The sequence below is a fragment of the Acanthopagrus latus genome, chromosome 22, assembly GCF_904848185.1.
Source record: "Acanthopagrus latus isolate v.2019 chromosome 22, fAcaLat1.1, whole genome shotgun sequence".
Classification (NCBI taxonomy): Eukaryota; Metazoa; Chordata; class Actinopteri; order Spariformes; family Sparidae; genus Acanthopagrus; species Acanthopagrus latus.
In genome coordinates, this window is record NC_051060.1 from 2,808,759 (window position 1) to 2,880,847 (window position 72,089).

The following is a 72,089-nucleotide window of genomic DNA, read 5'->3' on the forward strand; positions in this document are numbered from 1 at the left end:
CACTACTACCTTATACTCTGTGCGAAACTGATATGCTGACAGGGTTAATGCCCAGCGCTGTATTCTTGCTTAATCCATGGGAGGAATGCCTTTAGACTCTCTAAACAGACCCATTAGGGGCTTATGGTCTGTAAAGATGTAAAAAGGGCGACCAAACAGGTGTTGATGGAAATGTTTCACTGCGAAAACCACAGCTAGTCCTTCTTTCTCTAACTGTGAATACCCTTTTTCTGCTGCAGTGAGAATACGTGACGCATAGCTGACACATAGCCGTTCACTCCCATCCTCCATATGATGTGACAGCACACCATGAGAGGATGCGTCACATGACAGGATAACATCCTTGTCGGGGTCAAAGTGCACCAGCAGTCTTGCTGAGTCTAACAATCGCTAAACATGCTGGCAAGCTTCCTCCTGAGCCTGCTGCCACTTCCACGAACTGTCTTTGTGCAGGAGCTGGTAGAGTGGGGCAAGTGTAGTTGAGAGGTCCGGTAAGAACCACCTGAGCTCTGCTACGTTCTTTGGATTTGGGGCCTCCTTTATCGCCCTCACTTTCTCTTCCAGCGGCGACAGACCCTGAGCTGAAATCCTGTGACCCAGGTATGTGACACTTGGAGCTTGAAAACACGCACTTAATGCACTTCAGATGCAGGCCAGCGTCTGACATTCTCTTTAACACCTGGTCAAGATTTTGCAAGTGCTCCTCCTCTGTTCTATCTGTAACCAGAATGTCGTCTAGACAGCAACATAGGGAATGTTTTGAAGTAGATTATCCATGGTGTGCTGGAAAATAGCTGGACTGGATGCAACACCGAACACCAGATGGTTATACCTGAATAGCCCCTTGTGTGTGTTAACAGTTACATATTGCTTAGATTCTTCATCCAGCAACAACTGCTGGTATGCATGACTCATATCCAGCTTTGTGAATGTTTTGCGACCTGCTAACATGGTAAACAGGTCCTCCACCCGAGGCAGGGGATAGGTGTCGAGCTGTGAGGCCTGATTAATTGTCAAATTATAGTCTCTACATATGCGTACTCCGCCATCTTCCTTTACCTTTGGCACTATTGGGGCTGTGAAGTCAGAGAACTCAACAGGCTGAATCACCCCTGCCTGCTGCAGCCTCTCTAACTCCACCTCCACCTTAGCTCTCATAGCATATGGCTCTGTGTGTGGTTTGAAGAAGCGTGGCTGTGCTTTAGGATTCATACACGAGTTCACAAATGTGCCATGGAGGGTGCCAATTCATCTTTAAACACATCTGCATATATAGACAGAATGTCTTGTGCTACTGTGATGTTTTTAATTTTCCCCCAGATTTCTTCCCAATTTAGGTCAATTTTAAATTTTAAACTAGGCCCCTCCCCCACCACACCAGCAGTGTCACTGTAGCCTTCTGTCCATGATACTCAATGTCCACATCTATAGCACCTAGAACCTGTATATGTTTTCGGTCTTATATTAGGCTCTTTAAGCACAGGCGCACTTTCTGGGCTCCACAACTTGTGGAAGGTGACTTGACTAATCACTGAAACCGAGGCTCCAGTGTCCACTTCCATTTTCAGTTCACTTCTATTTACCTTCAGCGCTGTATGGATGGATCAGCCTGGGGTTGGCCGATGACACTGAACATGTTGAATGCACACTGCTCCTCAGGCTCCTCACGTGATGTGTGCTCATCTTGGGCTTTACTTTTCCCCATTCTTTTTTCTGTTTATTTTTAGCTCCCCTGCACTTTTTAGCCCCTTTTTCTGACAATTATGACAAAACGAGTCCTTAAATCCACAGTCATTTGCAAAGTGAGCTCCCCCACAACGGTAACACTCCACAGACTTTAATGGCTTGCCTCTTTTGTCTTTGGACACAAGATGAATGTCGCCTGGCTGCACTTTGAATGTCTTTAGTGTTATTTACTGCCGTCTCCATAGCTTGGGGGATCTCCAATGCCTTTTTGAAGGATAGTGTAGCTTCTCCCCACAGCCAGTGCTGCATGCCGTCATCATTAATCCCGCAGATTAACCTGTTCCGCAGTATGTCCTCCACTACCGCTCCGAACCCACAGTGCTCAGATAACTGTCTCAGCTCTGCCACGAACGCAGTCACTGTCACTCCCAGCTTACGTGAATGAGTGTGGAATGTGAAACGCTGAACAATTACAGATGGCTTGGGGTTGTGGTGAATTTGCACCATCGTTATCAGTTCTTTGAAATCGATATCTCCCCACCGATATTACCATCGATATCTGGTAAGATTGTGGATAAGCTTGTATGTCTTGGCCCCGCACACACTGAGGAGAATCAACCGTTGTTTCCCCTCATCATAAATATTGTTAGCCAGGAAAAAGTGCTGCAGTCTCTCAATATACTCTACCCAGTTGCCGTCCTCCTTGACGAACTCAGTGAGTGAGCCAACAGTAGCCATTATTCCAGCTGTGCGCCAGCTTCTTCTTCGATTCACAACGGTACCTTTTTGGCAAAACTCCTTGGCTTGAACTTAACTTTCTTTTTTAATCTTCGTCACCAGTGTAGTGACCCGAGTGTTGTCTTTGAAATAACTATCATGCACACAGACTTTCAATACTGTTTGTGTTCTTTATTCACCTGTGCAGCTCGGTATGCACATTAACCAAATCGGGCGGAACCAACCCTTGGACACAAAAGTTCCTACTTATAAAGGTTCCGGGACATAGCCCCGCTAACACAGCTGTGATAACACCTTCACTCTACAACATCCTGCATGGATTTTGGATATTTTGCAACCATCTTTTTATCAACTTCACTAGAGTGTCTTTTACTTGCACGATAACTTTTTTGCATTATCTCACACACCACAATATGGACCTTCTCTCCTCATTCGTGGACTTCGGTCGTTTCCCTCTTTCCAATGACTGCATCAGTTCCTCTGGGAATCTATCCCACGGGATCATGAATGTATCCACCCAGTCTACATTAGGGCTCTGGCAGCTGTTGGAAGATGCTGAGGCTGAGCTTCTGGGTGAAAGAGACTGCAAGGACAACAGGACCAAGGACCAACAGATGAGCTGCTGGTTTCAGGAGTCTTGCCTGCAAAAACATGCTCGCAAAGAGTCATCAGGAACATAAATGCTTGTACTTGAATGCTTCTATAATTTCAATGCATATTTTATGCATGCTTCTTTGGCCATTGGATACATCTTGGACTGCAATCCTTGACTTACATCTTCGCTTCCGAGCAGCAAGGAGTTTTCGGGCTCGAGGTGGCCTCAAGGCTGATACAAATCAGCTTCGTCAATAAACTGAAAGTCATCATATGTCTCTACCACGAGGGACTGTGCTCTTCTGGAATGGCTTTCGTCACCTCTTGAAGGTCAGGCAAGACCTCAGTGATGGGGATGTGTAGAAATCTTGGCTTAAAATCAGTCATTTCTGGAATGACAGAAGAATCACCATTTTTTAACACTACAAATGAAAGAATAAAAGTCATTTGACATTTAGTCAAGTAACAGTGAACATATATACAGATAAAAGGAATCTACTGTGAGCATAGTGAGTGAGGGTTTACACTTTTTAATTTCATACATCTAAAAAAAGTTTTCATATTTTCTCCACCACAGTGGCCAAGATCATGTTTATTTTGACAGCACAGTGTGTTTCAGTGGAATGACTTAGTGCCCATTAACACTGTATGATGGGCATAGATAAAAATCTACCAAGTCATTAATGTTAAGACATTGCAATCGTGTATTTTGTTTTGTCACAGAGTACAGATGGTATTCAGAAAGATAGTCCACTTTATGTGTATGTATTACAAAATGCACAGCTGCATCATTTAGAATTTGAAGTTCCCCAAACTCCATGTACTCCTGATTTTTGACACAAGAAATGCCCTTTTTTATATGATGTGCCTTCGTATTATATATCTGCTGAAACCCCTAGTTTTGTGTTCCGAAAAGCCAAAGTCTCTCACTGCATGTTTTATAGAGTCACTCTAAAGGTTGGTGTGAAAAGTACAATCGTCTTTGACTTGCAGAAGCTGATGGCATTCAGGACCAGCTGAAAGACATGCCTGAGACATCTGATGCCATTCAGATAAAGTTAGGCAGATGTTTTTAAAATGTTCTAAATGCCTGGCACATCTCTTGAAGTAGCTGTGTTTGGTTTCGAAACAGATTGTCCATAACCTGATCAAGGGGCCACACTTCAAGGTCTAATTTTATGAAAAACAAATTTTCTCTGGTCTCTACATATATAAGGAAAACAAATGTTTCCTGCATGGTCTCTGCAGCCCACCCACTGGTAACACGGTGCTCCTACAGGCTGTTCAGATTCTGCTCCTGTCGTTACATAATTAAAGGAATCATTATCATAGGCCTGCCTCCTCTGAGCGGTGATAGGAGATATCTGAGAGGGGGTTCATCCCTGAGGTGAAGTTCGGTGTGTCCAGCAGTCAGACAACAGTGTATCGCAATGTTGTCATTGAGAGCTGGACAGGCAAGTAGCTCTGTTGATGGTTGTATAAATCAACATCAGTGCCTATATTCTGTCCCAGCTACAGAACAACAGAAGAGACAGTGGTTGCGTTTAATTTTTAATGACAGCGTGCCAGCTGTGGTTTGTGTTAGCTTGTGTGTGTGTGTGTGTGCTAACCACTTCACATCGGACTGCCTCAGTAACGTGGGTCAGTACAAAGCTGGCTTTGCCTCAACACTGACCCTCATAAAAGGATCAGTCCCAACCATACCGGACCCAGCAACTGCACCCGAGCCAACGAAAAGTGTCGCTGCGGTTTGATAGTATTTACAGTATGGTGAAGTCAGCTAGAAATCGGTTAACTAGTTAGCTTCACTTCGGTCCGCTCTGTGATGGCGTTTGAAATGAGTTTGATGTTAATAATATTATGATGGAGCTTGGTTGTCACAGTAAATAGACTGGAAACATGCAGACTGGAGACGGAGATGATGTGAACAGTGTCCAAGATTTTGGAGACTGTGTTGGAGACAAACACAGCTTTCGCTAGCTGTTAGCCATTAGCTACATGGTAGTAATGGTAACAACACATACAAACAAACTAACATTATTCAGGCACACTAATCATTCTGAAACGTCCTGCTGCAGCCACAGAGTCTGTACTTCTTCAGGGGTAGGGATGTATACCGTGGACCGGTACTTTTTGGTACCGGCTCCTAATTGGGTCGGTACCAGGGTACCGATTTTTGACATGGATGGTTTTTGAACGTCTACCCAACCGTTATGACTATAAACTTAACAACAAACTCTGTGACTTGACTTCGCAGAAATAAAACCGAGTGCCGAGCTACTTCGGCTCTGCAGTCTTACTGGCTTTGTTACAGCAATCAAACACACTGTACTCCTTTAGCTTCATGCTATGCACGCGCTCAAAGTGTTTGATGATGTTGCTTACCCCAAATTTCCACTGGATACTGTCCACTGCATTACGGCTCCGATCTGGCTTTGCTCCGCTGTCTGCCGTGTGCTAAACCCCACCGGTTGGTTTTGATACCGCAGTAACGTTACAGCAGACAGCTGCTGTGGAGGCCGAGGAGTTTCCGCGATAATCACATAATCACTTGCAACCGCAGTTATAGGTATGTGTTTTAAAAACAATAACAGGAAGTGTTCCTGACTGGAAGGACATTGGAAGAACTTGTGTTTGTCTCTTTTTTGAGATGTGTGTGCTGGTGTAAACACGGAGGGTTTAATTTTGAAAAGTAACCCGATGTTATACGGTTATTTCTGTGCTTGACTTCCTGTCTGCGACGTGTTAAATTCAGCTGACTTGCTGGATCATGCTCCAGCATCCGCCAGATTTTATATCTGGTCCTGGTCCTGGTTATGTATTCAGGAGTATTTGTAATTGCATAGTTTCCGTTCAGTTGAAGCTTTATTATTACCTTGTGGTAATAAAAAGAAGGCTGAATCTTTTGACATCTTCTGAAGTCTTTATTTTTTAAACTCAAATTACATGTTGTAGTATCGATAAGAGTATCAATAAGTATTGGTACCGATAAGGAGTATCGGTATCAATAATATCCTCACAATATCAATCCCTATTCAGGAGCCTCTCCTTCTGGGTCAGATTCTGGGTCAAATTGGTATGGTTGAACGAAAAAAATCTGCAAGCCATAGCCTTATATCCACCGTAAGCATTATTGCATGCTACTGCTAACGCAAGGGGAATCCTCTCAAAGGATACAAAGCATATTCGAACCTAATAACCCCACATTTAGTTAATGTCTGCAATGAATCCTTTACTAGTGGTAGACCGCCCCCAACCCAATCTGAAGCTAACTTATTTAAAAAAGACAAGGATCCCATCCCATCTCACTTTTAAATATGGACAAATAGATTCTCGCGAAGGTCCTAGCCACTTGGCTGCACCAAATCCTACCTGCCCTGATTTTCACAGACAAGACTGGGTTCATGGCTGGACGGAATTCATCATTCAATACCAGACAACTCCTCAACATTATTGGCTCCCCCAACCCTGTCGTACCTAAGGTGGTAATTTCTTTAGATGCCGAGAAAGCATTTGACAGGGTTGAGTGGGAGTATCTGCACTATGTCCTTTGAAAATTTGGTTTAAGCTCTGACATTATTGCATGGATTTGACTGCTTTACGACTCCCCAACTGCCCATATCTTAACATATAGTGTGAGATCACTGTCCTTTGCCCTTCACCAGACAGGGATGCCGCGCCCCCCCCCCCCCCCCCCCCCCCCCCCCTTTGCTTTAGCTGTCAAGCTGTTGGCCAGCTGGCATCAGGGGGAGGGGAGAGTCGAGGGCATCACCAGGAACTATGTCACCCACAAGTTGTCACTGCACGCGGATGATTTTCTTTTATATATGTCAAACTTTTATTTTCAGCTATTGTATCTCTTCAAACAGAATGATAAATGAATGGGCTGAGGAAATCTCTGGGTCCAGAGGACAAGACTAAACAACAAGAACACAGAATGAACAAAAAATGCTCCCGAAGGAGGAAAGAAGAAAACTACGCTGTACTCAGGACTAGTGCTATGAAAAATTAAATAAATCAAAATCACTCACAGAGGAAAAGGCTCACAGGCTATCAAAATGATTTATTCTTTCTATATTAAAAAAATTAACAACAGAAAATGCCCCAAATGAGGAAAACACAATGCTATCAAATTACTATCTTCAAACAAAAGGTCTAACCAAAAAATTACAACTCAAAATCACTCTTCTTCAGAGGTATACAACACAGAAAATAAAGCGTGACAATACTTAACTTGGATCAAGGATATGAACAAGGCTGGAGGTATCTGACAGGACAAACGAAATACTCTGGCAACACAGAAGCAGACAGGGGAAGACAAAGACTTTATTCACATGAAGGAGGGGAGCACAGGTGGAAACAATCAAGGATTAGGGATGATGTCAGACCGGTGACACAAGAAGAAGGGCAAGTGACCTGAAACGAGAGGAGAGTTACCTTTCAAAATAAAACATGAAAGTCATAAGACAAAAAACCTATGACAGGACATCCCTCACCAGTAATAATACACTGGTTATAATAGTGTCAGTTTCCATGGCAACCCAAATGCAAGATGATGTTGGTGTGAATATCGCTGCTTCTCAAACCGTGGCAAAACTGCTTTTTTTCTTTTGGAAATGAAAGCCAAGTTGTCCCTATAAGCTTTGGGGCTGTACTACTAACCTTCAAGGCTGCACACCTGAACAATTGGCTCCATGGACTCACCTTTCTCCGCTGATAAGCTGTTAGCAGCGCCAATCAGCCATTAACCTTGCCAATCAGTTGTTAGCCTAGCACACTAACTTTCAAACCAACTTGCTCGGTTCTTTGTGGGTTGTCCATCATTGCTCCATTGGTCCTCCCGCCACCACAACCTCGGGGTTATTCACTGCCTGGCTGCTTTGTCGCTCTCCTCTGCTGCTGTGGTCTCCCTCAGTTCGTGGCGATGTTGGATGGTCGCTTGATATGACTCGCTGATCCTCTCTCCCTCTCTCCCTAACTGGCAGAGATAACCAGAATTCAAATTTTTATGAGAAAATCTTTTTTTTCAGCAGCTAGACCAGACAATATCATCATTTCTGTGGTTGAATAAGCCACCCTGTTTTAAAAAAGCTGTTTTACAGCTCCCTAAAAAGCTGGGCGGTCTCACACTGCCAAATTTGATCCAGTATTGTTTGGCTTTCAACATTAACAAACTTAGTCATTGGCTTGACAGAGGAGCTGACACAGGACCCTCATGGGCTCAAATAGAACTATGGTCCTCAAAGTTTTCTTCACAGTCCCTCCTCACCGCACGACTCCCTCACAAGATTCATAATGTCTCACAGAATCCTGTTGTTACCAAGTCACTGAAAATTTAGATGCAATTCCTTAAAAGTTATGGCTTGAATGAACCTTCAACTTTTGTGCACTACACAAACGTTCGGCTGGCAAAGATTTACCCCGGCACCAGTGACAGTTGTAATAGGTGTAAGCAGTCACCTGCTAATCACACACACATTTTGTTCCAGGTTAAACCTCACTTGTTTCTGGCGTCAAATTTTTGACACACTCGCAATTGTGCTTGATAGGGGTCTTAGCCCTGAGCCTTGCACGGCCCTGTTTGGTTCCCCCCACTTACAACACCTCCCTATGACATAGTGGCAGGTACTGGCCTTTATAACTCTATTGGGCAGATGCCTTATATTGTTTAAGTGGAAACATGTTCTCCCCCCTTCACACAATAGCTGGCTTAGGGAGGTCCTAACTCATATCAAACTTGACAAGGTTAGACTCTCACTTTAAATTACATTACATGCAGCCAACACATCCTTACACGTACTGGTTGGTCATTCAGCGTACCAGCAACTGGCAAACTGGACCTTCTCCATATGCTTACAGTTTGGTGAGGTTTAGGAATAAAACTACATGGTGAAATTTAGAAAAAAAACAAAACAAAACATTGTGGTTTTAGTTAAAAAAAAAAAAAAAAAAAAAAAACTTAAGTTACCAATGTACATTAGTTATGTCTGTTACTTAAGTTAGTTTATGTTCATGATGTCACTTAACCACATTAGTAACTTAATTTGATTTCCTCCTTTTGCTGCTGTGGTAATTACTATGCCCCTAGAGGTTGCTGACTAGCAAAACAATATAGGTTGTAATAAGCTGCTTTCACAGTTGACCTATATGGTTATTTTCCTGATGACAGTAGGCTCAGACAGCCCAGGTTGCCCAATTACCCAGCTACTACTGAACTCAAAAAGACATGATCCCTCACTGGCTTACCACCCTGTGCTCTACCAGGAATTTTACCAAGTTTCCTGTAAAATGAAATCCATTTTTGACAGACTTAATATTTCAATGAATCATTTTGTCTGTATTCACTGTGTATGTATTAAATCATGTTGTGTTTTTCCTATAGAGTTGCTAGCTCAGGATGAGTACACAGTGGATGTGGAGTTGAATTTTACAGATGTCAAGACAGAGGACTACCTCAGGAGCCTCCTGAACAATGGCAGCTTTTCTGTGGCCTTGGGTCCCACTGTCAATGTCACAAACATTGACATTACCACAGGTAAGAATGGAGCTTCCTCTGGTCTAAATATCATAATGCTAATATTACCAATCATGGCAAAAGGCTTGAGGTGCAGTCAAGTGTTGTCTTTCCCCTGGTGGATCAGAATAGATTGGATTTTTATTGGAAATGATTAATTCCATTTTTTCTATTCCTGTTCACTTTTTGTATTACTTTGGTATCATTAAAACATTAGTAGATAATTTTACAGTCTTACACTGTCCAGTTGTCCACTGTCCTCTGAATCATTGCACAATTAAGTATTTACTGTCTAATTTCTCACGTATTTACTCAAGATCTCTTAAGGAAGTGATACAGCATTCTTGTTATAATTTCATCCCTAGGAAGAAAAGTAACTGATTATTAACTACAGACAATTGTTAATGTTACCATTGGTGTTTATCTTCTAAATAAATGTTCTCAGTGTCCTTGGTTGTTTCCTGTAAGACAAAACACAGTTTTTAATTTTTCTCTCTGTATTCTCAATTATTCTAACAAACTCCATCAGAATTATGTCAGTTACTTGATAACTAGCACAACTATTAATCTCAAAGTAAGAGGTTCATGACTAACTGTTCCCAAGGTATGGGTCATTAATTCCCAAAAGGTTTGACCCATTTAATGTTGGTGATCTTTTTTTTTTTTTTTTGGATTACTCAAACAAACAGCAAGGGTCCAGTTCCTTCAGCTGATGTATTATTTGAAGGTACGACTTTAAGTACTGACATAACTTTATTACCTCCAAGTTCTATTCAGAATCCAATTTATATTTCTGATAATTGTGTACAAAGCATAAAGACACATTCTCATACCTGCTTAAGTTTTGGGGAGTGGCAAGGAGAAAAGTTATGCTACAAAAATCGTTTATTTTTCCTTTCTCTTCCTTTTTTATGAACTTGCTCAAGTCTTTGCTTTTGTTAAAAACAATATTTAGTACTTCTCCTTTCTTAGCTTGCAGTGTTATTTAGATGAACCAATGGGAAGTAAAGAGGGAATATATCACATTGGTGGAACTACTAACAACTCGTACACAGAAAACACAACAAAGGCCTTTGGGTATATAATGCTTTTTGTAAGGAGTCACAAGCCAAAATCAAATTAGATGTGGAGTGGAAGTATAAAGCAACATAAAATGGAAATACTGAGTACCTCAAATGCATGCTTACGTACAGTGTGTCTAAATCTATTTAGTCGGTGTGTTTACATGACACTCAAGAAAACCGAAAAACTCTGTTAGTCCAGCTATGATTGGATTTTTAAGATGCATGTATACACCTTAGTGGGGGCCGTCAATAATGGAACAGTGATTGGTTGGGGTTTGTCACAAGGTATCTTTCACCATCACTGATTTGTTCATCGCCACCCGCAAGGGGAGATGGGATAACAATGGCAGCGTCAACAACACGAGCAGAACATGCTGCTGCATGCCACTTGCCAGAAGACCCCCTGCTGCGTAAAGCCACTTTTGACGGTTGGAGATACAAACATCACTTTGAATTTGTTGAACGTAAGGAAAACAACTTGAGTGTAAGGTGCACACTTTGCCCATGTTGGAAACTTCTCTCCATTGCTGCTAACACTACCTCAAACTTAACAAAGCACTGACAGAGACAGCACACACACACAAAGCTTGTTGCTTAGGAACTATGAAGCAGCATGAATGAGACGCCAGAATGTAACGAGTAATGTAACTAATTACTTTCTTCAGGGAGTAATCATGTAATGTAATGTGTAATTTGTAATAGATTACTTTTTTGAGTAATGAGCCCCAACACTGCTCCTGCATGTATACGTTCTATCAGATTGGATTTGGATTTTACGTTCTGCGCAGGCCTGAGATTTTTTTCTCGGGGCCGTGAGCCGGAAGTAGGCGGCGTCTTTCCTCCGAAATAACCGCAAGCAAGAGTGCCATTGTGCATCTAGTTTGTGTAATTACCTTTTTCTTGAATGCCGAGGCAGAGTTTGTTGTTGCTGGTGAGTAAAGAGGTCAGCCGGAGGTGGCTCTGTTACCACATGTTGAAATGGGTACAGTGCCACCTATTGTACTGGGGTATGACATGCTTTGGCCAATAATTTGATTTTCTCACCTTATACTTGGACAATTGCAGTTGTCCAATTGAGTAGCATAGTCGAATTATGGCTGTAATCTGACCAAACTGTGCATGTAAATGTATGGAGGTACTGTTCACCCCTGGTTCAGTGTAAGCCATTGTTGAACTCATTTTAAGTCATGTTAGTTGAGCACATCCATTATTAGCACAAGGCGTGCACAATTCACTTCACAAAATCACAGTACAGGCTGTTACCACCTGGACATCCACACCCAGTAGCATAACATCATGGTGATAGCAGAGATGAGGGGTTTGCCACGAGTGCAGGTTGACTAAATCTTTTCCTCCGCCGCAACAACTTCACTTGCAGAAGGATGCCAGAGAATTCACAGAGAAGCTGGCGAAGAATGTAACATTTCATCCTGGATTTTTGAGAGGAAGGAATTAAACGAAACAAATAAACTCCCTGGCTATTATCACAGTCACAGTCACAGACTGTGCTCAGCTGCAGACACAGCAGAGAGGTGACGAGACGCGACTCATCATGACTGACAGGCATCAAGGCCACTAAGCGTTACCTTACCGACCCGCCCCCAGCTATTTCAATGACAAAAACAGGGGCCTGTGACAATTCTGGAGGGCTGTTTTTTTGACGGCGTCTGGTCTCCGGTGCAACTGCACCTTTTGCACTGCCGGCACTTATTAACATCGAATAAGCTCTGAATGTATTAAACTACACCTTCAATATTTACTGTCTCTCTTGTGTGTCTTTGTTCTGATGTGTTTTTCAGTGTGTTATCTAAATGGAACTGACTTCCAGTGCAGATGTGAGGATCAGTTTGTTTGGTCATATGGAAACTGTATTACATACGGAGCCTGTGATGAGATCATTGATGAAGTGTGTGGGTGTATCAACAGTATTCCATCAGATCGACAATATTGCAAGCCAAAGAAAGGTGATAGAGACTTATTAAAGGATTATCATAAAAATATTATAACATTTTTTCAGCTGTATCATTTAAATGAGTGTAATGTGAATGTGTCAACAAATGTGTCAACAAGAACATGTCTAATAACACTCTTTATCAACAGTTCCTGAAGTTATTTATGAATACCAGATTTTCATTGAGGTGAACACAACAGACACAGATCAGCTGGAAAACACGCTGAAAAACATAATTTTCCCTGTCCAAATCAGCCCTCAAGTAAACATCTCAGACACTGATATAACTACAGGTAAGAACAAAAAGCTTAGGCTTCAGTGGCTGTAATTCATCAACATCTTTTTACCTTTTCATGAGAGATATATGTTTTGGGTTTTTTTGTTTGTTTGTTTGTTTTTGTTAGTTTGTAGCCAAGATGGCACTGAGTTCCAGTGCCGCTGTGAGGATGACTATCTCTGGCCTTGTAACAAGTGTGCCACCCATGGGAAATGTGATGGTCACACAAATAACACATGTGGCTGCATTAAGGCTATTCCCACAGATGGACAATATTGTCAGTCAATCCAACATCAAAGTGAGTGCTATGGTCACCACACACACTGATCCCAATTTTAATACCCAAATGTGTGTTTTTTAAACATTATCTGAGTGACTCTGATTTTTATTGTTTTTCTCTTTGTTTCTATCCAGACATTTCAGTGTGTTCACCATCAACAGGTAAAGCTGAAAAGATGCTGCCAGCGTTCATATGAAAAGAAAACACATCAACAAGAATTTTGTTGACCTATGAATCATCTGATTTCTTCGCCACTGATCTCTTGACATGATGATGCATTTTCTTTTTAATTTTTCTTCCTCCCTACAGCTCCTCCAGTTATTCATGATTACATCCTTGCCGTTGAGTTGAACATCTCAGATGTTACAGTAATAAATCAACTGAGGACCATTCTGAGCAACAGCAGTTACCCCATCAGCATCAACAACCACATACAAATCTCCTATGTCAACATTTCAACAGGTACAAAAAACTAAACTTAGTCTATCCTGTTTAATTGGACATCCACACCATTTCTATTGGTTCTGGAACAAAGTCTCTTGGCAAACTCACACAAGTTAAAGTTCAACAAGGAACAATATCAGTTCAATATACCCTGCCATGTCCAGAGACTGCAGAGACCAAACTCAGTTGCCTGATTCAATAATTGTGTTTCATTTAACTCAACTAAGCTGAATTAAAGATCTAATAAGCTCTGAATGTATTAAACTACAGAACGCGTATTTCAACACTTTCAATATTTACTGTCTCTCTTGTGTGTCTTTGTTTTTATGTGTTTTTCAGTGTGTTATCTAAATGGAACTGACTTCCAGTGCAGATGTGAGGATCAGTTTGTTTGGTCATATGGAAACTGTATTACATACGGAGCCTGTGATGAGATCATTGATGAAGTGTGTGGGTGTATCAACAGTATTCCATCAGATCGACAATACTGCAAGCCAAAGAAAGGTGATAGAGACTTATTAAAGGATTATTAATATTATAACAATATTTCAGTAGCATCTTGCTATTTATATTCTTTGTGGGGAAAAAAGTTTATTAGAATTTTTTTTTTAATAAATTGCTTCTTTCTTGTTTTTTTGCATTAATTTGCTTTCTTACTTTTTTTTTGTTCAACAATTTATTGTTTTTTTCATACACCCATCATACATTGATTTATGTACATTTTAAATGAATGTCTCATAATCATAGGAAAGCTGTATCATTCAAATGAGTGTAATGTGAATGTGTCAGCTAAGGTGTCAACAAGAACATGTCTAATAACACTCTTTATCAACAGTTCCTGAAGTTATTTATGAATACCAGATTTTCATTGAGGTGAACACAACAGACACAGATCAGCTGGAAAACACGCTGAAAAACATAATTTTCCCTGTCCAAATCAGCCCTCAAGTAAACATCTCAGACACTGATATAACTACAGGTAAGAACAAAAAGCTTAGGCTTCAATGGCTGTAATTCATCAACATCTTTTTACCTTTTTATGAGAGATATATGTTTTGGGTTTTTTTGTTTGTTTGTTTGTTTTTGTTAGTTTGTAGCCAAGATGGCACTGAGTTCCAGTGCCGCTGTGAGGATGACTATCTCTGGCCTTGTAACAAGTGTGCCACCCATGGGAAATGTGATGGTCACACAAATAACACATGTGGCTGCATTAAGGCTATTCCCACAGATGGACAATATTGTCAGTCAATCCAAAATCAAAGTGAGTGCTATGGTCACCACACACACTGATCCCAATTTTAATACCCAAATGTGTGTTTTTTAAACATTACCTGAGTGACTCTGATTTTTGTTTTTCTCTTTGTTTCTATCCAGACATTTCAGTGTGTTCACCATCAACAGGTAAAGCTGAAAAGATGCTGCCAGCGTTCATATGAAAAGAAAACACATCAACAAGAATTTTGTTGACCTATGAATCATCTGATTTCTTTGCCACTGATCTCTTGACATGATGATGCATTTTCTTTTTAATTTTTCTTCCTCCCTACAGCTCCTCCAGTTATTTATGATTACATCCTTTCTGTTGAGTTGAACATCTCAGATGTTGCAGTAATAACTCAACTGAGGACCATTCTGAGCAACATCAGTTACCCCATCAGCATCAACAACCACATACAAATCTCCTATGTCAACATTTCAACAGGTACAAAAAAACTTATTCTATCCTGTTTAAATGTACACCAGGGGTGGAGCAGCAATTTTAAATGTGGGGGGGTTCTAGGGGTAGCACATGAGCACCACAACCACCTTTGGCCTCTGTGTCACTCTCCAAAACTAATGCAAATCATTTCTAGATTTTCTTCACAAGGATATGCCCCTAACCCTAAACCCTCAAAATGTACATTATAGCACATTGCTCTTTAACCCAAGATATTATTCACAAGCAACGACATACCATGGTATTAAGCAATTAATTTACATGTTTTATTACAGAACAAGTGTGAGTGAAATTGGCAAGAACACTTTGTTCCCTCTCTCTTCTCTTGTGTTCTCTCCCTCTTCTTTTCTGTTCTCACCAACTTCTCTCCTGTTCTATCCCTCATCTTCTCCATGCTCTTGTCCTGACTCCTGGACTTCCCTTCCTCATAAATATCCTACGTAAAGAACTCAATATTAATATTCCTGAACATGGAAGTGTTTTTTTGTATCTTATGTAAACTTAGAACAAACCTCTACAACCTTGATTTTGATTAGGAAACATTCCTTCGTTTTGTTGTTCTTTTATCTGCTTTTTATCATTTTTTTTACATAATATTTTGTTGTTCTAATTTGTTTTAATTAATCTTTCATCCTAGCCTTTATTGTACTCTACATTATTTTATTCCTCTTATTATGGCATTTAAGATTTTTATAGTTTTCTTGCATTTCATTGTCTTCATTTCTATCTGAGAGCAGTAACAAGGATGAGTTGATGTAGGAGATTTTCTTTATTGAAAAGAAGGTTTAAGCTACAACAAATAGCTTTAAGTTACTTTTATGGCCCAGCTCTGGAGCCATGAACAAAATAAGACAGACACAAGGTAAACTGCAAAATGAAACAATTTATTTCCCCAAATAACCAAACAATAATTAACCCAAATAACCAAGCAATATTTAAAGTCCAGAACCTAACAAACAGGCCGAGGCCAACTAAAAACACACATGGTGCTCTTAACAAAAGAGGTCAACAGAAAGAAGCCAAAAGATGAAAGAGGAAGATCTCGAAACAGCCAGGTCTTAAATACTCCAGGGAGGACTGATCAGGTGCTCTCAGGGTAGTGATTATAACACTGCCTATACGGAACCTGCAGGGTGACAGAAACATAACAGACACAAACACACAGCAGGCTCTGCTAAAGCAGGAGGCCGTCACAGTTACATAAATAAAAACTTACAAGGCATTAATGAAAGAATATGAATGTACTACTATAAACTTGAATTAGTGCATTTATGGAGTGAAAGCTAGCTTTCTGTTTCCCTCCTGTCACATAACTCAACTCGTATGACAACTTGACTTGAAAAAGAAATCGATCTTCTGCTGCCTCTTCCTATTTGGCATTCCTAACAAAAAGAATAATGATAATGTTGGATAATATCAAAATCAGTCATCTGTCAGTTACCATTAACTTTGCCTGGCTAGCATTAACTTTGTTTGCCACCTGGCTTGCTTAATATTAGCTGACATGCCACAAAGCAAGACAGCTATTTACAGACAAAATTCTACATTATTAACTAGTTCAATAACCATTTCATACCTCTGCTCTGTTCGCTGTCTGTGGCAGTGAGTGACTAGCATGTAATTGTTTTACTTTCCTGGACAGGAAAACAAAGGGGCCAAGATGGCGGTGGCATAGTTTGCAGGGTGCAAAGTTTCTCCATCAAACTATTTGAAGTTTTGTGAATAAGGAGACAGAATATGTGGTCATTTTAAAGTTTTAATGATAAAAAGTGACTTTAATACTGTAACATTTTGGTACTAGGACTATTGTTTCATGGAAAAGAGAAAAAAAATGGGAGAACCGAGATGGTAAACGTTTGAACACAAGCTAGTTAACGTAAGGTACCAATGGACGTTAACATTGGAGAAAGAAAGAGGATGACTTCCAATGCTAACGTGAGTGACTCTGAAAGGTCAGTGAACATGAATGCACCAGGTGAGGAAAGCATAGAAACTACTCCTGAAAATACAATGGACATACTTTCGACCCAGTCCTGTCACACCCAAGCAAAACATATCAACAAGCGGAAGAAATGGGACTCCAACGGCCACAGTGACAGTGGAAATGTCAGTGCTGACATCCAATTGTTAAGAGCTCTCTAATAAACATGATGAGATGCTCCGTAAGATTTCACTGATAAAATTCATGACAGAAACGTCTCAACGCATTGAAAAACTCTCTTCTACAGTCAAGCAACTTGTAGTGGATATTAATCACCACAAAACATTTTGAAACAGACAGAGTTAGAGATTGAGCAACTGAAAAAAGATAACCGGATTCTGAGGGCAGGAGTTGCTAAAACGAACGCCACAGTTACAGATGGGCACTGAAACCACACGGAGTAAGAAAGGAGATGAACGAAGATGAGAGATCAGTGGTGATTAACATCCTTGGAAAAGTTGCCCCGGGACTTCATGAATATCTACAGGAGGGTGATGACATTGTGCATCGCCTTGGTACAAAGAGAACGGACGGATTCCACCAGTCCCTAATCATCCTCTTCGATGATTGGAAGAGTGCCAAGAGCTGCAAGTTTCTGCAGGACAACAAGATGTGTCTCACCGAGGCACCTTGCCCGGAGGATCGAGCGGCTAGAGAAAAACTCTGTCCCCTTGTGGAAAAAGCAAGGAAGGAAGGTGAAAAGGCGTCCTTTCTAGGACCCTATGCTCTGATAGAGGGGAAGAAGATTGACCATTTAGACCAGTGGTGTCAAACTGATCCAGTAAAGGGCCACATGGCTGCAGGTTTTCATTCCAACCAAGCAAGAACACACCTGATCCAAATCAGGTGTGTTCTTGCTTCTGTGAAGGAATTAGATCAGTTGAATGGTATCAACATACAAGACAAGAAATCTAACAATAAACATATAAGGAACATTTGTCAAGATAAAAAGAGGGTTTTTCCACGAGGGAAATTTTAATGGCGCTCTCATTTAGAGGACATAGATTGGGAAAAAACATGGCTTTCCCCTCGCAAATACTGTATTCATAACAAAGTAAAATAAACTAATTTCCAAATTCTTCACAAAATATATCCTATATATAACTCTTTCATCTCGAAACTTACAGATGTGGACAGCTCTTGTGTTTTTTGTGGGCATGCTGATAAAACTTTAAAACTATTTGTTTTTTGAACGTAATGTCACAATGCAATTTTGGTTGGACTTGTGTTCTCATATCTTCACCCATGTTAATACTCATGTCATACAGTATTTCCCTAAAAGATGTTGTTCTTCTAATTTTTATAATAACATGTAAGTGTCTTCAGTATTGATTTAATTTTTTCATTTTATTGGGAAAATATTTTATTCATAAGCAAAAAGTTTCAGCCTCCAAGCCAACCTTTCCTCATTTTTTGATTGAATTTAATTCACTTTATAAATCCTTAGCCCTGGTTAAAAATAAAAAGAATACACAATTTTTAGATAACTATGAAAAGATATTTGGTGTACCCTCTGGCATTTAATGAAATTTATGTTTACAGTGATTGTTAAATACATATATGTGTTGACATAATGATATTGTGTTCTACCTTATCTGAGATCTCAGAAATGTATTTTGTAAATGTATTTATTCTATTTAATGACTTTTTGTTGTGTGAAAAAGCTCTCATGTATTGTGTTATATGTTCATAGTGGACACATTTTGTTAATTGAACATTTACATAAATAAGTTTATAAAAATAAAAATCTTTCCTGGACGGCTGGGACTAATGGGTTTGGTCAAATGGCTGTGAATGGCTGTCAATCACTCTAACTTGACCAAAGGGTTTTCATGTATCGGGGAGCTACTCAGCGTATTGACGTGCACTCCATTTCAGTACTCTGGTACACCGCGAGGATGGGCAAACAATTTAATACCTTAGGAAAAAGCAGGGGGAATCACCTTGTTGTAAAAGTGGGGCTGATACAACACCCCCATCCCCCATGGGTGGGACGCCACTGCTGTACACAAACAATAAACAGGAACAGTTTAAATATACTGAGTCACCAGAAAAATACAAACCATTTCATGTTGAGTTTTGCAGGGGTGATATATATTTCTTGTAGGCTAATCCTGAAGATTGCATCGCTATATTTCCCTAAACAACTAAATAATGGTCTATTACAATTGGTTATGGATTATTGCTGACAAAAGTTTAAAGACATTATTACCACAAAAAGGTGTATCGTGTTTTCAGTGTAGTATTTCAAAGGTTGAATATCTGGCGATGTAACATTTGGATCTGGTGTTTTTTTCATATGTTTTCTTCTCCAGTTTGCTCTCTGAGCAGTGATGGCTTCCAGTGCAGATGTGAGGATCAGTATCGTTGGTCATGTGATCAGTGTTTCCTGTATGGATCCTGTGACAACATCACTGATGACACATGTGGATGCATCAATGTCATTCCTCCTGATGGACAACACTGCCAGTCTGCTTATCACCACAGTAATATGTTTTGAGCTTGACATAAAAATACACAGGGTCACTTTTTCTAAGAAATATAATTGCCAAACTGTGTTCTCTTTAAGTAGATAATTGTCTCTCTTTTCCTCCCAACAGACTTCATAGTTTGTCCTGTTACAACACACGCTCCATCAACATGTAAGACTGAAACTAAGTTAGTGCTAAATTAATAGACAACAGTAACATTAGGGGTGTGATGACATTAAATGTAATGATATTTCTTGTCGAAGTGATAACCTGTCTTGTGACATTCGTACATAACAGAGCAGCAGCCATGACTGAGTCTAACGTTGAACTTGATATTAGCATAGAAGATGCCCCCACCACTTGAAAATCGTTTGTGTGGCAGCATTTTGATACCCAGTGGAAACAGTTTATGTTTACAGAGTGACAGACAAGACACAAACAATATGTAAGCACTGTAAGAAAATAGTGGCTTACACTGTGGCTAACTTGGGCGCTATGCATACACCCCTAGAGAACCACCATAGCTCTCTACTAAAGAGTGCCTGTGAAGAAAACCCTAAAATGCCAGACAACGCTCACAAATTCTTTCCACAGTCAAGTGCTAGAGCTACGTCAACAATGAAAGACACAGGCATTTTCATTGTTGCTGGCCATTTTCTGTAGTGACAAATCAGTACACCATACTGTGATGTGACGGAGCGCCTTTGAACGCCCCGTCATCCCCTGCGTGCTTTCTCTCTCAGAGAGTGCCGGTGCTAGCAGTGTGCGCTGCGCTCTCATTGTTCCGGCGGAGCCAAGCTCCGTCCTAACTGTTTCCCCACAGGCCGCATCTCGCGGTCCAGCAGTGACACAAACGTTCGTCCGTTTCCTAGAACTCTGGTCGCCCTGCCATAGGTTGTTGATGGTGCAGTTCACCCTTAAGGGCACCAAGATTTGGGGTGAGCAGTGGGTCAGAACCACCTAGGCTGGAGAGCAGACCCTTTGGTGACCCCAAGATCCCACAGTACCTGGCTGGAGAGGACATTGAAAATTACCTGCTGCGCTTCTAGCGTATTGCAAGAACATGGGGCTGGCCAGATGAGGAGTGGGCATGCCGACTGGTGCCTCTACTCATGGGGAAGGCACTCGAGGCATACACGGCAATGGACGAGACTTACCACCGCTTAAAGGGTCTCTACTGTCGATGGATTCAGCCAGAGCAGCATACACAAATTTGATCGGTGAGCAGATCATAATGGAGTAGCTGCTGCGAGTCTTCCCAGCAGACATCCGCACCTGGGTGAAGGAGCGCGAGCCGACAGATGGGCTAGCTGCACGCAAGCTAGCACTGCAGTGCTTCAACGCACGGAGGGGAGGCCCGATTGCCCATCAGGGTGGTCCCGGTCGTCAGGTCTCGTCACAGCCCAGACCAGCAACTAGAGCCAGCCAGCATCTGCCTGGTGAACACCGGCCCGCACCTCGCCAGCGCAGTCCCGGTAAGGAGCTCATCTGTTTTTACTGCCAGCAAGCAGGGCACAAGGCTTCTTTGTGCCCCATCAGAAAAGCTAAGCTTAGCGGTGCATGTTACACGCCCCGGGCTGAGGTTGCAAGTGCTGGGGGAGGTCAGCAGCGTTTTAAAGACATTACCATTAATGGTGACTCTGTGACTGCTCTGGTTGACTCAGGGAGCTTCCTGACGCTGGTCTGAAGGGAGTTGGTGCCAATGGGCGTTGTGGATTATAGCAGACAGGAAGATATTTTGTGTGTGCACGGGGACAGCCATTCCTACCCCACAGCTGAGGTGACGATGGTGGTGGATCAGCAACCTTACCTGTTGACTGTGGGGGTGGTGGAAAGGTTAGCCGTTGCTGCTATCCTGGGTTGGGACTTATCTGTGCTACTGGATGTGTTGCTGGAGGCCAGGCCCAAAGACAGTGACCTGGGGAAGTATTTGTGACACCCGAACAAAGGCAGGGAAAGGGGCCTGATCCAGAACTGTTTTCAACCCTGGACAGCAGCGTGTTTGAGGGGGCCATGAAGGGACCCAGGAAGTCACGCCGCCAACAGCAGTTTGAAAAGGGGCTTAAATCCCGGGAGCTGGACTGTACAAAGGGGCTGGCAAAGGGCATGTGGGAGGTGCCAGGGGACATTGGGGCATAACAAAAGGAGGATGAGACTCTGAAGCCCTTGTCCACCAAGGTGGTTGGGGGGCTGGATATGGCAAAGGGTGAGAAAGGATGTTTTATTGTTGACAGTGATGTTTTGTATACAGTGGCGGATGGTGTCAAACGCGTTGTGGTTCCTGTGTCATATCGGATGATGATAATCATCTCTCCCTCGGTCATCTGGGTCGCAACAAAACCTATTTGCGCATATCTTCGAGATTCTTCTATGTATGTTGATGTGCAAACCTTCTGCAAAACCTGTCCCACCTGTCAGAAAACTTGCTATGTCCGCCAGTCTGACCGCGTCTACCTCCAACCCCTGCCTGTGATCTCCACTCCATTTAGGCATATAGCCATGGACATTGATGGCCCATTGGTGAGGAGCAGTGGAGGGCACCAGTACATCCTGGTGATTACACCACACGATTTCCAGAGGCTTTCCCCTTGCGCACTGTTACTGCTCCTGCTGTGCTGCGTTGTCTTGTCCAGTTGTTTTCCAGGGTTGGTGTTGCGGACAAGATCATTACCGACCAGAGGACCAACTTCACCTCCAGACTCCTGCAGCTCTTCCACCGACAGCAGGGGAGTTCCGCAATCAAGACCACCCTGTACCACCCTCAGACGGACATCCTTGTCATGCGCTTTAATCAAACCCTGAAGAAGATGCTGCAGAAGTTTGTGGCTAACACTGGGAGAGACTGGGACCAGTAGTTGCCCTTCTTGATGTTTGCCTACCGGGAGGTTCCCCAAGCGTCCACAGGGTTCTCCCCGTTTGAGCTGCTGTACGGCTGGGAGGTACAGGGGCCATTGGATCTGCTGCTGAAGGTCTGGGAGGCTCCCACAACCGGCGCCCGTGATCGTGGTGTGGTCCAGTTCGTGTTGGAGATGAGGGACCGGTTGGCAAAGTACCGAGACTAGGCCGAGGTCAACCTGTGCGAGGCCCAGCAGACCCAGAAGGCATGGTATGACCGACAGGTCAGGCGCAGAGAGTTCCAGCCCCGGCCAGAAGGTCCTACTCCTCCTGCAGCAAGTTGCTTGCTAAATGGCAGGGCCAGTACACCATCCTCAGGAAGATGGGCCCTGTTACCTACAAGATCCACCAACCAGACAAGAAAAAGGCAAAGCAGATCTACCATGACAACCTGCTGAAGGAGTGGAAGGAGGCGCCGGTTCGGGTTCCAGTGGCGTCCCTACTGGTGACGGAGGTGGACAGTGACGGGGAGGAGGAGTCTACCCTCGCCAAACTCACCCAGTCTGCTGAATCTGCTCTTGACCATCTCTCTGACGTCCAGTCCAGCCAGCTGTCCCAGGTGCTCCAGCGGGTCCCCATGCTCTTCAAGGCCAACCCGGGTAAGACTGACCTCGTCGAGCATGTGGTCCGTCTGAAAGACAAGGGGCCGGTTCGCCAGAGGGCCTACTGGGTGCCTCAACACCTTGTGGCCAAGCTTCAGAAGAAGTTGGAGGAGATGCAGTGTTTGGGGGTGATCGAGCCATCGCAGTCTGAGTGGTGTAGCCCGGTGGTCATTGTGTTCTGCGGGGGTGTGAGGACTGCAATGCTGCCTACCTCGATGACGTGGTTGTCTTCAGTGCCACCTGAGAGCAGCAGCTGCATCATCTGGAGCGAGTCCTCAGCTTGGACGAGGGGAGGTCCGACCACAGGTGGACAAGGTCGAGGCCATCCGTAGCTGCCCATGCCCTCGCTCAAAGAAGGAGGTGAGGTCCTTCTTGGGCTTGGCCAGCTGGTACAGGAGGTTCGTCCCACAGTTTGCCACCGTCGCAGCTCCGCTGACAGCTCTGACAGCGAAGGACCAGAGAAACCTGGTCATCTCGAACGAGGACTGCGAGGTGGAATTCCACGCTCTCAAGGCCTGTTTGTGCTCTTTGCCAGTCCTGAGGAGCCCCGACTTCAGCCAGCGGTTCCTGGTCCAGACCGATGCCTCAGCTGTGGGACTCGGGGCAGTCCTGGCCCAAGGTGAGCCTGGTGACGAGCGACCAGTGCTGTACCTGAGCTGCAAGCTGCTGCCACAGGAGACCAGGTACTCCACTGCAGAGAAGGAGGGCCTGGCCATCAAATGGGCCCTGGAGAGCTTGAGGTACTACTTGCTGGGGAGGGAGTTCGACTTAGAGATGGATCATCGGGCTCTTACCTGGATGAACTCCATGAAAGACCACAACAGTTGTTTCACCCGTTGGTACCTCTCTCTCCAGCCGTTCCAGTTCCAGAGTTGACATCGAGCGGGCAAGAACAACATTGTAGCAGATTATCTCTCCAGGTTGCCGCACATCGTCAACCTCGGGGAGGAGGGGGATAATGTGACAGAGCGCCTTTGAATGCCCCGTGATCCCCTGACTGGCGCGCGCTCTCTCTCAGAGAGTGCCAGTGCCGGGAGTGTGCGCTGCGCTCTCACGTTCCAGCAGTGACACAAACTTTCGTCCATCTCCTTGAACTCTGGTCGCCCCGCTGTAGGTTGTCGAGGGTGCACACTTGGCGCCTACGCAACATACACACACGCTCACCTGCTGTTGTGGCGGAGGTCTGCCTCGGGTTCACGGTCCGAACCGTGGCAGTTCCAGATCACGTCATAAATAGCGCTGGGTGGCACGCTTCAATGGGTCAGGTGACCACGGCCATACTAATATTATTGTTTGTGGTGAAAGTATTGTGAAGTGATGTGATCTGTGTGAACAGTGGCACAGCCGTATGCAGGGTTGTTAGTGCCACAATATTAGTGTTACAATTAATGAGGTTTTTGTGTTTTGGGTATTCTGTTTCCCAGTTTATGTTCGGAAAACCCTGTGCTGGGTTCATTGGTTTGCCCGAGGGAGGGGCCAAGGGGGTATTTAATGGGAGCTCAGCTCACTTGAGAGGGGGCATTCGGCTCAGAGGTGTGTGGGTCCCAGTTGCTGCTGTGATCCCTGTAAATATTTTGTCTCTTCGTCCTGTTGTAAATATTCCTGCCACTTTGCTTTGCCACTTGGAAGTATTTTTCTCCGATTTTTGGTGTAAATAAAAAAAAGTTGCCATACTAAGATTTGCTGACTGGGCCATCATCTGTACATCTCAAAGCCAAACCACGACACGTGACATGCACATTTTATACACACAGAGTTCCCAAACCTCTACAAAGATAACATACTTACCTCCATTCCAAGTACATGTCTTTTCAACTCACAAGACATAGATGGTGCTCAAAGGTCTCAACTACTGCCGGCAGTCTTCTGGAAATAGATCAAGCTCCTTTCTTAGACTGGGCAGTGTAGGTGAAGAGGGCTCTTAGCTCCATATCATGCTTGAAGAGAAAATTTGTCAGTTTGCACTTTAAGTATTGGGAAAGTAAAACTTTGATTATGGTTTGCACATTAAAAAGAGAAATAAGGAGAACTAAGTATTATTTATTTTTGTTGTTTATAATGTTTTTGTTTTTTACTTCAAGAGTTCAAAGAGATCTATCTCTTCTAAGAGTTCAAGTTGGAAGCTCACATGTAGTTCATGCACATTTATAAGTTCCAAAGGGACTCAAGAGAAGTCATACAGACAGAAGCCAGTTGGTTGAGTTTGTGACAAAACCTTTTACCGTGCTTACATATTGTTTATGTCTTTGACTGGATATGATAATTCATACTTGGTCAGAAAGTAGAACTGAAGTGACATTCAATACAAGATGATTACTTGTTAAAACATTTCAAAATAGACCTACAATGTTTTGCCATTTGTTTTCTTAAGAACATTATTAAGATATTGCCTCATCTTGTTATAGTTAGCTCACAAGACGAGACACTGCATGATATTGGGTTGAGTGTATTGTCACACCCCTAAGCAACATACATACTATGCTAAACATATTTCTTTTAAAATTTACCTACAGCTCCTCCAGTTATTTATGAATATCTGATTTCTGTTGAGTTGAACATCTCAGATGTTATGGAAATAAATCATCTGCGGACCATTCTAAGCAACATCTCATACCCCATCAGCATCAACAACCACATGCAAATCTCTGACATCAACATTTTAACAGGTAAGAACAGTTACACATCCACAGAATTAACACAAATTAAAAATGATTTCAAATGATGTCAACGATCTTAAATTTGATGTGCTAATGTGTCTGATTTCTTTGTAGTTTGTTATGCAAAAGCAACAACATTCCAATGCAGATGTGAAGAACAGTATCATTGGCCTTGTCATATGTGCTCCTCTCTTGACAAATGTGATGATAAAACTGAAAGTACTTGTAGATGTATCAGTGCCTTTCCTCCAGTTGGGGTTTACTGCCAGCCACTGTCAGGTAGGAGCTTAGACCCTCTTTTGAATTACTTCTAGTCCTGCATTTTATGACATGCACACTTCATGTTATTTTCAAATATTATCAAAACTCTCCCTCTCTCTCTCTCTCTCTCTCTCTCTCTCTCTCTCTCTTTCAAATAGATATCATAATTTGCCCATCACCAACTTCTCCAAACGGTAAATACCTACCTATCTATTTTTTTTTAGAACTCTAGTAACTGGTAAGTATTTATTTTTTGTCATACAAAGAGTATGAATCACAAAGACTTTGGCTCTTACCCCAATACTCTTTCTACCTCTTTACTCGACCTGTCACTATGATATATTGAGCTTCTGATATGTTATCCAAGCAATGATGGTTAAAATATACATGTTTTGTGGTTGTTCTTAGTATAATGTTTTCTTGGTATTCATTAGGGGAGTAACGATCACGATTCGATACGTACCTCGGTTTGAGGTCATGGTTCGGTTCATTTTCGGTACATTATGGGAACAAAATGCAAAACATAGATTTGTTTGTTGTTTATACGGAACTTTTGTAAACCAACAATTTATTGAACATTGTACAAAACATGAAAGTAAAATTAAAACATTGAATATTGTTGTAAAGTGCTGCCTGGTAATAAGTTAAATAAATTATTCTTAAATAAACAAAATACATATAAAATAAGCTTTCAAATAAATAAAATATTCTCAAACAAAAAATATATGAAATACTATAAAAATACATTCCTCGCAGCTTGTTAACAGTTTTTAACAAAACTTTTCCACAAGTGCACCACTACCAGTTCCAGCATGTAGCCCTGTTCAGTTTAACTCAACCCTCATATTTTTTTGCCGGAAAGATTAACTTGTCCACATTGTCTGCAGTAAGTGCAAATCTTCTTGCAGTCACAATTTCCCCAGCGGTTGAAAATATCCTCTCGCTAGGGACAGAGGTTGCGGGTATGGCGAGGTAGCGCTTTGCTAACTTGGCAGTTAGGGGATATATGGGCTCATTGGTCTTCCACCAGAGAAGTGGGTCAGAGTTCACTGAAATACAGCTCACTGCCTTGTATGCAGTAACTTCGTTCTTCACCAGCTGCAAAGTATTCCTGTTTCCCACCTGTGTCTTGACAGTTGAGCCACTGATGACTTCTTGACAGGAGATGATTCAGATGCCTCTGGGTGTCCTGTCTCTGGCGATGAAGCGACTGTTGCTGTCCCTGTGGCCTCCTCACTCTGTAAAATAAAATACATAATTATCAGTGAAAAATACATTTGAAGCACATGGAATTATGATTAAATAATAAGAATGATAATTATTATTAAAAGATTACAATACCTCTTCTTCCAAGACCACAATCTCTATGATGAGGCTGTTGTAGATCCTGTCATGACAGGCATCATCCACATGAGGAAGAGTTTTAAATCTCAGGTAAAGCGCCGTGCATTTATGGAGGAAGTCCTGACGAGAAGAGTACCTGTCCTCCAGGTTTTCTCTGATGGCAGCCTTGATTTGGGTCACCGTTGCACTGTCTCCCTCATTTGATTCCATAGAGTGGAGAACTGTGCCTTTGAGGGGCAGGATCATAGATGCTGAACGAACCCCAAACCTAACCCTTCAGTGTTTATTAGTGTTGTGAGAGTTTTTAGTGGCTTAAGGACATCAATCACCTCCTCTGCCATCCTCACATCCTAGTCAGACAATGTGCTGATATCTTTCTTCTTGAGAGCCTTCTCTGTCAGTATCGAGTACACTGCTGCTTGCTGCTCAAGGTACCTCTCAAGCATATCATAACTTGAGCTCCAGCGGGTGGTGACATCCTGAATAAAGGTGTGTTTTGCTACATTAAGCATCTCGTGTTTGCCTTCCAGTATGTGTGCAGCTGTTGGGCTACGGTGAAAGAAAGACATGATCTGTCTCACTTTACCAAGCATTCTGGATATCTGGTTGAGACCTGTTGCTTTCTGTGAAGCTAGGTTAATAGTGTGCACGAAACATTGATTTGGGGGCCCATTCCAGCTTCACTCACTACATTGACCATATTCCTGGCATTGTCTGTTGTGACTGTACTTGTAGTTCCTGGCCTCTCCAATTTCCACTCCAAAACTGTCTCTTTAAGTCCCTCTACCAGGTTTGCACTGGTGTGCTGTTCATACATGGGCCTAGTTTGCAGAACATGGCTCACCATGTTCCACTCAGGGGTGATGTGAAGGACAGTCACAGTTATGTAGTTCTCGTTAGCTCTGGATGTCCATCTATCAGTCATTAGTGCTACTGCACATGCCTTTGACAAGTCTTGACATTATTTTCTGACAGAGGTGCGGATGGGTTGGCTCAATTACCTTGTGTTTAAAGCATGTGTTTAAAACCAGTGTTTTCAACAACTGAATATGGTCTTAGATCTGCTGCTATCAAAACTCCAATGGCAGTTGTTATAGCTTTTGCCCGATCTGAATTGCGAGGGAGAGGCTGCCTGAATGTCAAAGTCAGCTTTTGCACTAAGGTCGTTTTTTTTTCTTATAGCAGTGATATTCACACTCAGGTGTGCCGTTTCAACTGAGTTAACATGTTTGTTGTGTTTTGCCAGAAACATACCCAATCTCAGCTGAACAATGTCGGTACACTGCTCTCGTTTTATCCACTTGTCTTTCTCCGTCACAATATTTAACCCGGAGGCCGAAGTGTTCCCAAGCAGGAGACTTTAGCGACAAGGGAGAGTCTTCCAGCTCTGGTTTCTCGCTAGCGATAGCCATGAAGTAAACTGGCTGCACGTGTAGCTGCAGGCAAAAAATAAACACGTACAACTTCTGTTCTGGGAACTCACCCGTGCACAGCCCTGTACCGAACCAAACGTCCTGTAACAAAAGGGTTCAATACAAATACATGTATTGTTACACCCCTAGTAGTCAATGTAATTTTAAAATCACAGATACCACAACAGCTGTAACTACAGAGATCAGTACACTCCTGATAACAATGGCCACTGTCATAACTGGTATGTATCGATAGTTATATCTGACATCGAATAGTGACTCCGACTTTACTTTTTCAGTTAAGATTTGGCTAAACCAATCGCTCCCTGTCACTACAAGTTACAACTTTACCATTTAAAACACCATTTACAGTTAGTAAAAGATAACAATGGTACATTTGACACTGCTTTCATCTTCTACTATGGCTGAAATAACAGAAAACGCTGTGTACATCATTCACAATTCTAGACAGTAACTGCCTGTTGTGCTACCATTCAGTGTCACAGCAATGACTTCAAATTTACACTTCACATGATTGATAACTAGATATTAATAACAGATATGAAGAGGAACAGGTCAAATTCTAGTTTTTAAATTCTTCATGTTTTACTCAAGTGACCATTTCAAATTTAGTACTGAGTGCTTCCATAGATCTAATCACTACACCATCCAAATTACCGCTATAATAAGTAAGCAGTTTTAATCTATAGACATATTCATAAATAAGAGTGAGAATAAGAGAATGTCAGTGTTGATCTAAATGTTTAAAAAGATCAAAATATTCTTTTTAAATTCTACACCTATTAATACAACATACCTAAACAAGGCAATGGTTACAGCAACAACATCATAGTAGTAACAAGCGCTGCAGAATTAAACTTTTCATTTTTATAAGTGGAAATGAAAGTATTGTGCAAAACCTTTTGCATAATCATTGATTGGTTCAAGATAATATTATAGGTAAAATTGTAAAGTGCACTTAATGTATGTGTTATGTGTGCACATTGGACATGTTTAATCATTGACACGTTAGATCTATTCACAATGTAACTTTGACACATCACTACAAAATGTGTTTTACAGACTCAGCATCTGTTGCTCCAACAGACCTAACAACACCCACAACTATAACACCAGCTTTGATTGGTAAGTACTTTTGACTATCAAACATTTGACAACATCAGACACAACATATTTGACAAGTTTTTGTGAATGATTTTAATTTTATCCTTGAAAGTAGCACATAAATGATTTTAACATGTTTAAAATGTTCCCTTTAGACCCAACATTTCTTGCTACAACAGATTTTAACACCACAACAGCTACAGCAATTGGTGCAAGTAAGTATTTCAGAAGAAGGGGATTGGTTAGTTAGCAACAATAAACAATTAAGTGGGTATCCCATGTACAAAGGCTTTGTAGATGCAGTGGCTCCTGGCTTGAGTCCCGGCCTGGGGCCGGCATGCCACTCCCCCTCTCTCTCAACCTGTATCCTGTCATGTCTCTAGGCTGTTTTATCAATGAAAAAGCCAAAAGGCCAAAACAGAATTTTTTAAAAAAAAAGAAAAATACCTCAACTATTGATTATAACACGCACATGTAATCTTAAAAGACAGAACACCTCACAGCCTACCAAGCAACGACTGTAAAACATGACGTCAAAAATGACTGTAATTGTTGCCTTTTTATAACCTAACCTCCTAACCTAACTATTTTTATGATTTATAACACAAAACTACATGTATTCCGTGTATTATGCCCGGCTCAGTCAGGAGCACAACAGAGAAGGGAGGACCACACAGTAAACACTTAAGTTAGCAAATAATTAATTAAAGATAACTCAACCTAAAGTAACATGAATCAAGGCTAACTAAACGTAATCACAACCCAAACAAAACCAAAATAGAGTGCCAAAAAAGGCATCAGTCTTTCAGGAGGGAAAGACAGTGCCATCTTGGAATCATCCAGTTTTTAAAGGCGCTAAACAGGTGACCCTTGATCCCCCAATGAGGTTGGCAGAAGCAGACCATCAGGGATAGTCTGGCAAAAGAGGAGCACAGGCAGGAAAGAGGGAAATGGGAAAACACTGATACTCAAGCATGTATTATAATTCTAGATTCAACACTCAACACCACTACATATTTAAACAAATATAATGTGAGAATTCTTTACACTATAAATAATATTTAATAATTTAATATTATTTCCAAATTCAACACAAATTGCTACAACACTTGAACAGTACAACATTGGAGACAATGACAGCTTTCGTAACAAGTGCTGATAAACTGTTACACAACTTTATTATTGAAAGTATGCAGTCAGTGCTTTAAATTAAGGTCACTTGCTAAGTGTTATGCAGTAGTATCATGCACATCTCACCCCAAAAGTCATGCAACATCAGCAGGCACCTTACAACACAGCACTGTAGCGTGTATGACTCAAAATGAATAAAAAAGTAGTCAAAACAGTGTGTTTGTGCAAGTAGCCACATACCGTTTTGATGACATCCGTGTCCTCCGGTGGCTAGACCGAACTAGTCAATCCGTCGAGCATGTGCTCAACAGGCTTAACAGGCTATTGTAAGGCTCATGGCTCATGACAGGCTGTAACATAGATATGTACATTATGAACAGAAAAAACAAAAATGCTGGAATAGGTTTCTGTCTCCACCAGTGAGGGAGTAAGTGCACGCTCGAAGGATTGACTAGTTTGGTCTAGTTCCCGGAAGACACGGATGTCAACAAACCGGTATGTAGCTCATACACAAACACACTGTTTTAACTACTTTTTTATTCATTTTGAGTCATACACGCTACAGTGTGGTATTGTAAGGTGTCTGCTGATGTTGCATAACTTTTGGGGTGAGATGTGGGGCATGTTAAGAAGATTAAAACACAGTGTAAAGTTCTGACCCTATGCTGTTAGCTGTCAATGCTAACTCTCCGTTCACGGAGCCCTGTAATGGTTGGACCAAATGTGTTCGCGTCTTCGGCACTGGCAAGTCAAGGGTAGCTTGAGCAATGAAGCTGCATGATTAAATTGACCGAAATGCTCCTTTATCACTGCCACATCCACAATTACATTAACAACTGTAGGTAGCTGTAAGGTAAGTAATGTATCTTTAGTACAATGTTTGTTTGTTTTCTAAGGTAATTATAGATGTAGTACATTGTACATTGCAGTATATAAAGTCATTAGAATTCGACCCCCTTTACAAACTGCAATGATTATAACCCGGTAATGTAATTGTAAAATTGGCCTCATGACTACTTTAATTTTTGGTGCTTCAATAGGTATTTTTATGCTACTGTTTAAATAAGCAAGTTTTTAAACGTATACTAAAAAAAATGTATTTGTACACTGTTTTTTATATAGTACTTTTAAGCATTGTTTTTTTTTTGTGTTCATTTCAGATTCGACACCTGTTGCATACTAAAAAAAATGAAAAAAAAGTATTTGTACACTGTTTTTTTACATAGTACTTTTAAGCATTGTTTTTTTTTTGTGTTCATTTCAGATTCAACACCTGTTGCTTCGACCACAATGAACACTACAACACCTGCACTATCAACACTTGTAACAAGTAAATGCTTGGAAATATTGTTACATTACTCTTACTTGTTACAACTGGAAAGTTATTCTTTGAGTTACGACGTTTGTAAGGAATAATACATTGTTTTTAAAGGTGCCTATTGCTAAAACATATCTGTATTTTACAACACTCACAAATTCAACAAAATCTTCATCTGTCAGTTGTTTTTAGAATGACTTGAAGGGATAACCTGGTTAATTTTTGTTCAAAATGTTATCAATTTATCTTCACAAATATTAATTTTCTCACATTAGATTGCATGACTTTAAAAATTGTCTTTTCCGACTCAACAACAGATTCAATGACAGATGTAAAGACAACAGCAGTCACCACAACACCAACAACGGTAGCAAGTAAGAGCTGTAAAATAATTGATTTATAAAAAGAAATAATTCAGAAAATATTCAAATGTTGTTTATCTTCAGTAATAAATGATCATCAAATCCCTGACTACCTATAAATGCTGTGACACATATGAACGCTACAACACACAATTACATCAAGAACAATCAATTAATATTTATCATTTTTTAAATTTATTTTAATCAACACATATGAACATGAATTGTTAATAACAACCTTCGAACTTGTAAAAATGGTGTCTTCTAAAGGTATGTGACATACTTGTTAATTAGTAATTTGGGTTTAATAAAGTTTATTAAAGTTTTGGTTTATATTGCCACCAATGACATATAATATTGAAAAGACAGCAATTTCAGTAATTCATAGTCACTTAAAGGGTTTACTTTTAGCAGTTATCTCAACTTGAAATAACGACTGTTATGCATAAATGCCTTAAAGTAGTTGTTACAATGCAAAAAGTACCAACAAAAAATGTTTAAGTAAATAATCTGCACTTGAATAAATTGGGTTTCTATTGTCAAAAACATTCACTGATTATAAAACCTTCTGCAGATTGCTGTCACTACAACAAATTCAAACAGAACTAGAACTGCAAGCAGTTATGAACGGGGGCCAAGCCCCCCACGCACCGCAGAGCCCATGAATGTTAGCCCCAAAGGATGATGGGCTCGGAGCAAAAGTGAGGACACAGGCCAAAGTCTGAGCCATGGTATTCGCTGTAATGGGAACTGCACCAGAAGTGCAAAAGGCTGAATGTGTGCTGATTTGGATATGTTGTACTAAGCCACACCCACACTGACCAGTAATGACGAACTTCAAGATATGGCCTCAGGACTGGCCCTACATCATACCGACCATACCATACTAACCCAGTTCTATTCAGGGAACACATGGATATACGGTTTGCGAATGTGTTATTTAAAACGTGGAAGTTACAGGCAAAAATGCAATTGCATCCATTATAGCGCCACCTAGTGGAGTACATGTGCAATTTTTGGCATGGAAGAACTGTGTCCTATTCTATATGTACCATATAAATATAAAAGCTGTCAGCATAACAGTTTGGCTTAAATTATTGTTAGTTGTTTATCTTGTCATAAGCCATGGCCACATTGACCAGTCATGACCACGTTCAAGATATGGCGTCAGGATTGGCCCTACATCATACCCACCAAATTTCATAAAAATTGGTGCAGCCGTTCAAGAGATATAAACTTACCATATTTTTAGACCCCTTAGTGGCATTGAATGTGCAACATATGGTGTGGGAGTTATGGGCAAAAACACGTTGGCCTGGGTTATAGTGCCCCCTGCAGGCGGATATGTCTTTTTTTGTGTCTGAGATATTTGCAGGAGTCTGGACCAATCCCCCAAATTGCACCGCCCTCCCTTGCACCGTTTAGCCTGCAGCATCACTTTTAGCCGAAGAAAAATAGGAATAAAAATCTATACAGTTACAATAGGGTTCCTAGCACCACTGGTCCTAGGATGCTTGCATACACGTTCCATTGGCCCCTCGGGCTTGGCCCCCTAATTAAAGCTGCAAGCAATCATGAACTGGCCCTCGCAGTCCACGCGAGTCGGGGCTTGTTCATGCAAGACCTTCTGTTGAAGATGTTGTTTCTTTATAATTTGGTGGCCTGATCATTTTATATTAAATAATTGAAGTATTAAATAATGTACGCTGAAGTCAGAATAACTCCCTGCAAACTACATAAAGAACAAATGATGAGAGGACTACACTATGTGACCCTACAGACTCTTAAAAAGAGGTTTGTATTCATTAGTCAGGCAGCACTGCCCTCTGGTGGAGAAAGCCTTAACGTACAATTAAAAGACAGTGAAGCTGTTCTTTCATTATTTAGCAATAAAATCACCACCTATTGGCTGATTTGCATCAAATTATGTACAACCCCTCATCGGGCCATGGAACTCAATTGTGGAATTTTTGGTGATAATCAGACTGCATTTGATATGCAAGACTGTCCATCTTGAACACAATGTGCATGAAATTGTTCTTTTAAATATTGGGGCATTTTTTTTGGACTACCCAAATTCTTTTGACAAATCTTTGTCATGAGGGTCCACAGATGCTACATGTAAAGTTTTGTGCAAATTTCATTGACAAGGTTTATGGTGTGGCACAGTGCCAAATATTTTATTAGACTGCCACAGGAGCCCCACCTAGTGGCAGTTGGTAACACCTTCATCACCCATCCTCAGGAGGGCATTGACAATAATTGTACCATTTTTCATGTTAATCCAAGCAACCAATGTCGAAATATAAAATACTTCATTTTAAAAAGTGCCACCTAGTGGTCATTGCTGAAAATTTCGCACAGAGCCTTAACCTCTTTAAGACCCAAATATAGAAAAACCTAAAAAAAATAAATAAATAAATAAATAAAAATTGTTTGACCCCTCAGATGATGTTGTAGGAGGCCTCTGATGGAGAAATGAAAGTTTTTTTCTTTTTTTTTTTCTTTTTTTTTTAATGTTTATGTACATTTTTAGAGAAATGTTGTAATATTGCAACATACTTAGTTGGGAGCAGAGTTTCTGTATTTGTACTCAAGTTCTCTGAACAACAATTCAGAATAACTAAGGGTTCGTTTTCAGGGTTGATTGCTTACTTATAAACGTATATATTAATAATATTCACACATTAGTCATATTTTTATGAAGAAATATTTTTAAAAATAAAACTAAACAGCTTTTTCTAGCAACTTCTTCATTCCTTTTTTTTTCATGGCTGACTTTCATTCATAGTGAAAGTCCCCAAAACAGTTCATGTCCTCTGTAAAGTCAAGGCAAACATCACACTTGCTGCATTGCGTGTTAGTGTATCCTTTATTGCAGTGTCTGCAGCATCTGCTCCCTGTCTTCCCTGGGAAATGTGTGACTAGGTCCTTGCGTACATCCAATGGGAGGGGTGCACTTCTCTAGCATGGTCTCTTCTGAGCATTCAGAGGGCTTCTTGATGTCACTGTTGCTGGGCTCCCTTTGCCTGAAGATGGCTGAAATCTCTTTGGACAAAAGTATCTGCTAAATGCCCTAAATGTAAATGGCTTACCCAATGTTCTCTACTTATCATACTAAAAGGAAAACATGCATACCCCCACTTACATTCACACCTCACATTCAGGAACATGTTCACCTTACCCAGAACTGAATTGTCTGTTTATATCCTCTTTGTGGACAAAGTCATGGAATTTTTGGTCAGTCTGATCAAATTAACTACAATCTTAGAGATAAAACTTCTAAATCAGTCAAATTTGACCAGAACACAACACAATGGTAGTATGTAAGCTGTCCATGTATAAAGAAAACACTCTGTTTCAGGCAGTGGAGTAGTGGAGGGAATACAACCTGTTTGTGCCCACTGCAACAAGCCTGCTATTTTGACTACCACACTCACCCAGTGTCTTAGAATTGCAGCAAATATATAACAAGCTCTAAATGAAATTTGATGAATCTATTCCACAATAACTACATATGTACATGTTCTAGACATTGTTATGACAAAAAAAAATGTCAAAGAAATTTCACCTATTCGAATCTGATGAATTTAGTCCAATGAAACAAAGAGATGTTGTTTGTAGGAAACCTTGAGAGGTTGTGTGAGTTAATGGCCATTAGGCGGGACAATTTACTATCCAATAACATTGTGAGGCTGAACAATAGGACCCAATGATTATGTAAATGTGGTAAATAATAACATAAAATATAACAGATTGGGCTAATGGGGAAGTAGCAACCTGAGTTTCATGTCATTCGGACACACCAAAGTAGAGATATGCAACATTTCCTGCTTGTAACAAAATCTGCAGGAAGTTATTTAATAACTTGAGTATTCTTTGGAATATCATTTTTTAAATAACTTCTTTTCAGGAGTGTCCACAGATGCTGTGTGCATTTTGGTGCAAATTGGTGAAATCGCCAGGGAGGAGTTCGAAAAAGTAGGTTTGTGACACTTAGCGAATTTGAAAAAAACAGCACACGCAAAAGGGCGTGGCCTTATCTCGAGATTCAACACAATTAAGGGAATGCACGGATATAAGGTTTTTGAATGTGCAATAAAGTATATCGGAGTTACAAGCCAAAATGCACATTTCCTTGATTATAGTGGCACCTCGGTGGACATTCACGACGACCATAGATTCTAAAATTTTTGGTGAAGCCAAATAAAATTGCGTTTTCATCCATGTTCAGCTACTGAAAAGTGCAATCAATTGGGCCAAAAAATCTTCATTCGAAAAAACAAGAGGGACCTTGCAGGCTTCCCTGCTCTGGCCCTAATAATCTCCATAGTTACACCATGGATTATTAGACTGGCCTTCCTTGTCATAACAAAACAGCGTATAATTAAGATAATTTCGATAAAATTTTGTATAACTACCAAATAAGCGATCTGCACATGAATTCTTTTGCTTTCATTGTCAGCCGTAATAACTGTAAAATTTTCATTTCAGATTCATCATCTATTGCCACAACAAATGTGATAGCTACTACACCCATATCACCACCAACAAGTAAGTGCAACAAGAATTACAATTCAACATCAACATGCGTGAGCATTGCAATACATAACAAGTGTGACAATTTAATTGATGTGGGCTTGAATAATTGTGTTTTTGTTGTATGCAGTAATGTGTTGATTAACTAGTAGTAACTGAATCAACACACATTACAAATAATTGTTAAAAAGGCCTTCAAACTTAACAATCAAATGTGTTCTTTAGAGTTGTATGACATATAAAAAAAGAAAAAGATCTCTTTCACACACACACACACACACACACACACACACACACACACACACGCTGGACTGCATTTAGCTCTGATTATGTCATGCATTCTCCATGGCATCATTTTTGATAAGCTTATGCAATGTCACAAAATGTGTTTCCATTTAGAGTTGCATTACTTCTTCACCAAGATCTGGAATTGATGATGGGAGGGTCAGGCTGCTGCATACTTAATCTTTTCCTGCACACCCTGAATATTCTCAATGAGGTTAAGGTCTGGACTCTGTGGTGGCTAATCCATGAGTGCAAACGATGTCACATGCACCCCCAACCACCCCTTCACAGTTTGAGCCCAATTAATTGTGGAACTGTCATCCTGGAATATGTCTGTACCACCAGGGAAGAAACAATCCATCGATGGGAAAATCTGGTCATTCAGCTGACCTCATTTTTCGGGCACATAACATTGCTGAACCGAGACCTGGCCAACTGAATTTACCCCAGATTCTAACACTGTCCCCACAGGCTTGTACGGTAGACACTAGGCATGACAGATGCACCACTTAATTGGCCTCTCGTCTTACCCTAAGGCACTCATCACTCCAGAGTTCAATCTTTAAGCTTCCTAGCAAATTTCTTTCCAACTATACCCACTTATAAGTGGTTTTCGCAAGGCTACGTAGCACAGCGGTTTATTCCCCATGTATTGAGTTCTTTTCACATCATGCCAGTGGAAATGCTCTTACTTCAACTATTAAACATAGTTGTAAGTTCTACTGTTGATTTTTTACAATTTGATGTCACCAAACTTTTAATTTATCTTCGAAGATGATGGTTCATTCTTCTGGGTTTTAATGATGCATTGGACAGTTCTTGACCCAATTTTAGTAGTTTCTTGTTTGGTAGATATGTAGTAAAACTTCATAGTTAGTAATTTGGTCTTGAATAATTTGTTTATTTGCCACCAATAACATGATTATCTTTGTAGATTCAACACATATTCAACTACAACACATTTGAACACTACACCACTGTCAGACTTGGCAAAAAACGAGAGGACTCAGATGCAGATTGGCAACAGTAATGACAGGTTTTATTTTCAGGTTTGTATCTCTTCAGACAGAATGATAAATAAATTGGCTATGAAAATCTTTGGATCCAAAAGGACAAGACAACAAGAAACATATAATGAACAAAAAACACTCCCATAGGAGGAAGGAAGAAAACTACACTGAACTCAAAACTAATACTATGAAAATGTAATAAACAAAACATCACTCACAGAGGAAAAGGCTCACAGGCTATCAAAATGATCTACTCTATGTTACAAAATTTATCAAAGAAAAATGCTCCAAAGGAGGAAAATGCAAACACTATCAAATTACCTGGCTGAAAACAAAAGTCTTACCAAAAAAAATTACAAACTAAAAATCACTCTTCCTTAGAGGAATACAAAGACAGAAAATAAAACTTGACAATACTCAACCTGATGCAGGACAAGACTATGAACAAGGCTGGATGTATTCGACAAAACAAAAGAAATACTCTGGCAGTGCAGACAGAGGAAGACAAAGACTTTATACACATAAGGGAGGGGAGCACAGGTGGAAACAATCAAGGATTAGGGATGACGTCAGACCAGTGACACAAGAGGAAAGGCAAGTGACCTGAAATGATAGGAGAGTTACCTTTCAAAATAAAACATGAAATTCACAAGACAAAAATCCCATGACAGGACATCCCTCACCGCGGTGTGACAACCACCCTTAATATTGGATGGTGTGAATGTCCCATGTTCAACATTGTTTTGCAATCTCAGTAAGTGATTTTCACTTCAGTGGCTATAGTGTAAAAAAAGGCTATTCACTTGAAGATACACATTTTAAAGACATAACATTGTTAATATATAATGAGTTCTGTTTGTACATTGCATCCACCATAAGTCTAACAAACTGTTACTGACCTGGGATTTGCATTTACAAGTGGTGGGTATGTATGGGGGTGCAAAATCTAACAACATGCCAATTCGACATAATGATGCTTTAAACTTTTCAGTTTAACATACATTACATGTTTAGTTGAACATACATTTAGACAGTCCTCCTCAATAGTTGCACCCACAGCTGTTGAAACAGTAACACCTTCAACAATTGTCACAATGTAGGACAAAAAATATATTGTTACAGTATAAAAATGTTGAGAATGAAAAAAAAATATATGGGGTTATGGGCTTGAATAGTTGTCAGTGTTATATTTATAAATACACTATATTACCAAAAGTATTCGCTCACCCATTCAAATGATCAGAATCAGGTGTTCTAATCACTTGGCCTGGCCCCAGGTGTATAAATTCAAGCACTCAGGCATGCAGACTGTGAAACAAGACATTTGTGAAAGAATGGGCCGCTCTCAGGAGCTCAGTGAATTCCAGCGTGGAACTGTCATAGGATGCCACTTGTGCAACAAATCCAGTCGTGAAATTTCCTCGCTCCTAAATATTCCACAGTCAACTGTCAGCTCTATTATAACAAAATGGAAGCGTTTGGGAACAACAGCAACTCAGCCACGAAGTGGTAGGCCACGTAAAGTGACGGAGAGGGGTCAGCGGATGCTGAAGCGCATAGTGCAAAGAGGTCGCCGACTTTCTGCACAGTCAATTGCTAGAGAGCTACAAACTTCATGTGACCTTCAGATTAGCCCAAGTACAGTACGCAGAGAGCTTCATGGAATGGGTTTCCATGGCCGAGCAGCTGCAGCCAAGCCACACATCACCAAGTGCAATGCAAGGCGTCGGATGCAATGGTGTAAAGCACGCCGTCACTGGCCTCTAGAGCAGTGGAGACGCGTTCTCTGGAGTGATGAATCACGCTTTTCCATCTGGCAATCTGATGGACGAGTCTGGGTTTGGAGGTTGCCAGGAGAACGGTACATTTCAGATTGCATTGTGCCAACTGTGAAATTTGGTGGAGGAGGAATTATGGTATGGGGTTGTTTTTCAGGAGCTGGGCTTGGCCCCTTAGTTCCAGTGAAAGGAACATTGAATGCTTCAGGATACCAAAACATTTTGGACAATTCCATGCTCCCAACCTTGTGGGAACAGTTTGGAGCGGGCCCCTTCCTCTTCCAACATGACTGTGCACCAGTGCACAAAGCAAGGTCCATAAAGACGTGGATGACAGAGTCTGGTGTGGATGAACTTGACTGGCCTGCACAGAGTCCTGACCTGAACCCGATAGAACACCTTTGGGATGAATTAGAGCGGAGACTGAGAGCCAGGCCTTCTCGACCAACATCAGTGTGTGACCTCACCAATGCGCTTTTGGAAGAATGGTCAAAAATTCCTATAAACACTCTCCTCAACCTTGTGGACAGTCTTCCCAGAAGAGTTGAAGCTGTAATAGCTGCAAAAGGTGGACCGACATCATATTGAATTCTATGAGTTAGGAATGGGATGGCACTTCAGTTCATAGAATGAGTAAAGGCAGGTGAGCGAATACTTTTGGTAATATAGTGTATCATACATTATATCAACATAATTTAGAAATAATATATTTTTTCAATATCTATTGCCAGCCACAACTTCACTAAACATCATTGTTACCAGTAGATACTGAGAAATTACTGATGGGGTAATCCTCCTCTCCCACTTTCTTATTGCATTTGCATACAACATATGCAACACCAAGCTTAAAATATTTTTATGTTATCATTTTTTTTTTAAATAAGGTCATGTGAAATATGTCTGCCTTAACAAAACCCACCACTGTGACGCGATAGTAGTTACAAATTGTTGAGCAGCTATAAATTATCTGGATTTAACATTTAAGGAAATTTCAAGTAATCAATACCTACTTTTAAACTGTTGTATTTTCAGCTACTAGTGTGACCAGCCAAAATACCACAGTTCGCTCCACAATGCCAGAGGCTACACCTACCCTTGCTCCAGCCACAGACCTCACTGAAACAACAAAGACTATTACCACCACCAAAGTCACTCCAGCTAGCTCCATCCCCACTACTAGCACAACTGCTACTAGTACCCTTTCAGCGTCTGGGATCACTTCTACAACTGTTGCAGGTATTGTTTTATCAAAAAAAGGGGTAAGGAGACACCATGGATTATCCTATTATCCATCAGAAAGTACATGAAACTTATACTATGGATGACCTTATATGAGATGTTGTATGATAACATAATTAAATAGCATAATTAGCGTGCTACTAAGTAAAAATAACAAGTAAAACGAGTAAACAACACCCACTAAGCCAAGAGGCACTTACATGATTTGAGAGGACAGCATGTTTACTTGTTATTTGAATACTTTGTAATTATACAGACTTCTTCAAAATGTCAAGCATTGTACATTTTGGCTCACTGAATGTTTTTCAGGCTCCTTTCCTAATATGAGCTCACAAGTAATAATGCCTAATCTCAAATATTTTGACAGCGTGTAAGTTATTAATAGGGACAGGATAGAATGCATGTGTGCATCTGCCACAATGCTATAAGAATAAAAAGGGGGAAAATGCCTAAAAACACTGCTTGAATATTGGTCTGTGTAGTGTAAAGATTATGAGCATTTTTGAGAGTTATGGTTTTAAGTACTATTGATCTTCGCTGGCAATGCAAGTAAGTACTAAAGGGAACCTTGAAACAAAGGTTTTAGAAAAAAGGCCCCCATAAACATTAACTTACACTCTTCTCCTTTCTTGTATTGTGGTATACTGTCTGTGTTTTGTCTGGCATGTTTCTTTTTCTTAACCTTTAATATTTTCTTTTCTTCAATGCAGGATTTGATGTGGAAATGTTGGTCAGATTAGACAAGGAATACACATCAGAATTAAATGATTCAGAAAGTTCTACATACAAGGAGCTTGAATCAAGGATTAATTCAGTGGTAACTGCATTGTTAGCACAATCTCCAATTCTAACTTGTATTTTCAGGTCCTGGTGTTCTAATGTTTATATTATAAAACTTCTCCACAGTTGGATGAGCAGTATAAGAGAATCACAGGGTTTCAAGATGTCTCTGTAAAAGCATTCAGGTAGAGGAAATCTGACTTTGAAAACATCTGGAGGTTGGAATCTATATACATTCAACATCACCACTGTAGCATATCTTTGTTCTTACAGAGAAGGAAGTATAATCACAGAATACATTGTTCAGACAACACAAGTTATTCCAGATGAAATAGCTGAAACAAATGAAAAAGTCCCAGAAGCGATGAGGCCCATTGCCCCTGTCCTTGGCTCAGTGACTGCATTTTACAACAGTAAGTTCTGAAAGTCAATAGTTTTTAACCTTATTTTTTGATTAACTTAATGGGATTCCGTTCAGATCTCTTTTACTTTCTCCAAGGTCCAACTTCAATCAGCTATCCAGACCTTACTTACACTGGTAACACCATGACACTATTGTGTGGCCCTCCACAAAACATTGATGTGGGACAAATCTCTGATTCAGAGTGGACATTTAGAGGGCGGGAAATTAAAAACGGCATACGGATGAAAATAACAACTTCTGACAGAAAGTCCATGCTTAAAGTTAACAATGTCATCCTTGCTGATACTGGTAAGTCAAAGCTAGCAGTATTTCTTGATTTAAGATTTATTCATCCAATTTGCACAATTCAGAAATTTCTCATGTGTGCAATGTATAAATCTATGTTTCATTTTAATTATGAGATATATTGTAGAATTATTATTGTAATTTTCATACCACTGTTGTCACAACACTGTCATTTGCATCTAGGAAACAATACCTAAAGAAAATTATTTTTTGATATCGTGAGGGAAAAGTGCCGTTGAGGGCATATTTGATTTTCATCAAAAGAAGAAATACAACAAGGTTAACACATGATAATGAGAAACAGCTTGTTGGCTTGTAGCCAAGAACAGCAGAAAGATAGTAAACATTAAATATCGCAATTGATACATTTTTCTTTTACATTTGGCCCCTAAAATTAATGTGTTTCTCTGTTGCTGCATGTATTGATACTGCAGAAAATGTACTGAAATTCAGTATCCATATATTGATATTTACCAACCAATATTTTCCAATAACACCACTCCAAACTGTAAATAAAAGAGCATAATACTACCTGCTACTACATAAATGTTGTCCTGCACACAACAATCACGAACACTGCCAATGTATTTTGTGCAAATATTTTGTCACAGCTGCCATGTTGACATATTGACAATTTTTTGTTTTTCTTTTAGAGTATACCAATGCATTCATCAATACTTCTCTTAATCACAGGACTTTATCAATGTACTCTGAGAGGCAGAGTGATGAATTTCCTCCAGAAAGGATTTGTAAAAAGAGTTGCCATCAAACAAGCTCCCATTGTGCGGCTTCAGAGTAAAGTTAATGTTAAATGCAAAGAGGGACATAAAGAACAACTTCAGTGTTGTGTGCAGGCACCCTATAAAGTCAAGTGGTTTCTAGCCAACACTGTTTTATCCTCAGGTAACTATGAAATCAGTGCTAAATAACTCTTGATCATTGCTGATAACGGTCAAAGCAATCAACAGTTTATCTTAATCACAACTTAAATGTGTTAAATGTTCACAGATGTCACTGAGGATAGAGAATCCTACTGCATCAAGCATGATTACCAGCTAGGAAGTTGCAGCGGACCACAGCAAAGAGAAATACGTTTTACATGTCAGGTAGATGAAGCAAAGGACTATGAAGTGACAACAGCTATGATAATATTTAGAGACGGTAAGCGCAGTGTTTGAAATGTGATGATACAGTTTCTACTTTATTATGTCATTGTGAGATCTCACTGTGTAACACTCAATTGATTTTTTTAAACTCTAAGGTTTTATATGCAACAATGCTGAGTATGGAACTGGACGAGCAGGTGACATTTCAAGCATTGGATGTGATAATGGTCAAGAGGGGAGCAAGACTGCAACCTGTCAGCAAACCAGAGAGGAAATAGGGGTATGGAAACTGCTAGAGGACACCTGCATCATAACAGAAATCAAGGAGTTATTAATTGACTCACAGGTAGGTGCTCTACCTTATTAACCCATTAGAAATGTACTCACAGAGTGTACCATACATGGAAATATTGTTAACATCACAACAGTTACACTATGGCACCAACACTGTGAAAAATACACTGTAGTCCCTTTACTACACACATTTTTGGACTCGGTTTTCATCTCAATCTGTAAAGTTTTGTGATTGCATACACACTTACAGTGTCATATTGACAAAGTCTGTCCTCAGACAAACAAATACAAATCTGGCAAAACTCAAGTGGGACATTCCTAATACAACACATACAAAACAAAAATGCCAACATAATAAAAGAGTATAAAAAAACAAAATGTAACCAATAAAATAGTATAAAGAGTATGAAGAAAATATAAGTATAAAAAACACACACAGCACTGAAGTGATATTCTGGCCACCACAACAATAAACTGCCACACTCCAGTATGTGCAAACTAAGGTAGTTTATCTGTAAAGGGGTTCAACAGTGCATGTATTGCAGATAGAAGTTAACAAAGAATAGTGCAAGAATAAACTAATGATATAAATCAAACGCATATAGAAACAAACATAAACACATAAATAGGAACTAAAAACTCCTTATCAAACAAAGCAAATTTTGCGGCTAATACAGCCAGTAATTGACAGTACAGCAGAGTGCAGCTGAGTCTTCATCAGCATCCAGTCTCACCTGTCTTTCTGCCACTGAGTCCAGCTCCATCCCAACCACAGAGCCAGCTCTCCACGCCAGTGTGTCTAGCTGCTTAGCATCTCTTTTCTTAATGCTGCTTCCCCGGCACAGCATAGAAGAAAATGCTGGCAACAGCTGACTGGTGGCATCAGCAGCAGTTTCTTACAGATGTTTAATGAGTCCAACCTCAGAAAATAGAGTTGGTTCTGCTCCTTCCTGTGAAGGATATCATTGTTTGCTGACCAGTCCAGTTTGTCATCCAACTTATAGTGGCTGACCACCCCCACATCAACCCCCTCAATAGACAGTGGTTGCAAATTTTGTCTGTTTCTCTAGAAATCCTCCACCATCTTTTTGGTCTTGGAGGTATTCAGCAGTAGAAAGTTTGACCTGTGTCATCGTGCAGGTCTGTGTGGGTTAGGGTTAGTGTGGTGGACACAGAGAAATGTCTCTATATGTCTTTTTCATGAATAGTTTGCAGTATCATACTAATAATGGTCTCAAAGTTCATATGTTTTTAATGTTTCAGGATTTGATTGTGGATGAATTGCCAGAATTTGTGGCAAATCTAAACAAAACTGTCCAGGAAGAAAGTAAAGACATTGTAAATTCATCTGCAACTATATCAGCTGTTGTTGACATTCTTGGCACCATTGCAACTGTTTCCATTGACAGTGAAGTCAGTAAATCCATCATGGAGGTAGGTTAAACAATCCCTTCTGTAGTCCCTTACTAAATATATGTTATGTAAATTTGCCTTTCTGCTAAGGTTGTAACCTCACAATATCTCTTCATTTTATAGAATGTTCTTGAAACAGTTGATGTCATCATTGGTGATGATGCAAGAGAGTCCTGGGCAGTTCTAAATGCAAATGAGTCCCGCAATGCAAGCTCAGAATTACTGGGTTCACTGGAGACTCTGTCCAGTGGGTTGGTTGGGGAGTTTGTCATCAAAATTCAACATATCCTGCTCACCCGAACAATGTTTGACAACAACTTCATGGCAGATCTGAACTCAAGCATTGAAATATACATTCCAGATACCAACCAGAACAATGTCTTGATCACCACCATTGCCTTATTCACCCTTAATAATGTTATGCCAGCAAGGTACTCCAGCTTTGACACCAGTCTCTTCAATGACATCAGCAATGACAATGTCAATGATAATGCCATCAATGCTGCTGTGGTGCTAGTCCAAATAAATGCAACAATTCAGAATGTCACTCTGCGCTATGATAAGCTAGACAACTCCTTGTCAGTAAACCCACAGTGTGTCTTCTGGAATTACGCACGCTTTGACAATCTGGGTGCTTGGGATAATGATGGTTGTACGTTTGTTTCGGATATAAACAACACAGTAACCTGTAGTTGCAACCATCTTACCTCCTTCTCAATACTGATGGCAACAGAAATCCCCCCAGAACTCAAACATGCCCTGGATATAATCACTTATGTTGGAGTTGGGATATCTCTGGCAAGCTTGGTTATATGTCTCATTATTGAAGGATACGTTTGGAAAGCCATAACCAGAAATAGCACTGCTTTCATGCGACATGTTTCCATCGTTAACACTGCCCTGTCTCTTTTGATCGCTGACATCTGCTTCATCATTGCTGCTGCTATTGCGAAGAACCCTCTTGAAAACCCAGGAGAAGACTATGACATTCCAGTTGGAACATGCAGCACAACAACATTTTTTATGCACTTTTTCTACCTTGCCCTGTTCTTTTGGATGCTTGTGTCAGGCCTTCTGCTCTTTTACCGGACAGTCATGGTTTTCTCCCACATGTCCAGGTCAACCATGTTGGCCATTGGCTTCAGTTTAGGCTATGGTTGTCCTCTGATTATAGCTGTTATAACTGTTGCTGTCACAGCATCAGGAAATGGTTATATAAGGAGAGAAGAAGTTTGCTGGCTCAACTGGACAGAAACAAAGGCCCTGTTGTCCCTCGTGATACCTGCCTTGACCATAGTTTTTATCAACATTTTAATAGTGATTGTTGTCTTGTTCAAAATGCTAAGAAGAGGTGTAGGAGACACCACCCAAGCAGATGAAAAAAGTACAATGGTGGTCATTGCAAGGTGTGTGATCATTTTGACTCCTTTATTTGGACTGACCTGGTCTTTGGGCGTGGGAACCATGGTATCGTCAACAAATGAAGGAATCCACATAGCCTTTGCATTCTTCAGTTCACTACAGGTATCTGCATCCATTGAAAAACAAGGTTGTAATTTAATGTCAGTAGTTAAGAATAGTATAACATTCTGTGTTGTTCCCTCATAAATATAAAGAAATGTGCTTTTTATCTGTCTTTTACCAGGGTTTCTTCATTTTAGTGTTTGGGACACTATTTGATTCAAAGGTATGTTAACTTTACAAAGATTGTTTGACATTTTGGGAAATACTTTTGGAACTTTTTGTTGAGAGTGAGATGAGAGGATTATCTGACATTAATGGAGAAAGTATTTATCAGAATCAGAATCAGAAGATTCCTTATTTGAGAAATGTACCAAAATCACAATGCAAAAATACTCCAATACAATTTAATGTCCTGCATTCACAAAGTACTGACAGCAAAATGCAATTTAACTATCAAAAATAAAATAGAGAGGAAGGATAATGCAAAAATGTCCAAAGAGAAATGGCTATATACACCCCAGATTTTTCTAGCTTCCAATTTTACTTCCTGATTATGCAGCTCATTAAACATGCAGTAGTATTTCTCCTACTGGTCCTGCCTGTCTGAAACTTGACCAAATCTGTTGGGTCAAAAATATACATACAGACTTTGATCCAGCCACAAACTCCACAATGGGAAAGTCTAAAGAGCTCAGCATGGATCTGAAAGAGCACATTATTGATTTGAACAAGTCACAAAGTCACTTGGAGCCATTTTAAAGCAGTCACAGGTCCCAAGATCAACTTCACAAACAACAGTGTTGTAAGTATAAAGTGCATGGCACAGTTTTGTCACTGCCACGTTCAGGAAAAAAAAAAAAAAAAAAAAAAAAAAAAAAACTAAACGTTGCTGCTGAGAGAAAACTGGTCAGCTGAAATTTGCTGCGGATCACATGGACAAAGAAAAAACCTTCTGGAGGGAAACTCTGTAGTCAGATGATACAAAAATTGAGACTGGCCACAATAACCAGCAATATCATTGGAAACAAAAATGCAAGGCCTTCAACCCCAGGACCACCATACCTACCATCAAGCATGGTGGTGGTAGTATTAGGATGTGTGATTTTTTGCTGCCAGTTAACCTGCTGCTCTAAAGTAAGTAAATGGAATGATGAAGAAGGAGGAGTATCCCCAAATTCCTAAAAACCTAAAATCATCAGAAACAAGTTTCTGCCAGTAGGCCAACGATTTTAGTTGAACTTCACCTATTCTGAAAAGAAGAGTGGATAAAAATTCAGCCAGAGAATTTCCAGAAGCTTGTTGATGGCAAAATCACCTGACAGAGGTTAAAAAGGACAAGAGACATTTAACCAAATATTAGAATTAGTGTATGTACACTTTTGATCCAGCACATTTGGTTAAACTTTCAGAAGACCTATGATAAATTAATTATTGAACTAAACTTCATGAATGTATTTGTGATGTATGTGTTATACTTATTCCAGCAGAAAAATGAGAGCTGTAGAAATCACCGATGTACATGTTCTTTACAAGTGTATGTAAACTTTTGATCACAACTTTAGCTTAGCTTAATAGATTTTAGCTAATTGCACCCTTGCTTCATATTTAGCACACAGATACAAGAATGGTATCAGTCTGCTCATTTTAATCTGTAAAATACTATACATTTTGACAGTGAGATCAATTTGATTGTGCCTGCAGATCCGTTCTATTCTTTCAAGAAGATTACCTACATCAAGCACAGGCTCTAGTTCGACAAAAGTAAGTTATTTTCTTCTTTATCTCAAAACTTGCCTAGACTTTGTTTGTTGGACCTGTTAAAATTTTACAAAAATCTTTAATGAAATCTCATTCAGTTCTCTTTATTTTTTTTATTTTTTGGAAAAGGAAAACACAACAGAATAACACAGAACAACAGAGCTGCCAAATAAAATTAAAAGTGTGCCTTGGATGAATGTAATATTGCCGTTATCTACATGGCCAGGTGTTACAGAAATAGAAGTTGCAGTACAGTCAAGAGCACATCTCTGCAGAAAAAGGATTACATGTCTTTAAGATAGTCAATGAATGGACTCCAAATGCTCAGAACGTGGTTTTGTGTTTTAAAGATGTAGAAGCATATCCTTTCCATCTGGATAATCCCAATCATTTCGTTGAGCCATTTTTAAAAGCAGGGGGGAGTGGGGGATTTCCAGTCCAGGAGAATCATTTTCTTTGCAGCAAACATGCCAAGCATTAGTGCTTGTTGCATCTCAAGGCATTCAACCTGAGGGCATTCTCTGAGCACCCAAAGAGTGCCAGCTCTGGGTCAGGAGCAATGTCCAAGTTTTAGAACCAGCTAAGCCACTGAAATACATCACACCAGAACCTATGCAGTTGAGGACATAACCAAAAAAGATGTGATAACGAACCCTCTGCAGCTCCGAATCGGTCACACAGTGGGGAAAGCGATGGATAGATTCTATGCAGTTTAAGATTCAAACCTAATCCAAACCTGATTTGCATATAATTTGTAACATTTATAGAACAGGTGTGAATTCTGGTCAAAGCTTCATTCCAGGTATCGTCAGGCACCTGAAGCTTCAGCTCGTTAGACCAGGCTTCTCTGAGATGATGAGTGGATGTAGAGGTGGAGAAAAAGGACACAAAGTGAGATATTAGGTGCCTGGAGTCAGGAAGAAGCAGCATGATATCATAAAATGGGCAAATTGTTGGCATGGTATCAAAATTTGAAAATACACCTTTAACACAGTGCCTGATTTGGAGATATTGAAAGTGATGAGAATTTGGTAAGTTAAACTTTGTTGTCAGCTGACCAAATGAATCAAAATGTTTGTCTGCTTTGAGGGCCACAAGTCCACTCTCTCTCCAGTCTGCAAACACCCTATCCACCTGGGATGGTAAAAAGGAGCCCTGTACTGCTGTGGCTTCAATGAGAGCTGTTTGGAGCCTCACCGGGCTGACCCTCCTGCCAGGCCCTAGCATTAGCTGCCCAATAATAATTCCTGAAAATGGGGAGACCAACTGAAGAGTAGGGGCAACCCAAAAGGCCCAGATTTATCACTATTGGTGAGGATGCAGGATTTTGGGCAGAGGTATAACATCTTTACCCAAGTAATGAAGGAGTCCCCAATTCCAAATCTCCTAAGAGCAATTTGGTCAAATGGCTTGGCCGCGTCGAGGGCCAAGACGGCTGCTCTGGAGTCGCCTTATTGGTTGGCATTATATTATTCAGAAGCCGCCGCTCATTACAAAATGATAATCTACCTTGGATAAACTCTGTTTGGTCAGGATATATAATTGAAGAGATGTGCTTTCCTAACCTGTTGGCTAGCACCTTCGTGATCGACATCAGGTCAAAATTGAGGAGAGCAATGGGCCTGTAATCCCCAGGCTCGGTGTCCTCCTCACCTTTTTTTTTAACAATAGGCATATATTCACTTCATACAGAGATGTTTTGTTCTCAGTCATGTCCTTGATCATCCTAAGCAAGAGTGGGGCGAGTGTTTTATGAAATGCCTTATAAAACTCGCAGCCAAACCCATCTGGGTCAGCTGCTTTACCAGAGGGAAATGATTTAATTGTCTCCACTAACTAACTCATCTTTCATGAAGTCTGAATCAAGTTCAAACCTGGATGACGCATCTAATGTTGGCAGGCTGAGGGAGTCAAAAAAATTTGTGAGATCTGTACTACTTGCTCTAGACTTAACAGTATATAATTTTGAGTAATAATCTTTGAAGCGAGTGTTCATTTCCTAAGGGTTGACCAGCAAGTCCCCTGTTTTGGATTTTATTTTATGAATTGCGCAGCTTGCCTGAGCACCCTTTAACTGTCTGGCCAGCAGCCTCTCTGGTCTAACTCAAAGTGTTTTTGTTTAATTATCGGGAGTTCCTGTTGGACTCTTCGAGAGTTGGAAGTGCATTTTCAATTTCGACCACATGACGGCGCTGTTCTCTTTTCTTTGAAGCTTCGAATGAAATTATGTGGCCTCTCATAACTATTTTGAGGATTTCCCAGAGTGTCAAGTCTGACAAGTCACCTGTGTCATTGGTCTCATAGAACTCCCCCAAGCGCGCAGACATGTAATCTATGAATACTTGGTCGGTCAGCAACCATGGATTAAAGTGCCAGCAGTAAGTTTGTTTTGGCAAGGACAGCATCAGTTTTAAACATATTGGACTGTGATCTGATATCAGTGTATTACGATATTTAGTCTGTACAATGTTAGATATTAATTTAGCATCCATGACAAAGTAATCAATCCTTGTGTATGATTTATGGATGAGTAGTCCTTGTCTGTTGGGATGCTTCAGCCTCCATATATCAATAATGTTTCAGGATTTAAGCAGATTATTCAATGTTTGGACAGACGCTATGATGATTGGAGTTCAAGAGGAAAGTCTGTCAATCAATCAATCAATCAATCAATCAATCTTTATTTATATGGCGCTTTTCATACAGAAAAAGTATCTCAAAGTGCCTCACAGAAATAAACAAACAACAGCAGAAAAAGAGAAACAGCAAAATAAAGTCAAGAGAAGAAAATTAAAAGAACCCAATCCTCCCACCCTCTCAGACATGCACAGAGACATACACACTCATACACACACTCACACATACACACACACTCACACTCACCAATAAAGTAGCTGTCACTAAAGAGACATGGCCGGGCAGCGAGACCTGTTGCATGGAGGAAGCTACCTTTGGGGAGCCAACCACACTGGGAGAGATCCTGGTCCAAGACCGCAGGGAGCATCGCCACAGAGACCACCCCAACTCGGGCAGACAGGAGGCCCCACACCAAGGTGCAGAGCCCACTGATCACCCGGGCCAGAGCCGTCCACTGGACAGCACCCCCCGCGGCCAGACCAGAGACCACCCCCAGTCTGGCAGGCCCCCATGAGGAAACACTGGAGATTAAAAACTGAAAGAATAAAACAGTAAAATAAGGCAAAAAGCGTAGAATCTAAAAACATGAGGGACTAAAATATAAAAGCATAAAGGCTAAAAACACAAGGGACTAAAACATAAATGCATAAAGGCACTGAAGCAACTTTAAAACCGGTGTAATGTGCTCCCGCCCTCTGATCCTCGTCAGCACTTGTGCAGCTGTAATAAATGTATATTCGAAATGCGCTTTTTGGGAAGGCCAGAGAGCAGGGCATTACAGTAGTCTAAACGACAAGAGATAAAAGCATGCATCAGCACCTCTGTGCTGGCCTGAGAGAGAAACGGGCGGACTCTGGCTATATTCTTAAGATGGTAAAAACTTGTCTTTGTTATATCTTTGATGGGAATGTGTGGAATAAAACTGAGCTCAGAGTCAAAAATCACATAGGCCCTGTGTCATCAGAAGACACAGCAATGTACAGTTGCGTATTGTCAGCATAACTATGAAAGCTGATGCCGTGCCACCTGATGACGTCCCCAAGGGGAAGCATATACAGATTAAAAAGACTTGCACCTAAAATTGACCCTTGGGGGAACCCCGCACTTTATTTTGTGGGGTTCTGAGGAACATGTATCCATACTTACAAAGACGTGTCGATCTGTGAAGTAAGAAACGAACCAGTTAAGAACAGTACCAGAGAGGCCGACCAGGTTTTTCAGTCTATTTAATAAAATGTGATGGTCTACTGTATCGAAGGCGGCGGTTAGATCCAGCAGTACCAAGACTGTGAGTTTATGGTTATCTAAGTTGCACCTGATGTCGTTTAAAATCTTTAAAAGGGCTGTCTCAGTACTGTGGTTCGTCCTTTTTCTCCATCTCCTCTCAGCACTCCTACAGTTTCTCTTGAGTTTTTTAGTTTCTGTATTTCTCCACGGGGGTGTAGGTCTTGTATTAATGTTTTTTTATTAAAAGTGGAGCCACTGAATCCAGCGCTGATTTTATTTTATGGTTAAAGCTGTCAACAATAAAATCACATGGTGCTGGTAAAATTTCTGCGGGAGTGCTCTGTAGAATCTGGATAAAATTTGCAGCCACTTTGGAAGTTAGGTAGCATTTCCTCACTGTTCTCACTGGGGCCTCCCGCTGGTTAAAACTGGTGATTGTAAAAAACACACAAAAGTGGTCAGATACAGCCAGGTCCACAACAGAGGGCGCACCAATGGACAGGCCATAAGTTATGACCAGGTCCAGGGTGCGCCCCCTGCTGTGGGTCGGCTGCGTGACATGCTGATTAAAATCTAGACAGTATACAAGGTTTAAAAATTTTCTCGACATTGAATCTAAGGAATTATCTCTGTGTAAATTAAAATCACTGGTTATTAATATTCTGTTATAATTGCTATGGGTTATTGACAGTAGCTCTGAAAATTCACTGTTAAAAGAGGTGGAATAGCGGGGTGGTCTGTAGACTGTAATACAGAGGATTTTTGTTTAAAAAGACTTCATTTGACAACATGGTGTCTTTAGTGATTGATGCAGTTCCACCTCCTTTTTGTCCCCCTCTTGTAGAAAATAAAAGGTTAAAATTTGGTGGGGAAGCCTCAGTGAGAACAGGTGCATCAGTGCCAAGCCATGTCTCTGTCAGGAGAATGCTGTCTAAGTTGTTGTCTAAAATTGTCGTGATCCCTCCTGGTTTGGGTGGAGGCCATCCCGTTTGAAAAGGCTATGCCTGTTTAAAAACGCTGCAAAATTCGACAAACAGGATACTTTTTGTCAAGCAGTACCTCTTCAGCCACAGGTGCAGCAAACGAAGGCGGTTGGTTGTGACGTCACCACACCTAGGTAGGGGAAGCGGGTCGGCGATAATTAGCCGCTTCCCCGTGTCCAGCAGGCGATCCACGACGGAGACGTAATCCCGTTTTAGTATCTCTGACTGCTGGTTTTTGAGGTCGTTGATGCTGGCCTCCAGGACCAGTGTAGAGGCCGCGCTGTGCTCTTTGCTCAGCTTGAGGGCAGAGGATATGACCTCATTTGCGCTGGCTCCAGGGTCGCAGAAGGTCCGGACACTGTGTGCTGCCACGTGCCTGACCATGGAGGTCCCGACAACCAGCACAGAGGCTGCCTGGAGGTGTGGCGGAGGATGACCCTGGACCCTGGGCTGGTGACAGCCATGACCAGTTGGTTGGGCAGGTCCCGTGGGTGAGGACCCATGGGAGGGAAATCCTGCAGGCTTAGGATGTCAAACCTGTTATCCAGTGGAAGATCCGGAGGCGGAGGAGGAGGAGGAGATCGACGAGCCCCAGAGGCTGAGGGACCACGGGTCAGTGGTGAACTGGGGCAGAGTGGAGTAGAGCTCACCGGAGCCTCCACTCCATCCACCCGTCTGAGGCACAGCGGGTCCACGGTGCGTAGGCAGGAGGTGGCGGGTGTCGATGACTTGGGCTTGGCTCCCTGACAGTGCCAACAGGACTCGGCTAGTGCTGGGGCCGGAGTTTTGGTGGTGATCGAGCCGGTCCTTGGCAAGGTGGTGTTGTCCATGGTCGTCATGCTCTGGTCACCAGCGCCGGATGTCCTCAGGTGGGAGATCAGCTTCGCCTGGTTTGTGACGACAGTGGAGAAATCCATAAGGATTTTGTCCATCTGTTTGAGGTCAGCCTTCAGACCAGAAATGCTGTCCCTCAGTTTTGAGAGGGTGGGGAGGCAGGATTCACATACTGCCAGCTGGCGAGGAGATTCGGCATCTGGTAAGTAGCTCCTAGAGCTACCTGTGGCTAGCTGGTTAGCTAGTTCGCTAATGTTTAGCAAATTGATGTTGCGAGTCAGGAATATTCTGTCCTGACTTAAACAAACGTTTGTGCTGTGTCACTGTTTGTCAGAAAAACTTTAAAAAAACAGATGAATCCAAATTGAAAACTTACACACTCAGTAGAGTTGAGTTAACACGTAATATGGAAGTGCTACCGGAAGTTGAAGTGCTAATTCGTCAAGATATGGATCAAGGTAACAGTTAAAATCACCACCCATATTTAAGGTAGTAATGCTGAGGTCTGGAACTAGATCAAATACTTTGCGAAAATAATTTGGGTCATCTATATTTGGACCATATACTGTATATTAAGAAAGGTGACAGGGAATGAAGTAATACTTACAGTAATCATAATATACCTGCCATTTTGATCCATGGTTACTGAAGCAAGTTGGAATGGGATACTCTTACAAAAAAGAATGGCGACACCCCTAGCTTTGGAAGTAAACAGTGACTGATAAACTTGGGAAATCCATTTAGCTCTCAGCCGTCTCTGCTCTGTAGCTTTTATATGGCTCTGTTGCAGAAACTCTATATCTGTTTTAAGTGACTTTAAATGTGCAAAGACCTTACCCCATTTAACTGCATGCCCAAGACCGCGCACATTCCATGAGACCAGTGAAATGGCACTCATGTCTGTCTGATTTTCACCGTTAGGCCTTGACATGTAGGCTACACAAACAGAAAAATAACAGCAATCTGAGACACTCAATGTCAACAAGCAAAAGCAGTTACTCTGGCAGCTTGAGTGGCCCTGTAAGTCATTCATCTTGGCCCGGAAGAAAGCGTTCTCCCTCTGTAACTAGTTGTTAGCTATCTCCATAGACTGCAGACAAGCGTCGTGGTCTGAGACCGTCTCATCTATTTCATCCATTCGGGTCACCAGGCTGTTGTGTGATAACTGGAGAGGCAAACTTCTCATCTAGCAGGTAGAACCGGATGTTAATGGTCTTCAGGATTGTATCCTGCATGTTTTTCAAGTCCTCCATAGAAGAGACGTGTTTGGATGTTCTCACTAGCTATTACCATGCTGCTGCTGGCTAGCCTAGGTCTCAGCAGCTTGTCTTTCTGTTCTTTGGCTTTAGAGTTAGTGGTAGTCGACCATCTTAGATGGTCTCGTGGGGATACAGGAACAGAATTGGGATTGTATTTTTGGGCAAACTTGGTTTGAGAGGGCAACTTTAAATAAACATAAATTGAACACAGAGGAGCTCACGCAGAGACATCTTACTCTATACACGGCACACTAGCACCCAATAGTTCTCTTTATTTACATATTTTTTTGTTTCTACAAAAGAGTACAAGTGGTGGGATTTCGTCTCTCAGTGGACTGAACTGGATAAGTCGACTACGTGGAAGGAGATGTAAGTTCTTGTTCTAAATTGAGATGTTTGTGAATCAGCTGTCTTAGTGACAGTTTTTTTTGTCTTTCAGATATCTATCGTCTGTCAGAAGCTGCTAACTCAAGCAGCAGTGGTGCATCGGAGTCATTTGTTAATATATGAATAAACACAATCTGAGCACATATGATTTATGTGAAGATGAAGACAAGACAAGAGAGGTTCACTGGGATGATATTGTTAACATCTGCGGCAACAACCATTGTCATTTTTTTCTGAAATATAATGTGGTACCTAACAATCAGCATCATCAGATGATAATGTATTCTTACTATTTCAACAAGTGTGGCGTAAAGTTCAGTTAAACCATATTATGAATGAATGTATGACGTATTCTTGAAGCAGTTGCCGCTTGTCTCAATCCTAATTTTATCTGCTGTAGTATTAAGTCTAATGCTGCTTTGTTTGGTAACATATGGGATGCACAAAAGCCAGAGTAGTTATCAAGGATAGAAAACAACGTGTTATTTATTGTATCTATTTAATTCAATTTCTCAGAATTAGATACTGAATAATCCCAAAAACAATGACAATGTAAGTAATAGTAAGTAACTTTAGATGTACGCTCAAATAGTGACTAGTTTCTATCTTTACATGATTACCGTACAACTTAGATTAAGTAAATCTGAATAGAGCTGTACTGCTTAACTGAAAACGGTTTAGCAGACTACATTAAAAACTCAGAATTTTGTGTACCTTGTTGTGAACTGATACCGCTGTTTAACCTTATCTATTAACCAATGTTAATTTAACAACATTTTCATAGTGTAGTTGTCAGAAAATAAGAAGACACACTACCCATTGAAAAAGTTATGTACACACACACATTAAAATCATTTATATAATAATAACAATAATAATAATAGTAATAATAATAATAATAATAATAATAATAATAATAATAATCTACACTGGATTTTTCAAAAACTAATATGTAAACAAAGATTGCCAGAAATCTTTAGATCGACAGCTTTATGTTACAAATTGCTACAATTGAACATGAATTTACTTTTATGCACAGCCAACTCAACATAAAACCCCAAACTATTTGGTCACCAACACTCTATTTTGTATAATACCACCACATTGAAATGAACATTTGTAAAATAGATTTTTTTGGCTTCTATTTGAAAGACTTTAATAAGTGATGAAGCAGGTGTTAGTATGATAACATGATAGTCCCTGGCTCCTTCACTGATATCAGGCTGCTGCTGAGTGAGTGGACTGACTCCTGAACTGACACTGCCTGGGTATCGAGATGAAGGTGGAAAAGGATTCTGGAGAGGGAGCAGCACGTATGAAACAGAACTGTGCTACATTATTTTTGCTATGTTATGTATGTTTGGGACTGTTTTTTTCTTCATGGTGTTATCTGCTTTGGGTGGTGTTTTATTTGGCAGCTATTTCAATAAAAATTGGTAGTAATTTCATGTCCAATGTCCACTTCTTGTAGTCATGTATGTTTAATTGGAATTAAGAATGAATATATTGCCGATATTGACATTAAGGCCCTGATGTGATACGTATAAATTATGACAATTGTTATGTTCATGGACTTTACCTTGTAGCCTACATAAAATGGAATGACACCGTAATGCTGTGAACAAAAAAGTGTTTGTATGATAAAGAATGTAAATCGTACATCATTTATTTTCTTATCATGAGTACGTTTTTGTACTGTTAAACCTAGAAGTTAATCAATCGTATCAATGTTAAGTCTTGATGAAGGTCATGGTAATTCTAAGTGCTGTATCATAGGCAACTGAACTTGTTTCAGTTTCTTGAAGATGTTTCACCCCTCATCCAAGAGGTTTCTGAAGTTGTAACTAACTAGAGAGGAGTTGAAGCCTTTTAAACTGTGTGGGCGTGTCCTTGCAGAGTTGTGCCAATAATTTATGGAGATGTTGTTTTGCATCTAGTCAATGCAATCAGGACTGTACAGATTTGTACACTGGAGAGACAAAACAACTTCTTCACAAATGGAACAACAGAGGACATAATGTAAGGGTTTCCACAACTGACTATTGTTTGCATGTTCACAGAACTACTCAAAATGGGTCAATAAATTAAAAGACCTAAACCTAACCAAACTTACACAGAGGTTTACACAAGATGGGATATGTCATCAAGATAACATCAGGTGATGTTAGAAGAACAAATTGTACTTTTTCACCTAACTTGAAATTCATAGGCAGACCTTTCACTCATATTTGTAAGTTGAACAACTGTCATGATTCCTGTTTGTGTTGTGTTCTTGTATCTGGTCTTTGGTTTCTTGTATTTGATTTATGTCTTTGTATCATGTCCTGTGTCTCGTGTTTTGTTTTTCCATGCCCTCATGTGTCCTTTAAGTTTCCCTGTGTATTTCCCTTGTTGAATTTCCATGCCCTCTTGTGTCTCTTGTCCTTTAAGTTTCTCCTGTGTTCTCCCCTCTGGCTCCCTCTCTCTGTTGTCTTGTTCCCTTCATGTTTTCTCTGTGCTCCTCCCCTCGTTACCCCACCTGGCCTCCTCCCTCCTCTCTCTCCTCACTTGTTCCTGGTCTTGTCATTAGTGTCTGTGTGTTTCCTTCACTCCTTGTCCGGTCATTGTCTTGGTTTGTCTTTGTATGTCCATGCTCCTGTTCGACCCTGTCCCCTGTTTGGTATGTTTTGGTTTTGAGTTTTCCATGTTTGAGTTGAACTTTGATTTTTGATTTGTACTTTGTCTTGCTGTTTTCTTTTGTTACTACTTTGTCTTGCTGGTTTTGTTTTGCTACTTTGCCTTTCGTCCCATTTTGTCTGTTTTGGGGGGTTTTTTGAATTCAGCTTTTGTTTAATAAAAGCTCGCCTTTTGTTCTCCTTATCTTGCCTCCTGTGTAACTGCATTTGGGTCCATCTCCCCTTTCCATAGTTTTCCCCTTTAAACCCCCAACCTGACAACAACATGTTAGATTCTACAGTGTAGGTACATTGTGTTGTTTGTCTCATTGTTGGTTTAAACAGTTTTTTCCTCAGCATATCAGGGATACATTTAATGTTATTACAACTCTCCCCATATTAATTGTTACCTAATGTTAACTACTATTACCCCCTCCCCCAATTGGATTTCAGTTAATACCGATTGTATTGCCCTGCCAAGTTCCTGCTTAACCTTTGTAGGACAGCAGGTATTATTTACTTTTCTCTACCTGTATATGAAATACACTGGAATTTCAGTTGGTTATCATAATTTCCATTGAGTATTAATTGTATTGCCCTACAAGCCTTGTTTGTATTGGTTGAGACTGTGATTCCTGTCCCCTTTGCCACTATTTACATATGGTTGTTTTGAGTTGATGTGCATATATTTTAAGTGATTCTCACTTTTCTCCGCTGATAAGCTGTTAGCCTTGCGGATCAGCTGTTAGCCTCAACCATCAGCTGGTCCTCCCTCCACCACAACCTCTGGGTTGTTTACCGCCTGGCTCCTTTATCGCTCTCCTCTGCTGCTGTGGTCTCCCCTGGCTCGTGGCAATGTTGGATGGTCGCTGCTCCGCCGTTGCTGGTGGGGTCTTCGGGTGTTCAGTGCGGGAGCTCCTGGTTTTCTGCTGTCTTTCGCCTGGGCTCCGTCACTGGAACTGGATCTCTGGGTCTCCTGCGTCACCCCCGCTGTGTGCACGGGCCTTCCAGACACAAGTTTGCTTCTGGACGGAGGGTGCTGTTCCCTGCGGTGCTGGTGTTGATGGTGGTGCGGCTGTTCCCTCTGTGCTGACTGACAGGCACTCCATTTATTCTTTGTTTTGTTTGTTTTCATATACATTTGTCCCACTTTAAGTGTCTTTGGGTACCCTGAAAGGCGCTATATAAATTAAATTTATTATTGTTATTATTATTATTATTATTATTATTATTATTATTATTATTATTATTATTATTATCATGGCCTGCTGGTAACTGCAAATGTTCAAAGCAGAGTAATGGCTTCTCATGCATGTCATGTCTGCTGGGGTGTCATGGACCCCCGTCATGGCCACTGCGAATGCTTTTCTTATTTTGGTATGGCACACTTATTGAGGGACACTGAGAACCCATGTGAAACAGTGGTTGAGCTGAGCTATTGACTAAGAAGTGTAGTGATGAGGGGAAAAAATAATTGAAACGATTTTAGCATAAGGCTGCAACATAACAAAATGTCAAAAAAGTGAGGGGGTCTTAATACTTTCTGAATGCACTTTCTGTGTATTGTATACTCAAGTGTTTTATGCCTTAATCATGTTTTAATTCTTTTGGAACGATAAGTGATCATAATCATGGCGCATCCTCAATATATCGTTAAAGTATCAGATCCAGAAGAAGTTGTATTAGTTTAAGAATCAGAACTTAACAACCACCACTTGAAACAACAAAGAAAAAGTCTTCATTTGATGAAGAACGTTGCAGTCATTGTCTGCTTCAGAAGCCTTGCAAGTAGTCTCCAATGAAAGAGACTTTGTGTGCTCCCAGCCGAGACCAACTCTGCCCCCAGAGCTCCCAATGCGGAAACCCCGCTGGGCCGTCGGACGGAGAGCTCCTCAATAGAGTACTGGCCTTCCCTCTGGCTACTGGACCAACGCGCCATGCCATAGTCCAACCCAGAACTCTCAAGGAAACCAAACTTCAGGACCTCCTGACTCCCACACAAAACAGGCTGAACATCTTCATGCAGCTGGATCCACACACATGAGAATGAGGTGGTGTCTAAACTTCTGACTTCTGTCTAAAGTTCTGACTTCTGTCTAGTTTTTTTGTTTTTTTTTTTTTTTTTTGCACTTCCTGTATCTGCTTGGGTGCAAACGCTTTTCTGCATGCTCTTGCTTCTGCTTGCTTTCTTTTCCACTGTTATTCCTTTTCTTCACTGAGAGATAACAGGCAGTGACTCCTGGATATATACAAACCACTGGGACAACAATTAATTGACTGCTGCTGCCTTATTTCCCCTTTTATTTTTTTTCCGAACTCAGTACTTTCAGAACTAGGCCTATGAATTAGCACAAGCCTATTAGCAGCTAAAGCTAACTAGCGCCAAAATGCCTCTCATTAACATGAACGTGAACTTTCAGAAGATCCTTCAGAAAATTGCTGGGCTGGAAACCAAGATTCACCAGATAGAAGTAAATGTGGAAGTGAATGGACTATGTGGGAACGAAACTACTCTCCCATGGAATCAAAAGAGCAGACAACAGCCTGCTAACACAAGGCTAATTAGAAATCAGTTTTGGGAGAGTGACTAACAGGCAGAGCCCAGTGCCCTGAGATCTGTGATGCAACTGGTTGGCCTGCGCTGTCCTCTGAAAAGAGTGTCTCCTCAACGCCCGTACCGAAGAGGAAACAACCGTGGACAACAGTGAAAACAAAAAGTAAGAGCAAACCTACCCAAATAACAAAAATAAACTGGAGAACAGTTTTGCTCCACTTTATCAAGACCTTGCAAGTTCTCCGTCAGTGAACAAGGAGAGATATAACACCAAATCCAAAAGTAAAAGACCACAGAAAGAGCTAATGACTGGACCACAAACACTGATTGTGGGTGATGTCACTGTGAAGGAGCTAAACAGCTTTTGCAGCTAGAAGAACACCAAAGTACTCTGTTTTACCAACGATATGGTCTCTGACATCTCAGAAAAAAATCTGGACATCATTGCTGAACATCCAACAGCGAAATCTCTCATCTTACACACAGGGGCCTGTGATGTTGTGAAACAACAATCTGAGGTATTGAAACAAGACTTCACTAATCTGTTGAACAAAGTCAGATCTCTTGATACTGTGGTGTTTGTCAGTGCCCCTCTACCAAGGAGGTGTGGAGGTGATGAGAGATTCAGCAGGTTGTCGTTATTGAGCAGATGGCTCAAAGCTACATGTGCCGCTCAATCGGTGAACTTTATTGACAATTTTAACATTTTCTGGGATTGCAGACACACGCCTTCCAAATCTGCCACACTTGAAACCATCATCGCCAAAATGTCACCGTGACCTTCCACCCACTCTGAATCATCCCCAGTCTCTACAGTCTGAAAACAGTGAAGCACATCCTGTCCAAATAGACAGTACAATTAACGCTTACTGATATGTGCCGGGTCCCGGTTATGAAGTTGATATCACTACTGTCCAAGAAAAGTCAGGGCCCCTTGGAGTTCAGACAGCCTCCTCAATTCCTGTACTTACAGGTAATATAAAAATTGTGAATTTGTTGAGAAACAGGGAATGCCGGACTAAATGTGACAATCCCTTCAATTTAGCTCCCATTCCTTGTCAGCCACTAACAGTCGCAAAAAATTGCACAGTTGGTTTTGATACCGTAACTGTAGCTCTATTAAACATCAGGTCTCTGGCAGGAACAACTTTTTTAATACATTGTTGGTGACTTTAACATCCATGTCGACAAGCCTGAGGACAGATGGACTAAAGAACTGTGCTGTGTCCTTGATAACTTTGGACTCGCTCAGCATGTGACACAGCCCACACACAACAGGGGCCACATCCTAGACTTAGTTATCTCAAAGGGTCTGAACATTTCTAAGGTTCTGGTATCTGATGTCACTCTCTCTGACCATTACTGTGTTTTCTTTGAGAGTGATGTGAGTGAACTATGTACACAAATGTTCCAACTGAAGTTGTCTCAAAGCGATACATCACTGAAAACACTGGTGACATATTCATTGAGGCTTTCTCTTCCACACCACCCCTCTCTAGGTTCTCTGTCAACGACCTTGTACATCATTTCAATTACAAAATTACAAATGTCATGAATGCCATTGCACCCACTGAAATGAAGCTGATCTCTGGTAAGAAAACATCTCCTTGGAGAAACGCCATGCTAGTCAAGTTGGAAAAAAGGGAATGTCGAAAAGCTGAGCACAGGTGGCGAAAAACAAATCTCCAGGTTCATTTTGACATTTATAAAGAGAGACTTCCATTACTACCAGGGCCTGCAATGAATTTGCATCATTTTTCACTGCCAAAATTCAGAACATTAGACAAGTGGTCAGTGCCACTCTACCAGGTACTGGAGGTGTGTTGTCGTATTGTCCATCTAAACCCAACTCTAATACCATGAAACAATTTGATCCAATCAATGACAAAAACCTGCAAGACATTATACGGCATTTGAAATCTTTCTCCTGCAGCCTGGATATTTTACCAGCAGGGTTCTTCAAAAAAGTTTCAGACTGCATGATTCCAGATCTGCTACAGAATGTCGCTTCTCTCAGGTGTCTTCCCCCAAGCCATTAAGACAGCAGTCATTAAACCACTCCTGAAGAAGAGAAATCTAGACACATCAGTAATGAATAACGATAGGCCCATTTCAAACCTCCCAATTTTTAAGTAAAATAATTGAAAAACCACAACAACACACCTCCAGTACCTGGTAAAATTACTTAATAATAAATGGCTGTTTTCCAATCAGGATTTCGACCACATCACAGCACTGAGACGGCTCTTGTTAAGGTCCTCAACGACAATCATTCAAACACAGACAGCAGAAAAATCTCAGTCTTAGTATTACTGGATCTCAGTGCTGCGTTTGACACAGTCGACCATAATACTGGACCGACTGAAAAACTGGGTTGGACTCTATTGTACAACGCTAAAGTGGTTTAAATCATATCTAAATTAGAGAGACTACTTTGTGTCTATTGGTGATTAAACATCTGAACGGATGAAAATGACAAGCGGAGTACCCCAGGGCTCCATTCTTGGGCCTCTACTATTCAACATTTACATGCTCCCTCTAGCACAGATAATGGAAAACAATGAAATTTGCTACCATAAATATGCAGATAACAAACAAATGTATATAACCATATCACCAGGGGACAATAATCCCATACATACACTGAGTAGATGCATTGAACAAATCAATGATTGGATGTGTCAGAGTTTTCTTCAGTTAAACAAAGAAAAGACTGAAATAATTGTTTTTGGATGTGAGGAAGAACGACTTAAAGTCTCTGCTCAGCTGCAGTCTGTAACGTTGAAAACTACAGACCAAGCCAGACACCTTGGTGTAATTATGGACTCAGACCTTAATTTCAGCAGCCAAATTAAGACAGTTACAAAGTCAGCCTACTATCACCTTAAGAATATATCCAGGATAAGAGGACTTATGTCTCAGCAGGATTTGGAGAAACTTGTTCACGCATTTATCTTCAGCAGACTCGACTACTGTGATGGTGTCTTTACGGGACTCCCTAAAAACTCCAACAGACCGTTGCAGCTGATTCAGAATGCTGCTGGTCGAGTCCTAACAAGAACCAAAAAAGTAGATCACATCACTTCAGTTCTTAGATCTTTACACTGGCTTCCTGTCTATCAAAGAATAGATTTCAAAATCCTGTTTTGGTTTATAAAGCATTGAATGGTTTCAGGCCAAAATACATTTCTGATCTGCTGCCGCATCATGATCCATCCAGACCTCTGAGATCGTCAGGTACTGGTCTGCTTTCAGTCCCCAGAGTCAGAACTAAACATGAAGCAGCAGCATTCAGTTACTACGTGCCACATATTTGGAACAAACTCCCTGAAAATTGCAGGTCTGCTTCAACACTCACCTCTTTTGAATCAAGACTTATAACATTTCTTTTTGCCACTGCTTTTAACTGAAGCAATTTAAGTCTTTGAACTGCATTATGACTCTACAGTCTTGTTTCTTTCAAAGCTTTTCTATTTTAGCCTACTTGTTTTGATGTTTGTATCTTAATGTTTTTACTGGTTTTAAAATGCTATTTTTAATTTTTTAATGCATTTTTTAATATCCTTTAAATGAATTTTTTATTTGTGTGTGCCTGTAAAGCACTTTGAGTTGCCTTGTGTTCGAATTGTGCTATAATTGTGTATATTAATTCTATAATTATTATAATTGTGCTCAAACTTGCCTTGCCTTAACTGCCTAGGTTCTGACTTCTTTGTTATGAACTTAAGAGAATTGAGATTAGGGTCTCGTTAGTGTTAAAAATTACTCCCATAATATTTCAAATATAAAAACCTGACCCTTTAACTTTACCATCTGCCGACGGTCACATCTGTTGTTGTTTGGATTATTCAAAATAGTTAAACAACGAAGGTGGTGTCCCATTTACGAGTGTATGATTAATCACCAGTGATTAATTACCCCTGTTATCAAGCAGTGTATGTCCTACATACTGCAAACACGCTAAATGTCCGAAATTTCTCAACTCTCAAAAGTCACTGTCTTTATTGCTGTCTCTATCTCCATCACTGTCACTGTCACTCTTCCATCTCCGTCCCTCCCACGACTTCCCACCTGTTTCTCAGCAACCAAATCACGCAGCTTGCCATATAATTTTGTGATTGGCTGGTGTGGTGCCTTTTTCCACCAATAGGAATGTGTTTTTTTGCTTGCAAACACTTCCTGCTTGTGGACACTTTTGTGAGAAAAGCTTGTTTTTACTGTCTATTCCTGCACCAAACGCACAGCAAACGTGACGGCAACATTAGCGAAAAAGCATGTTGTACATAATATACCGTAAATCCTGTTTTACTTGGCCTATCAACACGATTTAAAAACTGGTATATAGTTTGAAGTCTGCTCCAACACATTAAGTCAGAAAATAGACTAATAGAGGCGCCGTCTTGCTGCTATGTCATGTTAAACTGGTCACATGATTTTGATGTGCTGGCACGTCAGTCGACCTCAGAGGGTTAACAATGGTTGACGCGGTTAACAAGGTCTCTCCGCAGGACTCGCCTTCCAAGACTGCAAAGGCCGGGTCCTTCAAAGGATGCAGACCCTGAATTGAGACACAGCAAGTGAGAGAGATGAAGAGGCAAGATGGTGGATGTGATCTTGTTGGAGATGACGTCACGAAAGTGTTCAAGAAAGCCGAGGTAGCTATGTCATGCCAGGGTCTGGTCAGTGGAGAGTGACCGCATAAGACTGATTTGGACAGAACTTAACTCTGTGGTTCCGAATAAGTGCACATTCTGCTGTGCCGCATGTCTTAGTGAACAACGGCTCAAACATAAAGCTGTGCAATTTTTGTGGAGGCGTTTTCTGAGATGATACCCTGGTTCTTGTACGGGGGACATTTTTGTCTCATTAACAAAAACAAATCAAACTACTGACAAAACAGTAAGATTGATGTGGTTTGATGTGGATACTGATGTGCATGAGAATGATGATGCAAGCTAGCTCAGGAACAATGACAATTGTACATAATCAATGACTATGAATCCTTAAATCAAGCACAATAATTTCTAGTGTTTCCTTTCGATTCCTGCTTGCTCTGTTTGTTTTAAAGCTGTATTGTATGGTCTTCTGTGGCTTTACAGTTTAACATTTCAATCTATCGTTATTATTGTAATGATTACTAGCATATTTTTTATATTAAAAGTTTGTTGATTTACTTGCTCATTCATCTTCAACAATATGTCTTCAGTTAGATGATGTGATGCAAGAGCCTTCAATTAGAGGTGTGAATGTATGGTGTGGTTATTGGTCCCTAAGCTGCTCTCTCTCTCTCTCTCTCTCTCTCTCTCTCTCTCTCTCTCTCTCTCACACACACACACACACACACACACACACACACACTCTCTCTCTCTGTCTCTCTCTCCTGTCTGCATCATTTCACCTCTTCAACCTGGGGCCAAAACTAAAAGGGAAAAACAAATTCATGACTTAGTTAATGATCAGAATGATGACACACCACAGAGTCCAATTTAATGAGGAAAAATGAACAAACAAGAAATCTGAAAATAGCCCACCTACTAGTCCAGGGAATGCATTGTATTTAGTCACTAAATATCAGCCTGGAGATTGCTTAATTGTAAAATTAATGATGGCAGTCCAATGCAAATTTTCCATTTGCATTATGATGATTGCAGCAGTGCAAAATACCCACACAAGAGAAGAATAAAAGTCAAATTAATAGGCGGCAATGGTCTTTCACAGTATACATGCCATAGTATAGAACACAGAAAAAGTAGCCTGTAGCTAAAATTATTGTAGCCTGTCACACTGGTTTCTATAATTGTTTCTTACATATAGGCCAAAAATGTTGTTTTGTGAGTATAAACTGTGCAGGCCCATAGCTAATTAACGTTGTACATGTGTGCAATAGTTTATTTGCATACACACTAACATGTGTAACAAGTAGACCTAGAGTTCAGGGTTATTTAAATAACTAGTTATTGTTAATCAATACTGGATGGCATCACATAGTGAAACATGCCTAGAAAATGTGATCTTGGAAAGTTGCCCTATGTTGCACAGATTGTTTTTATTCTAAACCTAAATTCTAATAATATTCTAGAATGGAACAGAATGTCTAAATTAAATTTCAGAACTCACCACCTCTGCATTTGAAGACTGACATACACACAAAACCTGCTTGGTGAAGGTTGTGGAAATTGTGCATGCATGGTTCAAAGAACCTAATGAGTGCACATTTGGATACAGTTTAAAATTGACAGAAAATTGCCAGTCAAAGAAAATGCTAAATAAAACTAAGACAGCGATGCAGCCTATTATGCAAATATTAAACAATAGGTCATGTCTGTAATTAGGGTTCTATCATGCAGAGAAGGGAGCAGAGCTGCTGATAGAGGAGAGAGATGGGTGTGGAGCAGACCTTCTGGAGGAATGAACACCTGGGGTTGTATCTTATGCTTGGTGCACATTGGCACGCAGTGTAAATGCCATTGCTATTTCAGACAGAGGCAGTTGCCATTTTCATGCCCAGCACTCACATTATGTAAATAGCAAATGTACCTGTGTACACCTTTGCACCATGTTGATAAGTGAAAGTGGGTGTGGCCTATTCATCATTAACCATCATTGTTTGCGTTTTATTAATTTATGGAGAGCTGGAAGGACCAAGAGACATGAAACTTGGTATGTTCAGTATAAATGATGTCCAAAGGCTGCTCCAAAAATTTGATCCAAATCTGTCAGATGGGGGCGCTCTAACATAGGGTGTTCAAAAGGCTTTCCCTGCAAAGCCGTAAGTGCTATTGACTTTTTTTCATACACGTCTTCCTGATAGTCCTCTACAAAAAAGCCTCCTGCACCATGGAAGCCGCTATTACAGAGTTTTAGCTAATTTGCATAATGTTAGAAACAGTAAAATGAATAGAACTTTTCAAAGACTGACTCTATGAACACCAAATTTGCTATGCGGCTTCCGGGGTTGACAAGACAAATTTCTACTATAAATGAGCTAGATTTATCAAAAAACATGGCCGCCATGGACCAATGTATTTTTGCAATGGGCGGGGCTTAGAAATGATTGGCCATAACTCCCACATCCTTTGCCCTATCATCACAAAACTTGGTGGGTAGGTTCACAACGTCACTGGGAATCTGCCTACCAAAGTATGTTGAGCTCAACCTACAGGGGGTGCTATAAATGCCATTAGCATGTAGCTGAAAAAACAATTTGGAGAAATCTGGGGCTTGTCATGGGTATGTTTTGCACAGATCTTTGAGAACAAATGGGCAGGGGAAGGGTCCGGGTGGCCGGTTTGGGGCGAAAGAGGTTAGAACCCACAGATTGCCGCTTGCTTGCTAACCCTGAGGTTAAGGTAAACAGAAAAGGCAATAGCCTATATGTTGTGAAAAGAATCAAGCAGAGAGAAAATAATGACAGAGTTAGTCTACCCAGTAGGCCTATCCTATCTGGGTGCTTATTATTGACTCTTTTAATACATTTTTCCAAAAGATCTGCCCAGCCATTAGTCCTTGTGCATTTAAAACAGAACATTCAATGTACCATAACAGACTCAGTTCACTGTAATTCCACAGAAAAGTTGAGATCAGACAGTTTTTGGGTGTTGTCAAGAAGAGCATTTTTGAGACTAGTTGTTACTCATCTGTGCTGGTTGCCCGCAGGCCTGGGATGCCCTCTTGACCCAGTGCAGGTGGTGGGAGAGAGCAGGATGATGGACAAGCTGTCATTGCTGCTAGTGCAGGAGTCTCACCCCCTGCAGGACACTATCACAGCACTGGGCAGCTCCTTCAGCAACAGACTGATACACCTTAAATGTGTGAAGGACAGGTATCGCAGGTCCTTCCTACTGCTGTCAGACTGTACAACCAGCACTGCTCCATATAGACCTCACCCTGTACTCTGCACTGTGCAATAACTCTGTACAAATTCATTTCAACACCCATATTGTATATATATATTTTCATCCGCTTATGGCGGGGCACTCCCTTAGAGATAGGGTGAGGAGCTCTGTCACCCGGGAGGAGCTCGGAGTAGAGCTGCTGCTCCTCCACATCGAGAGGAGCCAGTTGAGGTGGCTCGGGCATCTGTTTCGGATGCCCCCTGGACGCCTCCCTTGGGAGGTGTTCCTCGCATGTCCCGCCGGGAGGAGACCCCGGGGAAGACCCAGGACATGCTGGAGTAACTATGTCGCCCAGCTGGCCTGGGAACACCTTGGGATCCTCCCGGAAGAGCTGGAAGAAGTGTCCGGGGAGAGGGAAGTCTGGGTGTCCCTGCTCAGGCAGCTGCCCCCACCACCCGGCCCTGGATAAGCGGACAAAAATGGATGGATGGATGGATGGATGGATGGACTAAACCTAGCTGCTGATGTTTTAATTCTGCATCATAGGAGAACTTAAGTATGTGAAACACAGCTGGCAAGGAGGACCGTGAGCTTGTATAATCATTTGATGGCAGTATATCTGTATCCACAAGTTCACCTGACATTGATGAAGAGTCATTTGCTGAGGAAGGACTTGATGCTTGGAGGGGTAGGAGTGTAAAGTGCTCATGTTGCATTGTGGGTGTTGACAAATCAATTACTCTTAGGAGTACACATAAGTTACAAATTGTCATAAACCCTCCCCTCAATTGTTGCACACCACCTTTTATTTCAATATGTATTTTCAAGTCACCATGTGAGCTGATCCAATCTTGTAGTCAGCTAGTCGATAAGGATCAAGAAGTTCACTGGGTGCCATAAGTGTGAATGTTCTTGTGGGTGATGGACTGAGTTCAAAGTCTCTATAATGCTCTCTATACCAACCACAGAGCCCATTCACAATGTAGAACACACTGTCATGCTAAATGCCGATTTGGCCAATTTCACTAAATTCAGGGAATCCACCTGTTGCTCTGTTGGCCAGGATCATTCCCTGCCTATAGGTTATGCCCTTGGTTGTCACACACTTTGCAAGTTGAACCTCAGAAGTGTCTGGGAACTTCTGTCTGATAACTTGTGCTATCTCCACTCTGTCTACTGGTAGAGTGGACACAGCTGAAACCTCTAGGTCTGACTTATTCAGACTTGGGGAGCTCAAATGGTAGGCGATCATAATTTGATGCTTTTAGGCTAAGGAAAGAGGCACATTTTTGAAACAGCTTGTATGCATGATGATTTGCTTAAAAAAGCTGTGGTTAGCCTCAAAGCGCATCATCCACTGTCCAACAACTGGACCAAACAGCCTAATTATTTGGGGGCAGTGCTCCAAATAATGTTGTTTTAGGATGAGCTTGATGTCTGGGAACAGCGTTTGTACCACTGCCTGTGCTCCATGATTTTGCCTTCCAAAAAAGCCAGTGAGTGATCACTATGTACAGGGGCAACAACAATCTCAGTGATGTCCTTCAGATCCATGAGGATAAGCCATGCAGGTACACCTGATCCCACCAAAAAAGGCAAAAACCTGAGCAAACTCCGACTTTCATGGGCGTTTCCACCCACTGTTTTTCTGCCAGAGAAACTCTATGACACAGCATGAAGTTTGTTTGTCCTGTCAGCCTATTTGTAGGGAAACTTCAAAATAGCAGCATTCAGATCAGCTAATGTGAAATATGTGTTTGAAATGAGCACTTTCAAGCAACGAGCAAGCTCTACTGGGATTATACCCTCAAATACATCATGGGCAATATCAGGAGGATATCCAAAGCTGACATGGAAATTAGACAGCTTTTTTGTGAAGACACATTCCCTCTTCACTCCAAAACAACTTGTACCTCTATCTTTGACTTGTCTGACATGGGCCTGATGTAGCTCCTTGGTTCTTTGACTAAAAGCACCAGATGCAACAGAATGCAGTTGAATATCACTGCTGCTTCCTGTGCAAAATCTGAAATAGTATTTCACTGAAAAACTCTGCAAAAATCCTGCAACACTGTGAGCTCCCAGGTTGTCAACCACTATACTGAATACTGTACCTTTAAGTGACAGTATCCTTGGCTTTTCTCCAGCAAAGAAACCATTTTCCTTAAATAGAGAACCATCCCTTGAGGAGCTGTACTGATGTGTCACACCAGAATTTGTGCCTTCCTGTCTTTGATGACCCTCAACAACTTTTGTAATGATATCGCCTCTGCATAAAAGCTGCTGTAAGGACTTCAGTATTGGGACATATTGGAAACTGTGTTTCTTTTTAGCATCAAGGATGTATTCAGCTGGCCCTATAACCCCAAAGTTATCCTTGTAATACTGCTTACGCAGATAGGCTGTACTTAGAGAAACTCCAGTGTGAAGGTCCATACAAAAAAATGGCTCTCTAATTACAAGTTCATCAACAGAGCGGTTTCTCTGATGAAAGATGTCACTCACAGTGTCACAAGATAA

The 72,089-nt window shown here is 40.9% G+C and overlaps 1 protein-coding gene across 1 annotated transcript; it reads left to right on the top strand.

Moving 5' to 3' along the window:
• Positions 1-2,927: 2,927 nt before the first annotated feature.
• Positions 2,928-49,990, top strand: LOC119012979. The gene is made up of 35 exons (XM_037087261.1): positions 2,928-3,081; positions 9,401-9,553; positions 12,396-12,560; positions 12,697-12,840; positions 12,952-13,122; positions 13,239-13,265; positions 13,414-13,566; positions 13,888-14,052; positions 14,384-14,527; positions 14,639-14,809; positions 14,923-14,949; positions 15,098-15,250; positions 19,562-19,732; positions 19,847-19,888; positions 25,728-25,880; positions 25,986-26,150; positions 26,291-26,326; positions 29,972-30,034; positions 30,169-30,228; positions 32,409-32,474; positions 32,780-32,836; positions 37,319-37,378; positions 41,469-41,672; positions 42,386-42,492; positions 42,582-42,640; positions 42,729-42,868; positions 42,955-43,167; positions 43,858-44,067; positions 44,173-44,325; positions 44,426-44,616; positions 45,828-45,998; positions 46,101-47,501; positions 47,623-47,664; positions 49,143-49,202; positions 49,329-49,990. The coding sequence occupies exons 1-35, from the start codon at positions 2,928-2,930 to the stop codon at positions 49,344-49,346; spliced, it is 5,469 nt and encodes a 1,822-aa protein (XP_036943156.1). The 3' UTR covers positions 49,347-49,990.
• Positions 49,991-72,089: the final 22,099 nt, after the last annotated feature.

Bases quoted from the DNA above. Each gene is read 5' to 3' on its own strand.
- LOC119012979 (XM_037087261.1), top strand. From the start codon at position 2,928: ATGAATGTATCCACCCAGTCTACATTAGGGCTCTGGCAGCTGTTGGAA. The intron at 14,810-14,922 runs GTGAGTGCTATG...GTTTCTATCCAG, and splicing joins TCAGTCAATCCAAAATCAAA to ACATTTCAGTGTGTTCACCA. The intron at 19,733-19,846 runs GTAATATGTTTT...TCCTCCCAACAG, and splicing joins CCAGTCTGCTTATCACCACA to ACTTCATAGTTTGTCCTGTT.